The following is a 72,089-nucleotide window of genomic DNA, read 5'->3' as shown; positions in this document are numbered from 1 at the left end:
CAACCACAGAGTGAGGTTTTGTGTCATACCTCTGCGCCGGTGTCTCCGTTCTGACCGCCTTCCTTTGTGGCCTACCCCGCTTCGGTGCCTCTTGTTGGCGAGTTGCTGCGGGTTCGGCACGGCGTCCCGAATGCCTTCCCTGTAAAACACCATATGTGTACGGTAGGTGAAGTGTCTAAAAGGGGATCCTAATTTTGGAGTTGGGATTTTGGTTTTTCTTATGTGCGACGCAGGGAGTAGTCCGGGATAGTCGGCCGTTATGGCCACCATAGCGTCATCGCAGCTCAATTGATAGAATTGCCTGTCTATCAGCTCCACGAATATGTCCGGATCCTCTTCGAGTCCGGGACCGAGTGCCCGGCCAGGGTCCTCTGGATGTGGAGATGGGTTGTTGACCTCCCTTACAGCTTTTCGCAGTTCCTGCCGTAAAATGGCAAGGTGAGTACCTACGACGAAGAATGCGGGAAGAATGGGAGTAACGAGGTATAACTCACCCAGCTTGGAGGGTTGTACATGGAGAATCCACCCCGTGGCTTGATACGGATGAACTCCTCTTCCTCTCCCTTGAATAACTCGGACAGAATTTTTTCTAAAGCAGCAGCGGAGTCCGGTCCCTTACACCCGCAGCGGGTGGCATCATCTTCGCCGTTAAAACACCATAGGGGGTGCCCTCGATATTGAAGTGGCTGCACTCCCCGCATTATGCATATTGACATAACCTCGACTATTGTCAATCCTGATTGAGCCAGCGCTTTAATCCGGTTCATCAGGTAAAGGACTTCTCCGTTGTCTTCCTCCTGGGGGCTCCGTGGGCGCCATCATCAGCGTTTCTTCAGAGGAGCATTGTTGAACTCAGGAAGACCCTGCCGAATAGGGTCTGGAAGGGGGACGTCCTTGATATAAAACCACTCCGAAGGCCAGTCTTCGGATGTCTTCTTCGGAGTACCGGACAGGTATCCGGTTTCGGCGATGCACCATATTTCGGCTCCGCCCACTTGATAAAGTGACCCCTTCTGTGTGCGGGGCACAAGGCAAAATAACCTTTTCCACAGCTCGAAATGAGCCTCGTAGCCCAAAAATAGCTCGCAAAGGGCAACGTAGCCGGCGATGTGTAATATGGAAGTAGGGGTGAAATTATGCAGTTGGAGGCCGTAAAACTCCAGGAGGTCGCGGAGGAACGGATGAATTGGAAATCCGAGTCCCCTTAGTAAGTAAGGGACAAGGCACACCCGCTCCCCCTTAGAGGGGCTGGGGAAGCTCTCCGCTTGCTCCCTGCCATTATAGGTGGCAAGCTTGGCTCAGACGGGGACCATATACGCTGGAGGGAGACATCCCTGAGTCTGCAGCTCTACTAATCGACTGTGCGGGACGGAACACCTCTCCCAATCACCGGGCTTACGGCTACGGGGGCGGGAGGAGGAGCTGCGGTGGTCGGCCATGTTGGAATGGATTTTTTCCGAGCGCGCTCTGATGGATTCTCGCCGTGGGAGGATGGTGTGGATTGGATCTAAGAATCCACATCCCTTTAATAGACAATTTATTTACTTGGCTAGGGGGGCGAATGTAAAAACGCCCTGGCTCCTCACAGTCGCTCGACGCGTGGAAAATCGCCCTTATTAGGCACAGAAGCCAGGAAGTCCAACATTTATGAGAGTCGGACACTACTTAACAGATATTCAAGATTTGGAGAAGAACCCGCCTTGCAATGCCGAAGACAATACTGCGCGCCGAACTCGTCGTCATTGAAGCCTGGTTCAGGGAGTCCTAGATTAGGGGGTCTCTGGATAGCCGGACTATATCCTTTGGCCGGACTGTTGGACTATGAAGATACAATATTGAAGACTTCGTTCGGTGTCCGGATGGGACTCTACTTGCCGTGGAAGGCAAGCTAGGCAATACGGATATGTATATCTCCTCCTTTGTAACCGACCTTGTGTAACCCTAGCCCCCTCCGGTGTTTATATAAACCGGAGGGTTTTAGTTCGTAGGACAACATACAATCATACCATAGGCTAGCTTCTAGGGTTTAGCCTCTCTGATCTCGTGGTAGATCAACTCTTGTAATACTCATATCATCAAGAACAATCAAGTAGGACGTAGGGTATTACCTCCATCAAGAGGGCCCGAACCTGGGTAAACATCGTGTCCCCTGCCTCCTGTTACCATCCACCTTAGATGCACAGTTCGGGACCCCCTACCTGAGATCCGCCGGTTTTGACACCGACATTGGGATTAGAGGCTTATTTTAATTAATGCATCTATATACTTGGCAAAGGGTGGAAGGCTAGGCCTTTTGCTCGGTGTTTTGTTCCTCTCTTGCTGCCCTAGTTTTCGCCATACCAGTGTTACGTTCCTTGATTTTGTGTTCCTTACACGGTTGGGGTTATGGGACCCCCTTGATAGTTCGCTTTGAATAAAACTCCTCCAGCAAGGCCCAACCTTGGCTTTAACATTTTCCTAATAACAACTAAAATTTTCCTACGGAGTAATTAACCGAAGGATTATCTTAATTCAACCCCCGGGGCCAGTGTTCCTCTGAGTGCTGGTCCAACCTGGAGCATCCCCAAGCTTAATTCCTGCTCGTCCTCGAGTAGGTAAATGATAAAAACAGAACTTTTGATGTGGAATGCTACTTGGCATAATTTCAATGTAATTCTTCTTAATTGTGGTATGAATATTCAGATCTGAAAGATTCAAGAAAAAAGTTTAATATTGACATAGAAATAATAATACTTCAAGCATACTAACTAAGAAATTATGTCTTCTCAAAATAACATGGCCAAAGAAAGTTATCCCTACAAAATCATATAGTCTGGCTATGCTCTATCTTTACCACACAAAATATTCAAATCATGCACAACCCCGATGACAAGCCAAGCAATTGTTTCATACTTTTGACATTCTCAAACTTTTTCAATCTTCATGCAATACATGAGCGTGAGCCATGGACATAGCACTATAGGTGGAATAGAATGTTGGTTGTGGAGAAGACAAAAAGGGAGAAGATAGTATCACATCAACTAGGCGTATCAATAGGCTATGGAGATGCCCATTAATAGATATCAATGTGAGTGAGTAGGGATAGCCATGCAACGGATGCACTAGAGCTATAAGTATATGAAAGCACAAAGAGAAACTAAGTGGGTGTGCATCCAACTAGCTTGCTCACGAAGACCTAGGGCAATTTGAGGAAGCCCATCATTGGAATATACAAGCCAAGTTCAATAATGAAAAATTTCCACTAGTATATGAAAGTGACAACATAGGAGACTCTCTATCATGAAGATCATGGTGCTACTTTGAAGAACAAGTGTGGTAAAAGGATAGTAGCATTGTCCCTTCTCTCTTTTTCTCTCATTTTTTTATGTGGGCCTTTTCTCTCTTTTTTATGGCCTGTTTTTTTTGTCTGGAGTCTCATCCCGACTTGTGGGGGAATCATAGTCTCCATCATCCTTTCCTCACTAGGACAATGCTCTAATAATGATGATCATCACACTTTTATTTTCTTACAACTCGATAATTAGAACAAAATATGACTCTATGTGAATGCCTCCGGCAGTGTACCGGGATATGCAATGAATCAAGAGTGACATGTATGAAAGAATTATGAACGGTGGCTTTGCCACAAATACGATGTCAACTACATGATCATGCAAAGCAATATGACAATGATGAAGTGTGTCATAATAACGGTACGGTGGAAAGTTGCATGGCAATATATCTCGGAATGGCTATGGAAATGCCATAATAGGTAGGTATGGTGGCTGTTTTGAGGAAGGTATATGGTGGGTGTATGATACCGGCGAAAGGTGCGCGGTATTAGAGAAGCTAGCAATGGTGGAAGGGTGAGAGTGCGTATGATCCATGGACACAACATTAGTCATAAAGAACTCATATACTTATTGCCAAAATATACAAGTTATCAAAGCAAAGTATTACGCGCATGCTCCTAGGGGGGTATATTGGTAGGAAAAGACCATCGTTCATCCCCGACCGCCACTCATAAGGAAGACAATCAATAAATAAATCATGCTCCGACTTCATCACATAACGGTTCACCATATGTGCATGCTACGGAATCACAAACTTTAACACAAGTATTTCTAAAATTCACAACTACTCAACTAGCACAACTTTAATATCACCATCTCCATATCTCAAAACAATTATCAAGCATCAAACTTCTCATAGTATTCGACACACTCATAAGAGAATTTTATTATTAATCTTGTATACCTAGAATATTAGGATTATTTAAGCAAATTACCATGCTATTTAAGACTCTCAAAATAATCTAAGTGAAGCATGAGAGATCAATAGTTTCTATAAAACAAATCCACCACCGTGCTCTAAAAGATATAAGTGAAGTACTAGAGCAAAACAATATAACTCAAAAGATATAAGTGAAGCACATAGAGTATTCTAACAATTTTCGAATCATGTGTCTCTCTCTCAAAAGGTGCGTACAGCAAGGATGATTGTGGTAAACTAACAAATAAAGACTCAAATAATACAAGACGCTCCAAGCAAAACACATATCATGTGGTGAATAAAATATAGCTCCAAGTAAAGTTACTGATAGAAGTAGACGAAAGAGGGGATGTCTTCCGGGGTATCCCCAAGCTTTGGCTTTTAGGTGTCCTTAGATTATCTTGGGGGTGCCATGGGCATCCCCAAGCTTAGGCTCTTGCCACTCCTTGTTCCATAATCCATCAAATCTTTACACAAAACATGAAAACTTCACAACACAAAACTTAAAGTAGAAAATCTCGTGAGCTCCGTTAGCGAAATAAAACAAAAGACCACTTCAGGGTACTGTAATGAACTCATTATTTATTTACATTGGTGTTAAACCTACTGTATTACAACTTCTCTATGGTTTATAAACTATTTTACTAGCCATAGATTCATCAAAATAAGCAAACAACACACGAAAAACAGAATCTGTCAAAAACAGAACAGTCTGTAGTAATCTGTAGCTAGCGCAAGATCTGGAACCCCAAAAATTCTAAAATAAATTTCTGAACGTGAGAAATTTATCTATTAATCATCTGAAGAAATAATTAGCTAAATATTACTTTCCAAATAAAAATGGCAGCAGTTGTCGTGAGCGCTAAAGTTTCTGTTTTTTACAGCAAGATTAACAAGACTTTCCCCAAGTCTTCCCAACGGTTCTACTTGACACAAACACTAATTAAACACAAAAAACACAACCAAAACAGAGGCTAGATAAATTATTTATTACTAAACAGGAGCAAAAAGCAAGGAATAAAAATAAAATTGGGTTGCCTCCCAACAAGCGCTATCGTTTAACGCCCCTAGCTAGGCATAAAAAGCAAGGGTAGATCTAGGTATTGCCATCTTTGGTAGGCAATCCATAAGTGTCTCTCATAATAGATTCATAAGGTAATTTAATTTTATTTCTAGGGAAGTGTTCCATTCCTTTCCTTAATGGAAATTGGAATCTAATATTTCCCCTCCTTCATATCAATAATTGCACCAATCGTTCTAAGGAAAGGTCTACCAAGAATAATAGGACATGAAGGATTGCAATCTATGTCAAGAACAATAAAATCTACGGGCACATAATTCCTATTTCCAACAATAAGAACATCATTAATTCTTCCCATACGTTTATTAATAGTGGAATCCTCAAGGTGCAAGTTTAAAGAGCAATCATCAAAATCACGGAAACCTAACAAATCACACAAAGTTTTTGGAATCGTGGAAACACTAGCACCCAAATCACACAAAGCATAGCATTCATGATCTTTAATTTTAATTTTAATAGTTGGTTCCTACTCATCATAAAGTTTTCTAGGGATAGAAACTTCCAACTCAAGTTTTTCGTCATAAGATTGCATCAAAGCATCAACAATATGTTTGGTAAACACTTTATTTTGACTATAAGCGTGAGGAGAATTTAGCACACATTGCAACAAGGAAATACAATCTATCAAAGAGCAATTATCATAATTAAATTCCTTTAAATACAAAATAGTAGGTTCATTAACATCTAGAGTTTTGATCTCTTCAATTCCACTTTTATCAAATTTGGCATCAAGATCTAAAGACTCCGAATTTTTGGAACGCCTTCTAGGTAAAGGTGGATCATATTTTGTCCCATCATTATCAAGATTCATATTGCAAAACAAATATTTAATAGGGGACACATCAAGAACTTTTAGATCTTCATCTTTATTATCATGGAAACTAGAAGAACACACTCTTATAAAGGAATCTTTCTTAGCGCGCATCCTAGCTGTTCTTTCTTTGAACTCATCAATGGAAATTCTCATGGCTTTGAGAGACTCACTGACATCATGCTTAGGTGGAATAGATCTAAGTATCAAAGAATCAACATCAATACAAATTCTATCAACGTTCCTAGAAAACTCATCAATCTTAAGCAATTTTGCTTCAATCAAAGCATTGAAATTCTTTTACGAACTAATAAATCATTTAATATTAGATTCAAAATCAGAGGGCATCTTATTATAATTTTGATAAGAATTGTTGTAGGAATTACCATAATTATTAGAGGGATTGCTAGGATAAGGCCTAGGATTAAAGTTTCCCCTATACGATTGTTACCAAAATTATTCCTACCAACAAAATTCACATCCATAGATTCATTATTATTCTCAATCAAATTAGACAAAGGCATATCATTAGGATCAGAAGAAACACTTTTATTAGCAAATAATTTAGTAAGTTCATCCATCTTTCCACTCAAAACATTAATTTCTTCTATCGCATGCACTTTCTTATTAGTAGATCTTTTAGTGTGCCATTGAGAATAATTAACCATAATATTATCCAGGAGTTGAGTAGATTCTCCTAAAGTGATTTCCATAAAAGTGCATCCCATGGCAAAATCTAAAAGATTTCTATAAGAAAAATTCAATCTGGCATAAAAAATTTGTATAATCATCCACAAATTCAAACCATGTGTTGGGCAATTACGTATCATTAATTTCATCCTCTCCCAAGCTTGTGCAACATGTTCGTGATCAAGTTGCTTAAAATTCATAATATCGTTTCTAAGAGATATGATCTTAGTGGGAGGAAAATACTTAGAGATAAAATCATCTTTGCACTTATTCCACGAATCAATACTATTTTTAGGCAAAGACGAAAACCAAGCTTTAGCATGATCTCTAAGCGAAAAAGGAAATAGCTTCAATTTAACAATATCATTATCAACATCTTTCTTCTTTTGAATGTCACACAAATCAACAAAGCTATTTAGATGGGTAGCGGCATCTTCACTAGGAAGGCCGAAAAACGGATCTTTCATGACAAGATTCAGCAAGGCAGCATTAATTACACAAGATTCAGCATCTATAAGAGGAGCAATCGGAGTGCTAATAAAATCATTGTTGTTGGTATTGGTGAAGTCACACAATTTAGTGTTATCTTGACCCATCATGAGAAGCAAGCAATCCAACACACAAGCAAACAAGAAGCGGGCAAATAGAGAAAGAGAGGGAGGATAGAGAGAGAGGGAGAATAAAACGGCAAGGGTGAAGTGGGGGAGAGAAAAACGAGAGGCAAATGGCAAATAATGTAATGCGGGAGATAAGGGTTTGTGATGGGTACTTGGTATGTTGACTTTCACGTAGATCTCCCCGACAATGGCGCCAGAAATCCTTCTTGCTACCTCTTGAGCACTTGCGTTGGTTTTCCCTTGAAGAGGAAAGGGCGATGCAGCAGAGTAGCGTAAGTATTTCCCTCGGTTTTTGAGAGCCAAGGTATCAATCCAGTAGGAGGCTACGTGCAAGTCCCTCGCACCTGCACAAAACAAATAAATCCTCGCAACGAACGCGATAAGGGGTTGACAATCCCTACACGGTCACTTACGAGAGTGAGATCTAATAGATATGATAAGATAATATTTTTGGTATTTTTATGATAAAGATGCAAAGTAAAATAAAAGGCAATGAAAATAACAAAGTATTGGAAGATTAATATGATGAAGATAGACCCAGGGGCCACAGGTTTCACTAGTGTCTTTTCTCGAGAGCATAAGTATTTTACGGTGGGCGAACGAATTACTGTTGAGCAATTGACAGAATTGAGCAAAGTTATGAGAATATCTAGGTATGATCATGTATATAGGCATCATATCCGAGACAAGTAGACCGACCCCTGCCTGCATCTACTACTATTACTCCACACATCGACCGCTATCCAGCATGCATCTAGAGTATTAAGTTCATAAGAACAGAGTAACGCCTTAAGCAAGATGACATGATGTTGAGGGATAAACTCATGCAATATAATGAAAACCCCATCTTGTTATCCTCGATGGCAACAATAGAATACGTGCCTTGCTGCCCCTACTGTCACTGGGAAAAGGACACCGCAAGATTGAACCCAAAGCTAAGCACTTCTCTCATTCCAAGAAAGATCAATCTAGTAGGCCAAACCAAACTGATAATTCGAAGAGACTTGCAAAGATAACCAATCATACATAAAAGAATTCAGAGGAGATTCAAATATTGTTCATAGGTAAACTTGATCATAAACCCACAATTCATTGATCTCAACAAACACACCGCAAAAAGAAGATTACATCGAATAGATCTCCACAAGAGAGGGGAAGAACTTTGTATTGAGAACCAAAAAGAGAGAAGAAGCCATCTAGTTAATAACTATGGGCCCATAGGTCTGAGGTAAACTACTCACACTTCATCGGATAGGCTATGGTGTTGATGTAGAAGCCCTCCGTGATCGATGTCCCCTCTGGCGGAGCTCCGGAACAGGACCCAAGATGGGATCTCGTGGATACAGAAAGTTACGGCGATGGAATTAGGGTTTTTGCTCCGTATCTGATCGTTTGGGGGTACATAGGTATATATAGGAGGATGAAGTATGTCGGTGGAGCAACAGGGGGCCCACGAGGGTGGAGGGCGCGCCTGGGGGGGTAGGTGCGCCCCCTACCTTGTGGCCTCGCTGTTGGTTTCTTGACGTATGGTCTAAGTCTCCTGTGTCTTGTTCGGTGAGAAAATCATGTTCCCGAAGGTTTCATTCCGTTTGGACTCCGTTTGCCATTCCTTTTCTTCGAAACCCTAAAATAGGGAAAAAACAGCAATTCTGGGCTGGGCCTCCGGTTAATAGGTTAGTCCCAAAAATAATATAAAAGTGGATAATAAAGCCCAATAATGTCCAAAACAGTAGATAATATAGCATGGAACAATCAAATATTATAGATACATTGGAGACGTATCACCTGGGCGATGTCCCCTGCACCCTGGGCAACCAGGGTCTCAGCCAACCCAACGTCTGGCCCATCTCGTGTGCCCTGAGAACGAGATACGTGCGACTCCTATCGGGATTTGTTGGCACATCGAGCGGTCGAAATGTCTTGTGACCTGGATTCCGAGACTGATCGGGTCGTTCTGGGAGAAGGAATATCCTTCGTTGATCGTGAGAGCTTGTGATGGGCTTTCGAGAGTCATGCAGGGTATAAACTTTCCAGAGCCCCGCAGGGTATAAACTTTTGAGAGTCGTGCCCACGGTTATATGGTAGATTGGAATTTGTTAATATCCAGTTGTAGAGAACTTGACACTTGACTTAATTAAAATACATCAACCGCGTGTTAGCCGTTATGGTCTCTTTTCAGCGAAGTCCGGGAAGTGAACACAGTTGGGTTATGTATGAACGTAAGTAGGTCAGGATCACTTCTTGATCACGTCTAGTTGCCCGTTGAATAGTTTCTCATCTTACTCTTGTACTCGTATGTTAGCCACCATATTTGCTTTGTGCCTGCAGCAACTCCACCTCATAACCACATCCTACCTATAAGCTTAAATAGTATTGATCTCGCGGGTTTTGAGATTGTTGAGTCTTTGTGACTCACAGATACTACCAAAACAGTTGTAGGTGCCGATGATACTAGTGCAGGTGATGCCACCGAACTCAAGTGGGAGTTCGACGAGGACCTCACTCGTTACTATGTTTCGTTTCCTGATGATTAGTAGTGGCGCCCAGTTGGGATGATCGGGATTTAGCATTTGCTGTTGTCTTCTTTTCATTTGGTTTCGTCTATAGTTGGACTATGTGTCTACTCTGACTAATGTATGAATTATTTGATCATTGTGTGACGTGGTGATTGTAAGCCAACTATTTATTCTATCCTTGTTCTTGTACATGGGATTGTGTGAAGATGACCCTTCTTGCGACCAAAAAATGCGGTTATGCCTCTAAGTCATGCCCCGACACGTGGGAGATATAGCCGCATCTTGGGCGTTACATGTGGTTATCAGAGCCATCCCGGTCTTAGGAGCCCTCTGCTTGATCAAATCGCTGACGTTGTTGAGCCTAGAACAAAAATGTTTTGAGTCTTAGGATTATATATACCGAAGAGTAGGATTCTTTTTACTCCTCAGCTCCCTTCGTCGCTCTGGTGAGGTCTCCTAACGTAGATGTTTTGACTTTCCTGTCCTCATTTTCACTAAAAAATTAGGATCACACGGGTATCTTGGGATCGTTCTGATATTCTTGTGAGGAGAACATTATTCTTGGTGCCTCCTGACATTTAGGGGTTGTGGCAGTGTCCCAGGGAGTTGAGCTCTGAGGCGTTGTCGTCACAATTTTATCATTGCAGTTCTGGAATACCCGAGTTCGCCGACATCGAAAATCTCATTTATGTAGTTTGTGGTGAGATAACCTCGACGCCAGCCAGTACTTGGGAGGGAGTTCGGGAGTATTACCACTGCTTGTATAACGGATGCTTTTTGAAGGTCGAGGTACACGATTTCCAGAGTTTTCTTGGTTATGTGTTGACGGATGGATACAGTTGGAGCGTAGGGCTTGTTAGTTGTGTGATATATATTGTGCCTCCCTATATCCCTAACACCAGATTGCATAACCAGAAACTTTCGGGAGTTAATAGCTGGGACTTCAAGTAGCTGTAGTTATTCCTCCAGCAGATAATTGGTATGTGATTGGGTAATCCTTACCACTTATTTGTTCCAATCGTACCTTGTTGTTTCATTCATTAACCTTTGTCTAAGTGGCTTATCGCCTTATTGGTCGTCTAATGTTAACTTTGGAATTCATTCGTTCAATCTCTGTTCAAATGTTTATTGTGAAGACTATATGTTGCAATTTCTATCCGTTGATTTAGCTTGTCTATCTACCTATCATGGTTCTAATGGATGTCACCCTCTTCAGGATGGATCCTCCAACGTGTCTGAATCTGGACTGCAATGATGGGAATCAGGCAAACCCTACACCTCCTTCGCCTCTGGAGGCATGGCAAGCTGTCATGGCAGCCGCCAACACCAATACCCAGATTCTTTGGGAACTCTTCACTACAAAAAAAAGACACATCCGTGACATTTTGGGCCGAACAAAAAAAAATTATGTCGTACATATGACACTTCTATGACGATAATTGTGAAAAAACCCGGTATCATCATAGATGTGGTGGGCTCCTACTTCTATGACAAAAAATCATGACAGAAAATGGGCTTTTCGTCCTGGGCAGGCCGGAGACGCAGCTGCATGACATTCTTTGGGCCGTCCATGACGGAAAAAACCATGGTAGAAGCGAGGGGGAGAAAATTTCGGGCAGCTCCCGGTTACGGTGGGAGGTCGGGGGCCGAGCGATGCGCGTTTCTCTCGTACACGTACGCATGTGTGTGCGAGGCGTTGGCTCTAACTGAACCCGAGCGAGGTGTTGGGCTCTAACTGAACCCGAGCAATTGAACTGCAGGCTACGCATTACTGAACCCGAGCGATCGATCGATGGCTGTTAGCTGAACCCGATTGAGCGATTCCTTTGCTACTGCTGCCAACTGAAGCCGATCGATGCTTCCTCTGGATGAACGGTGAGCATTGCAGGGGGGATGGATGAATAGTTCCTGGTGGGGGTGGATGAACAGGACCCCGTGGTGTTGCCTCTGGATGAATAGGACCCCGATCGATCGAGCCGGTTGGGGCTGGATGAACAGGACCCCGTGGAGGGCTGGATGAACAGTAGACGGTGGAGGGCAGGATGAACAGTAGCCCGTGGAGGGGTGGTTGAACAGGAGCCCGTGGAGAGGGCTTGTTGAACAGTAGCCGGTGGAGTAGCGCGCGGTGGAGGCTGGATGAACAGGAGCCCGTGGATGAACAGTCGCAGGTGGAGGCTGGAGGAGGTCGACGGTGGATGAACAGTAGCTCGTGGAGGCTGGAGGGGGTCGATGGTGGAGATGAACAGTATCCCGTGGAGTCCCGTTTTGCGGTACGCCACACCCCTCCCGATGAACAGGACCCCCGTTTCGACCGTAGCGCTCCAACACAAGTATGTTTCGTCCGTTTTGCGGTACGCCACACCCCTCTCGATCAACAGGACCCCCGTTTCGACCGTAGGAGGTCCGTTTCCTCCGTTTTGCGGTACGCCAGACCCCTCCCGATGAACAGGATCCCGTTTCGAACGTGGCCGGTCGAACAGAAGGCCGTTTCCTCTGTTCTGCGGTACGCCAGGCCTCGTTTCCATCGCCTGTTCCGTCCAAGCCCTCCCAATGAACACGATGCATTCTGTTGCCTCCCCATGAACACGACGCATTCCATTTCCTCCCTATGAACACGATGCATTCCATTGCCTCCCCATGAGCACGTTGACGACGTTGTTTCTCCGTTCCGACCCAGCCATATACACGAGCCCTGGCCGTACGTATGCACGAGTAGGCGTTTGAGACCCCGCCCGTATGTACACATACGTGGCTATATATTCTTTCTTGCACCCTGGCCGCTATACGTACGTCTACAGGCTACGTGCGCGCCTATACTACGACACGTGCGCATCTCTACATCGACCAGTATATATGTACGTACACGTTCGCGACCAGAATGACAACGCTACGTACGCTTCGACCAGGTGGGTCCTGACTGTTAGGCACTTCCTTGCGTGCGAAGGTGTAGCTGGTGGGTCCCATCAGTCAAAGGGGAAATGTTTTTTTCGCGAAATACGGTGGCCCGTCTGGTGGGTCCTCGCTGTAAGGTGGAGGAATAATTATTTTGCATGTAATAAGGAGCACTTCCTTGCTGCAGCCATGGACCCAACTGTCAGCATCTCCACGCACAGTACTCTTCCGATGGAAGTCGGTCGTTGACCACATTGACCACGCCGCGCCGAGAGCACCACGGTGGTGGACGATGGCGAGGCCTAGGAAGGGGAGGACGCGGAGCTGGGGAAGATGTGGCAGTGGATGCCCATGCGTAGAGGAGTATGAGGGTTCACTGGTTTGCTGCGGTGTGAGGCTGTCGTCGCCGCAGAATAACATGGGGTGTGGGTGAGTAGAGGGATGGTGTGACGCCCCCAATTCAATCGTACACTAATCATACACGCAAACGTGTACGATCAAGAACAGGGACTCACGGGAAGATATCACAACACAACTCTACAAATAAAATAAGTCATACAAGCATCATATTACAAGCCAGGGGCCTCGAGGGCTCGAATACAAGAGCTCGATCATAGACGAGTCAGCGGAAGCAACAATATCTGAGTACAGACATAAGTTAAACAAGTTTGCCTTAAGAAGGCTAGCACAAACTGGGATACAGATCGAAAGAGGTGCAGGCCTCCTGCCTGGGATCCTCCTAACTACTCCTGGTCGTCGTCAGCGGGCATCACGTAGTAGTAGGCACCTCCGGTGTAGTAGGGGTCGTCGTCGACGGTGGCGTCTGGCTCCTGGGCTCCAACATCTGGTTGTGACAACCAGGAAGAAGGAAAGGGGGAAAGGAGGGGGAAAGCAACCGTGAGTACTCATCCAAAGTACTCGCAAGCAAGGAGCTACACTACATATGTATGCATTGGTATCAACTGGAATAAGGGTATCATATGTGGACTGAACTGCAGAAAGCCGGAATAAGGGGGGGATAGCTAGTCCTTTCGAAGACTACGCTTCTGGCAGCCTCCGTCTTGCAGCATGTAGAAGAGAGTAGACTGAAGACCTCCAAGTAGCATCGTATAGCATAATCCTAACCGATGATCCTCCCCTCGTCGCCCTGTGAGAGAGCGACCACCGGTTGTATCTGGCACTTGGAAGGGTGTGTTTTATTAAGTATCCGGTTCTAGTTGTCATAAGGTCAAGGTACAACTCCAAATCGTCCTGTTACCGAAGATCACGGCTATTCGAATAGATTAACTTCCCTGCAGGGGTGCACCACATACCCCAACACGCTCGATCCCATTTGGCCGGACACACTTTCCTAGGTCATGCCCGGCCTCGGAAGATCAACACGTCGCAGCCCCACCTAGACCAACAGAGAGGTCAGCACGCCGATCTAAACCTAAGCGCCCAGGGGTTTGGGCCCATCGCCCTTAGCACACCTGCACGTTGCGAACGCGGCCGAAAGCAGACCTAGCCTAGTGGCCTTCCAGTCCAATCCGGCGCGCGCCACTCAGTCGCTGACGTCACGAAGGCTTCGGCTGATACCACGACGCCGGGATACCCATAACTACTCCCGCGTAGATGGTTAGTGCGTATAGACCAAATGGCCAGACTCAGATCAAATACCCAGATCTCGTTAAGCGTGTTAAGTATCCGCGAACGCCGACCAGGGCCAGGCCCACCTCTCTCCTAGGTGGTCGGAACCTGCCCTGCCACTCCGCCTCAAAACTCCACTCGCGGGTGCTCCTCAAGCCGACCCGTCTTTAGTCACCACATGTATCATGTATAAAGTATATAATATATACCCGTGATCAACTCCCGAGTGATCACGGCCCGATAGTATAGCAAGGCAGACAGACAAGAATGTAGGGCCACAGATGGAAATACTAGCATCCTATACTAAGCATTAGGATTGCAGGTAAAGGTAACAACAATAGTAGCAAGGATAGGCTATGCATCAGTATAGGATTAACGGGAAGCAGTAACATGCTACACTACTCTAATGCAAGCAGTATAGAGAAGAGTAGGCGATATCTGGTGATCAAAAGGGGGGGCTTGCCTGGTTGCTCCGGCAAGAGAGAGGGATCGTCAACTCCGTAGTCGTACTGGGTAGCAGCGGCGTCGGTCTCGGTGTCTAGCGAGAGAAGAGGGGGAAGAAACAATAAATATTTAAGCAAACAGATGCATAGCGATGCATGACATGACAAGTAGCGGTGTTAGGGGTGCCCTATCGCGGTATGAGGTGATACCGGTGAAGGGGGGAAACATCCGGGAAAGTATCCCGGTGTTTCGCGTTTTCCGGCACAGATGAAACAGAGGGGGAAAGTTGCGTGTTCGCTATGCTAGGGATGCGTGGCGGATAAACGGGCTGCGTATCAAATTCGTCTCGTCGTTCTGAGCAACTTTCATGTACAAAGTTTTTCCATCCGAGCTACGGTTTATTTTATATTAATTTTAAAAGATTTAAATCATTTTTAGGATTTATTTATTTAATTTAATCAACATTATCCAGAATAGTGTCTGCTGACGTCATCATGACGTCAGCATGACGTCAGCAGTCAACTGACGTGTGGGTCCCAGTCGTCATACTCTGTTTTAATTAACTAACAGTTAATTAGGTTAATTAGTGATTAGGTTAATCTAATTATAATTAATTAACTTAATTAATTCCTTAATTAATTAATTAATTAATTAATTAATTTTTATTATTATATATTTTTTTAATTCTTTTTTTTCATTTTGGGCGTGGGGCCCCCTAGTCAGTGGCTCATCCGAGCCACCAGGGGCTAACGGGCGCGGGCCAAACGGGGCTGCAACCGAGCGGAGCCCCGGGGCGTTTGGGCGCGAGCGCCGGCGGCCAGGGGCCGCGACGGCGACCGGAGCGGGGCTGGGACGGCGAGCGGCTGTGGCGCGAGGCGAGGCGGGGCGATGGCGCGGTCGGTGGTGCCCGTGCACGTGGCCGAGGCGACCAGGGGGGAAAGGGCGCGGCGGCCGCGGCAGGGGAGCCGCCCGGGGAAGCGGGGAGGGGTCGGGGGCGGGACGGCCCGGCGCGGGCGATGGTGGCGCCGGAGCGCGTCGAGCGGCGACTGCCGAGGCGACCTGGGGGAGAGGAGGGCGAAGGGGGGGGCCGGGCGAGGGAGAAGGGGATCGGGCTCCTCCCGATCCAGATCCAGCGCGAGGGGGGGTGGGCGAGAGCGAGTGGGGAGTGGGGGGTGAGTGGGGCGACGGGGTGGGGTTAGGGTTTCGGGGGTGTGGGGTTATGGGGGGGGGGTGGCCGGCTGGGCCTTTGCCCAGTTGGGCCGGTGGTGGCCTGGCCGGCTGGGCCGTCTGGCCCAGTGGGGGGGGGTCCTTTTATATTATTTTTTTGGTTTGTTTTCTGTTTTTTGTATTATCTTTTCTTTATTTATTTTCTTTTCTGTTTTGATTCATTTTAAGTATTTAGGTCTTTTATAAAGGCATGGATCCCACACCATAAATTCCTAGGCATTTATTTGCTCACCCCGAACATTTTGTCTTAAATTTTGAAAAGTTTTTATTCTTTGGTTGATTTTGAATTTGAATTTGAATCAGTTTCGAACTAACACGAGATTAGGAACAGTAACAGAGGTAATGTGGCATCATTAGCAGAGGTTCACTGTAGCTTAATTATCCGGGCATTACAAAACTCCTCCACTACAAGAAATCTCGTCCCGAGATTTAGGAGGTAGATGGAAACAACGCGGGGTATTCATCACGCAGGCGATCCTCGCGTTCCCAAGTGGCTTCGTCTTCAGAGTGATTCGACCACTGGACTTTGAGGAATTTGATCGCCTTCTGACGTGTGCGGCGTTCAGCTTGGTCAAGAATGCGGACCGGATGCTCTTTATAAGAGAGGTCCTATTGCAATTCGAGCACCTCATGATCCACCGCTCGGATTGGATCCTTGAAGCAACGGCGGAGTTGTGACACATGGAACACATCGTGAACCTGAGAAAGGTTCGGCGGAAGCTCCAGTTGATATGCCACTTTACCACGCCTTTCGAGAATAGTGAAAGGACCAATATAGCGGGGAGCTAGCTTTCCCTTGATCCCGAAGCGGTGAGCACCCTTCATTGGTGTAACTCGAAGATAAGCCTTTTCGCCAGGTTGATAGACCATGTCTTGGTGATGACGGTCATACTGACTTTTCTGACGTGACTGAGCAGTTTTGAGATTCTCGCGAATAATGCGAATTTGTTCTTCGGCCTGTTGGATAATATCCGGACCGAAGAGTGGACGTTCCCCAGTTTCAGACCAGTTCAGAGGGGTTCGACACTTTCGTCCATATAGCACTTCGAAGGGGGACATCTTCAGACTAGCTTGATAGCTATTATTATAAGAGAACTCGGCATATGGAAGAGATTCCTCCCATTTCTTGCCGAATGATATTACACAAGCTCGAAGCATGTCTTCGAGAACTTGGTTGACACGTTCAACCTGTCCTTGCGACTGAGGATGAAACGCAGTACTGAACGACAGATGAGTTCCCATAGCTTCTTGGAAACTCGCCCAAAACCTTGAAGTGAATAAGCTGCCACGGTCTGAACTGATAACCAGTGGGATACCGTGAAGTGAAACAATTCTGGCCATGTAGAGAGTAGCAAGCTGACTAGCAGTGATTGTCTCTTTGACCGCCAGGAAATGGGCAACTTTGGAAAGCCGGTCAATGACGACAAGAATAGCATCATTACCTTTCTGCGATTTGGGAAATCCAGTGACGAAGTCCATCTCAACATGGTCCCATTTCCATTCAGGAATAGAGATAGGTTGCAGAGTTCCAGCAGGCCTTTGATGCTCTGCTTTGATTCGGCGACAAACATCACACTCAGCAACATAACGAGCAATGTCCTGCTTCATATTAGACCACCGGAATCTTTGACGAATATCCTGATACATCTTTGTACTACCAGGATGGATGGACAGAGGCGTATCATGAGCTTCTTGCATAACCCTTTTAGTCTTATCCAGGTTTTTCTTCGAACATGGTACCACCAAGCGGCCTTTGAAATACAAGGCGCCATCGTCGGCGATCGTGAAGAATGAGGGCTTTCCCCTTTTGAGGTCGCGCTTAATCTTGAGGACTTCATCGTCACACTTCTGTATCCATTTGATGGTGTCCACAAGATCTGGTTTCGCAACCAGGGTATTGAGAGAACCCTTGGAAACAACATGGAGGTTCTGTTTGGGGAAACCTTCGGGAGGGGGAGCGAGTGATCCCGGAGGAACAATATGGAGGTTCAGCCTTCTAAATTCTTCGGTAAGGAGGGCTGAACATTGTGGACCTGGAGGTGGTTGCAGTAAGACTTGCGGCTCAAGGCATCAGCCATTACATTAGCCTTGCCGGGGGTATAGGATATACCCACGTCAAAGTCTGCAACAGTCTCCATCCATCTTTGCTGGCGTAGGTTCAAATCTGGCTGAGTAAACAGATACTTCAGACTTTGATGGTCGGTGAAGATCTCGCAACGATTACCGAGAAGGTAATGTCGCCACTGCTTCAGTGCATGAATGACAGCAGCAAGCTCGAGGTCGTGAACTGGGTAGTTTTCTTCGTGAGGGCGCAATTGACAAGAGGCATAAGCAATCACTCTGCGCTCTTGCATTAGGACACAGCCTAATCCTTGACGGGAAGCGTCGCAGTAAATGACGAAGTCCTTCTTAGTATCAGGTGGAGCAAGTACGGGGGCAGAAGTCAACTTGTCTTTGAGCGCCTGGAAACTTTCCTGACACTTGTCTGTCCAGTCGAACTTGACACCCTTATGCAACAGATTAGTCAGGGGCCTGGCAATCTTGGAGAAGTTCTCGACGAATCAGCGGCAATAGCTGGCGAGACCGAGAAAACTCTGGACCTGCTTGACGTTCTTCGGAGGAGTCCAATCGGGAATAGCCTAAACTCGTTCAGGGTTGACGGCAATACCATCCTTGGAGATGACATGCCCAAGATAGGTTACTTCGGGGAGCCAGAATTCACACTTGGAATACTTAGCATACAGTTGATGTTCTCGAAGCTTCTCTAGCACAAGACGCAGATGTCCAGCATGTTCTTCCTCGTTCTTGGAAAATACAAGCATATCGTCCAGATAAACCACGACGAACTTGTCGAGGTAATCCATGAATATATAATTCATCAGACGAGAGAAGGTGGCGGGAGCATTCGTTAAGCCGAATGACATGACGGTGTACTCATATGATCCATACCGAGTCACGAAGGCGGTTTTTGGGATGTCCTCTTCACGAACACGGATCTGGTGGTAACCCAACCTCAAGTCGAGTTTGGACAACACTGATGAGCCAGCCAGTTGATCATAAAGATCATTGATCCGAGGAAGAGGATATCTATTCTGAATGGTAGCTTGGTTTATAGGACGGTAGTCTTGGGCTAATCGGTTTGTCCCATCCTTCTTCTTAACAAAGAGAGAAGGTGCTCCCCAAGGAGAGCAACTTGGGCGAATGAAACCTTTGACAAGAGATTTGTCGATTTCCTCCTTAAGCTCAATGAGTTCATGCGGCGGCATCTTGTAGGGTCGTTTAGCTATAGGGGTAGTGCCGGGTTTCAAGTCGATGATGAACTCGACAGCTCTAGCAGGAGGAATCCCTGGAAGTTCTTCTGGGAAGACGTCTTGGAATTCACGAACGACGGGAATGTTTTCAATGCCCTCGAGTGGTGCAGCGTTCAACGCATTCAAGGCATAAAGTCGTGCCTCGGCGTTCTGAACTAGATGAGCTTGGTAAGCTATTATTTCGTCAGAAGGGTGTAGCAGATGGACGACCTTAGTGGCGCAAACTATAGAAGCAGTATGCGCCTTCAACCAATCCATTCCCAGAATGAGGTCGATGCTACAGGACTTTAGTACGATGGGGGAGGCAAGGAACTCCAGTCCTTCAATTTCAACGGGAACGTTGTGACTAACCATAGAGGTTTGACACTGGCCCGCAGGGGTGTGTACCACAATCGCAGTGTTCATCTCTTCGTATTTGATGCCATGCATGAATGCAAACTCAGCTGATATGAAAGAATGTGATGCTCCTGTATCAAATAAAACAGATGCTGGTACTGAATTTACGAGGAGTGTACCCATCACGGTAGCAGGCTGGTCTAGAACTTCATTGAGATCAACATGGTTGGCATGAACACGACCATAAGACTTGGCACTGTTGTTGCGAGGCTGGTTGCTTCCACGGCCAGTTGCTGGAAGGGCCAGTTGATTCTGTTTCTGGTTGCATTCCCTAGCACGGTGCCCTGGTTGTCCACACCTGAAGCGCAAACCATTCTCGGGAGTAGGAACAGGAGCTTGGGGTGGTGGAGCTGGAAGCCTTGGCTGCCTAGTTGGAGCCGTAGGCAGACGAGGTGCAGCATAGGACTGCCTTGGGGCAGGTGCATTCGGCTGGTACATGCTGTTGGGAATCCATATCTTGCGCTTCTGCGAGGACGGGCCTGAAGATGAGCCCGTGTCACGGCTGCGCTTGTGAGAGCTCTGGTATTCCTGCAGACCAGTTTCGACATTGATGGCTTTGTTCACCAGAGTGGCGAAATCAGCAAAGTCATGCACTAGAAGTGCGAGTTTGATGTCAGCTTGAAGGCCATCCCGGAACTTCTCCTGTCTGCGTGCATCCGTTGCAATGTCTTCTTCAGCATAGCGGGACAAGTCAAGAAACTCCCGCTGGTAAGCTTCCAGAGTTTTGTTGCCTTGGGTGAGGTTGCGGAACTCACGCTTCTTCCGGTCCATGACTCCCTGAGGAATGAAGCGAGCACGGAAGGCAGCTTGGAAGTCTGGCCAGGTGATGATTGTTCCAGCTGGCAGTGTACGCCTGTGGCTGTCCCACCATTGAGCTGCGGGTCCCTTAAGGAAGAAGGAAGCAAAGGTGACATAGCTGGCAGGGGCTACATCAGCAGACTCCATCTCATAGGTGATGTCTCGGAGCCAGTCATCAGCATCCAGAGGCTGAGTTGAGCTGCGGTACACAGTTGGGTTCAGGCGCATGAAATCCTGCAGAGTTACTGGGGTTGGCTGCTAGTTCATATTGGGGCGAGGAAACTGAGCCATAATATTCTCCATGAACTGACGATTCAGCTCAAACTGTTGCATCATCGCAGCCATGTACTCAGGTGGTGGTGGGGGGTTGCCACCACGACCACGACCACCTGGTCTAACCATCCTGCTAATATTTAACAGGGGTAGTTCAGCATTGAGGAATTGTAAAAACAAAAATCATTCATGATGAAACATGCACAACGAACGTAGCATGATAGATACTACATAGTAGTCGGCATATCTTACAAAAGAGATCAGCATAGAGTTCGTTACACGGAGTTCGGTACATAGGCTAAGACATCATAGGCGGCACACAGGCTCGCGGCGAATGCATCTAACACTAACAAGCAAGTCTACATCAGTCCCACGTGGTACTGCGGAGGTAGCTGTAGCCTGAAAGCTAGTAGTGTGGCATCAGGTACACCACGTCGGCAACCTGGGGTCCGCGGGTACTCTGGTGCAGAACCTGACGCTCAAGTGGCAGAAGAGGACCAAGTGTGGGAGAGTAGCCTCCCACCTCTGGCCAACCGACACCCTGGGGCATCACGGTCCTGGCTGGGTAGATAGCAGAACGCGACAGCTCCCCAGATCCGACGAAGGGGTGCAACATCGTCAGAGCACGGTAGAGGTGCTGACGAGTGGTGTACAACTCGTGGCGAAGAGCTCGGTTAGCTCGATCCATGCCATCAGCATGCAGAACCAGGTTCTGATGGTAGAAGGGCTCTCGGGTGACAGTGGAGTAGGCAGTAGTGTAGTAACCCTCCGCACCAACATCGGATGCGATAGCAATGTGCCTGAAGGGGGAGGTATCCAACTCCTGGTACTCTCCACGGAGACGTGTCAGAGCAGCGTAAGCAGCATCGTGGACCGCCATATCGATAGTCACTCCAACACCATGAGCAGTGTGCAGCACGGTAGTGGAGTCATACTCCCGAGAGTAGAGGTGGACGATGGCACGGTACCGCTCCTGGTTGAAGTCCTGATACTCCTCATAGACGGTGTACTCAGGGTGCCAGCGATAACCCAGATAGGTCATCATCTCAACCAACACAGCAGGTGATCCTGAGGCACCAATGGCCGTCGTGTGGCGCACGACCTGCCTCGTGGGTTCCATCTGAAAACACAGATGTTTTCACAGGAGTCAAATGACAATGTGGATAATGTTCAAATACAATTCTAAAGAATAACTAGGGCTTATCCAACTTTGGGGTGAATGTCGTAACGGGATCCTAGTGTCAGAGTTAGTAAATTCGTTTAACCCGTGTAGAAGAGAGTTTAGAGTCCCAGAGTAAAGGTCGAGGAGTAAAAGATTCTAATACCACCCAAATGGCGACGTGGGCCCGTAAGGCACACATCCATGTTAGTAAAAGTTTTAGTAATGTCTAGACTCAACTTCGGCCAAGGAGTGTGGAAGGGGGATTCCTACAGACAGTCGGCTCTGATACCAACTTGTGATGCCCCCAATTCAATCGTACACTAATCATACACGCAAACGTGTACGATCAAGATCAGGGACTCACGGGAAGATATCACAACACAACTCTACAAATAAAATAAGTCATCCAAGCATCATATTACAAGCCAGGGGCCTCGAGGGCTCGAATACAAGAGCTCGATCATAGACGAGTCAGCGGAAGCAACAATATCTGAGTACAGACATAAGTTAAACAAGTTTGCCTTAAGAAGGCTAGCACAAACTGGGATACAGATCGAAAGAGGCGCAGGCCTCCTGCCTGGGATCCTCCTAACTACTCCTGGTCGTCGTCAGTGGGCATCACGTAGTAGTAGGCACCTCCGGTGTAGTAGGGGTCGTCGTCGACGGTGGCGTCTGGCTCCTGGGCTCCAACATCTGGTTGCGACAACCAGGAAGAAGGAAAGCGGGAAAGGAGGGGGAAAGCAACCGTGAGTACTCATCCAAAGTACTCGCAAGCAAGGAGCTACACTACATATGTATGCATTGGTATCAACTGGAATAAGGATATTATATGTGGACTGAACTGCAGAAAGCCGGGTAAGGGGGGATAGCTAGTCCTTTCGAAGACTACGCTTCTGGCAGCCTCGTCTTGCAGCATGTAGAAGAGAGTAGACTGAAGACCTCCAAGTAGCATCGTATAGCATAATCCTAACCGATGATCCTCCCCTCGTCGCCCTGTGAGAGAGCGATCACCGGTTGTATCTGGCACTTGGAAGGGTGTGTTTTATTAAGTATCCGGTTCTAGTTGTCATAAGGTCAAGGTACAACTCCAATCGTCCTGTTACCGAAGATCACGGCTATTCGAATAGATTAACTTCCCTGCAGGGGTGCACCACATACCCCAACACGCTCGATCCCATTTGGCCGGACACACTTTCCTGGGTCATGCCCGGCCTCGGAAGATCAACACGTCGCAGCCCCACCTAGACAACAGAGAGGTCAGCACGCCGGTCTAAACCTAAGCGCCCAGGGGTCTGGGCCCATCGCCCTTAGCACACCTGCACGTTGCGAACGCGGCCGAAAGCAGACCTAGCCTAGTGGCCTTCCAGTCCAATCCGGCGCGCGCCACTCAGTCGCTGACGTCACGAAGGCTTCGGCTGATACCACGACGCCGGGATACCCATAACTACTCCCGCGTAGATGGTTAGTGCGTATAGACCAAATGGCCAGACTCAGATCAAATACTCCAGATCTCGTTAAGCGTGTTAAGTATCCGCGAACGCCGACCAGGGCCAGGCACACCTCTCTCCTAGGTGGTCGGAACCTGCCCTGCCGCTCCTACCCATGTATCATGTATAAAGTATATAGTATATACCCGTGATCAACTCCCGAGTGATCACGGCCCGATAGTATAGCATGGCAGACGGACAAGGATGTAGGGCCACTGATGAAAAACTAGCATCCTATACTAAGCATTAGGATTGCAGGTAAGGTAACAACAGTAGTAGCAAGGACAGGCTATGCATCAGTATAGGATTAACGGGAAGCAGTAACATGCTACACTACTCTAATGCAAGCAGTATAGAGAAGAGTAGGCGATATCTGGTGATCAAAGGGGGGGCTTGCCTGGTTGCTCTGGCAAGAGCGAGTGGTCGTCAACTCTGTAGTCGTACTGGGTAGCAGCGGCGTCGGTCCCGGTGTCTAGCGAGAGAAGAGGGGGGAGAAACAATAAATATTTAAGCAAACAAATTCATAGCGATGCATGACATGACAAGTATAGGTGCTAGGGGTGCCCTATCGCGGTATGAGGTGATACCGGTGAAGGGGGGAAACATCCGGGAAAGTATCCCCGGTGTTTCGCGTTTTCGGACAGATGAAACAGAGGGGGAAAGTTGCGTGTTCGCTATGCTAGGGATGCGTGGCGGATAAACGGGCTGCGTATTCAAATTCGTCTCGTCGTTCTGAGCAACTTTCATGTACAAAGTTTTTCCATCCGAGCTACGGTTTATTTTATATTAATTTTAAAAGATTTAAATCATTTTTAGGATTTATTTATTTAATTTAATCAACATTATCCAGAATAGTGTCTGCTGACGTCATCATGACGTCAGCATGACGTCAGTAGTTGACTTGGTCAACCTGACAGGTGGGTCCCGTTCGTCATACTCTGTTTTAATTAACTAACAGTTAATTAGGTTAATTAGTGATTAGGTTAATCTAATTATAATTAATTAACTTAATTAATTCCTTAATTAATTAATTAATTAATTAATTTTATTATTATTATATTTTTTAATTCTTTTTTTTTAATAAAAACGTTATGGGGCGGGGCCCCCTAGTCAGTGGCCCGGGGGGGGGGGGGGGGGGGGGGGCTAGCGGGCACAGGGCGTTGCGGCGCCCGACTGGGCGTTCGCCCAAATCGACGGGCGAGGAGGACCGGGGCATGGCCGGGCGGAGGGCGACGCCGTCCGGGGCAAGACGAGGCCGGCGCGGGCGGAGGCACGCCGGTCAGGGCGAGTGCGCGCGAGACAGAGAGAGAGGGAGGGCCGGGGTCGAGGGCGCGGTCGGTGGTGCCGGTGCACGTGGCCGAGGCGACCAGGGGGGAAGGGCGCGGCGGCCGCGGCAGGGGAGCCGCACGGGGAAGCGGGGAGGGGCCCGGGGCGGGACGGCCCGGCGCGGGCGACGGTGGCGCCGGAGCGCGTCGAGCGGCGACGGCCGAGGCGACCTAGGGGGAGAGGAGGGCGAAGGGGGGAGCTCACAGGGGAAGTAGGGCAACGGGGCAGTGGGCTCGGGGGCGGTCGGGGAAGACCGGCGAGGAGGAGGACGAGGAGGCGTTCGGCAGCGGCGGGACGGCGCGCGTCCACGGCGTCCGGCGAGGAGGGGGTGAGGACGAGCGACGGGGCGGCGGTGGTCGGGATCCAGGGGGTCAAGCACCGGGGGGGGGAGGGGCGGCGGTCGACGGGGTGTTGGGGGCCGGGCGAGGGAGAAGGGGGATCGGGCTCCTCCCGATCCAGATCGAGCACGAGGGGGGGTGGGGGAGTGCGAGTGGGGAGTGGGGGGTGAGTGGGGCGACGGGGTGGGGTTAGGGTTTCGGGGGTGTGGGGTTATGGGGGGGGGTGGCCGGCTGGGCCTTTGCCCTGTTGGGCCGGTGGTGGCCTGGCCGGCTGGGCCGTCTGGCCCAGTGGGGGGGGGTCCTTTTATATATATATTTTTTGGTTTGTTTTCTGTTTTTTGTATTATCTTTTCTTTATTTATTTTCTTTTCTGTTTTGATTCATTTTAAGTATTTAGGTCTTTTATAAAGGCATGGATCCCACACCATAAATTCCTAGGCATTTATTTGCTCACCCCGAACATTTTGTCTTAAATTTTGACAAGTTTTTATTCATTGGTTGATTTTGAATTTGAATTTGAATCAGTTTCGAACTAACACGAGATTAGGAACAGTAACCGAGGTGACATGGCATCATTAGCAGAGGTTCACTGTAGCTTAATTATCCGGGCGTTACAGATGGCCTAGCCAGCGGTGGGAGTAGTAGGGGGCGGTGAGGCCTCCGCCGCATCGCAGCCGGCCACGGGGGGCAGGAGCACGAGGCACGACCGGCGCTGGTTTGGTCGGCAGGAGCAAGAATACCAGAGGTTGAAGAAGCACTATGGCCGTTGGATGGACATCGTACGGTCACTAGAGCTAGAATCGTGCATATTGACTAAGTTGACAAAGCCCTCCGTCCCCGTCAACTTAGTAGGCCCACAAGTCAGCCTCCCACCAAGGTGGGTCCCAGCTAGCAGGGGGTATTTATTTTTTGAGCATAATAAGGAGGCACTTCCTTGCATGCGAAGATATAGCTGGTGGGTCCGAGCTGTCAGCGACGGTAATGTTTCTTTCGCGAAATACAGAGGCCCTTTAGGTGGGTCCCTGATGTCAGGTGGAGGAATCATTATTTTGCGCGTAATAAGGAGGCATTTCCTTGCGTGCGGCCGTGGACCCAGCTGTCGGCCTCTCCACGTACAGTCCACTTCAGATGCATGTCGGTCGTTGACCATGTTGACCAGGCCGCGCGCCGAGAGCACCAAGGCGGTGGACGACGGCGAGGCCTAGGAAGGGAATGACACAGAGGCAGGGAAGACTCGGCAGTTGTTTCCCACGCGGAGGGGAGTACGACTGTACGAGGGTTTACTGGTTCGTCTGCCGTCGCCGGAGAATAACAACAGGTGTGGGTGAGTAGAGGGATGGCTAGGCCAGCGATGGGAGTACGGTGGGGCGGTGAGGCCTGCGCGGCAGTAGAGCCGGCCGCGGGGAGGAGGGAGCAGGCAGTCCCGCCGGCACCTGTTTGAGCGGCTGGCGCAGGAAGAGCAGAGATTGAAGAAGCACGACGACCGTTGGATTGCCATCCAACAGTCACTACTTATGCGTCAACCTTTTTTTAGGAAAGCCTCAAATCTGTGGAAGACAACATACAACCCATCCGCCATTATTTCTAATAATTTACAGCCCATTTGCTAATTATTAAGGTTTTTTTGGAGCCCATATTCTTTTTGTTAGCATTACAGCCCATATTGTGGCCACGGTTAAAAAATTATACGAAATTTTGCATATTTCGGTGCGGTCCGAACTGTTTTTAATCCTGAAATTTCGACTCACATTCAAACTGATTTTAAAAATAAATGTATATCAATATAAAATCCAAAAAATTCTCCACGCATAAAAATTAATGTAATTTCAAATCTCGAATTGAAGAAAAGATATTTGAAACTAATTGCCGGTTTGATGTGTTTTAAAAATGTACAACCCATTTCTCATTACTGATGGGCCATTTTCTCGGCCAGCCGAATGAAAGCTCTCCTCGTCTTGAAAGATTTGCAGCCCAACAGGACTGACAAAAGCAACTTACTTGGCAAATCACAAAAAACTGGGCTGTGGCCGTGGACCCAGCTGTCAGCCTCTCCACGTACAGTACTCTTCCGATGGAATGTCGTTGACCACGTTGACCACGCCGCGCCGAGAGCACCAAGGCGGTGGACGACGGCGAGGCCTAGGAAGGGGACGACGCGGAGCCGGGAAGACGCGACAGTGGATGCCCACGTGGAGAGGAGTACGAGGGTTCACTGGTTCGGCTGCGGTGTGAGGCTGCCGTCGCCGCAGGGCCTGGCTAGCGGTGGGAGTAGTAGGGGGCGATGAGGCCTCATCGGCAACACAGCCGGCCACTGGAGGCAGGAGGAGGCGGTCTTCCCGGCGCTGGTTTGGGTGGCTGGTGCAAGAAGAGCAGCGATTGAAGAAGCAGCAGGACCGTTCGATTCAAATCCAACGGTTACTGCTGCTAGAATCGTTTGTTGACTAAGTTGACAAGCCCTGCGTACGCATCAACTTAGTAGGCCCACAGGTCAGCCTCCCAACCGGTGTGCCCCAGATGTCAGTGGGAGGAATCATTTGTTTGATGTAATAAGGAGGCATTTGAATGCGTGCGGCCAGGCTAATGAAGGGAGTAGGGTGGGCCGGGGAAGCCTGCGCGGCATCACAGCGGGCCACAAGAGGAGGGAGCAGGCAGTCCCGCCGGCGCTAGTTTAGGCGGCTGGAGCAGGAAGATCAGAGATTGAAGAAGCAGGTCGGCCGTTGCATGGACATCCAACACTAACTGCTGTTAGAATCGTGTGTTCACTGACAAAGCCTTGCGTAAACAAGTCAGCCTCAAAATCTGTGGCATGTACAGCCCATTTGCTATTATTTTTATAATTTTTACTCATTTTCTAATTCATATGGAATTTATTGCAGCCCGTTTTCCATTTTTAGAATTGCTGGCCATTTTCTGGTCAGTACCAGGGTCAAAAAATTAACTAAATATGTGGGAAATTTTGAAAATTCCCAAATTTTTGCTGGGGAACGAAATATTCTTAATCCAAAAATTAATATCCATACTAAAACAAATTTAAAAATAAATTAGTACTATGTCATGTTAAATCCAATGAAATACGTATAAGATATCAATGAAGAACAAAAACAAAAAAAGGAACTTATATCCCATTTGCTATAATTTTTTTGGAATTTTCAACCCCTTTTGATATTACTTTTAACAGACATTGTCCATACTCTTAAGCCAGGCTGGAATGCATCCCTCCTCGTCTTGAAAGATTTGCAGCCCAGTAATTCGGAGAAAACAAATAGGCCTAGCTTGGGTATTCTTCAAAAAGAAATACTGGGCTACCTATTTTCCCAAAGAACTGGTGCATGAGAATTTAGCTTTATTTATTTGTTTATTTACTTTTTTATGTTTAGGGGACCATGAGCATGTACCTGGGCCAGATTCATGTGAGAGCCTCCCTTCCAGTTAATTATGGGCTTCTCTATTGGGCCTTCATCAGTGGGTTGCATGTTATCAACAAGTGGAAAATGTGTTCCGAGTTTCAAAAAAAAGTGTTCTGTATGATAAATAGTATGCGCTACGTACGGTACGGGGCACTAATGGATCGAACTGTGCAACAACTTCCAAAACATTGTGTTTGTCGTTCTAACAACACATTTATTCAACCAACAGACGAAATATACTACTGATTGTACATTGAAAACAGCAGCAGCAGCAACCAGGGCTGGGGTGCAACAGAAGCAGTAAGAAGGCCAGAAGAGTGAAGACGCAAACCTCTCTTCCAAACCAAACATCAGCCATCATTACAAAAGGGCTACCAAAAAAGAACAAGTGTATGCATCAAACTAAATAAAGATCCTATTACACCAAGTGTGCGCATCTAACAAACTGGCTCATTTAGACGTTACTAATTTTTTTCGAAATGGAGGCAAAAGAATTGCCTCATCAATTAATTAAGAAGAAGAGAATTGCCTGGTTAATCTATGGAAAACCGGGCTAAAACCGAAGACGTTACTATTTATTAAGCTACAGTGGAGTCGCAGATGGAGAGGAGTGGGAAACTTCACTGGTTCGGGTGCGTGGCAGCACAGCCACGGTGGTTAGAAGGGAAAACATAAATTGGACACGGTATTAGTTTTATAAGAGACCTGCGTTTTATACCCCACAGTAGGCATACTAACAAGTTCACACACAAATACAATAGAAAAGGTAAACATTCATATCAAACTCAGGTTCACAGGACACGTTCATATCCATAGAGAACATTCACAATGAACAACTCAAAAGATTCATATATACACAAGCTCAGCATATCTATGCATCCAAATGATTGATAGATCACACGACAATATTCATACATAATTTACAAAAAGATTCAGATATACGCATGTTCAGTATGTTTATGCATCCAAATGATTGAGATCACAACCAATATGATCCATGGACGAACTTTAATTACCTAGGGTACAGACTGGTAAATGGTGTTCAATCGGAGGTACTTCTTGCTAAAATTAGTTCTTGTACGAGTAAACTTTCGAGTACGTAAGAGGCAGCATAGACAATCTATACTTTGCTTGTAGGTTTATCCTCAAATAGTGGCCTCGTGCCCAGGGAGGTTTGAGCAACTTGGCCACTACTTTCATCCAACCAGTTTACTGGGTTATCTTGGTCCTGTATCTCGCCAAAATTCTACATTGAAGACGAGAAAGGAGGCGGTTGAGAAAATGAACCGCCCAAATTTTTTGTGCAGTTCAACTTGAATGGAGCATCCTTGGCGTGCAGACTGATTAAGTGCCAGATGAATATACGCATCAACCAACTTGTCTGGAATCTTTAGACTCCATGCCATATAGTTCGCTACCATATGTGCCGATAACCAAAAGGCACAAGTTGGGACCAAAGACTGGACTGCGTTTTTCTGGGCTATGCACCAAGCAATATTTTTGGCGTTCACTCTCCTAACACTTGGAGTTTGACAATTGGTTGACGCCGGTTGATACTCAAATGAATATAGGGACTTCTTGTCAACATCGATGCTTGTCTGAGTGAACTTTGGAGTACATAGCAGCAGCATAAGTACCTCTCCATCTGATCATTTTGTGTAGTTCTACTAAAATCACCTGATGTAATGATTTGCCTGCGAGTTCAGGATCCAAATTACTCCTTTATGAAATCGGCAAACAGTAGCACAATACCAAATTACCAATACATATGAGAGGCACAATAATCAGGATAAAGACCAGTACCAACCTGTGTGAGGTAGCATATCAATTACTATTTCCCTTGACTGGAAGCCGAGATAAGCCAAGCGACTGACAGCAAAGGAAGAAAGCATGCGGAGTTTAGCAACTGACAGGAAAGGACGGAAGCTATCGAGGCAATGAAGCACCCAAAGTTTTTGTGCAGTTCCACCAAAATTGAGCATCCCTGTTGGCACATATATTGAGAGAGTGAGATTACTGTAATAGTGGGACTAGTTTATGAAACATACACTAACAAATAGAAGCACCCTCATTATCTTAATGGGTAAAGTTAGCAACATAGTAGTCTTGCTTAAAGAGAGGTATTAGTTTATTTAATCAGTGCCAATTAGCTCAACTCAACACTCAAAGCATTGGCATTTATCATAGGTTGCAAAACTTTAACGTGCAAAGATAAAGGAGTTTCTCATGACAGCAGCACGATACAAATAGAGATGACAGCAAACTAATATGGATGAAGGCCTTAGGCCCATACCAACCTGAGAAAAAAAGCTTATTCTTGTAGTCCCATAAGAGATGATAAAGCACTCACTGGAATCACACAATAGTATATATTTTTGTGCACTTCAAATGTATGGTTGAAATCACTCTTGTTTACCAGTGCTGAGATTATATCGAAAGATTATCAAGAACTTCCAGCAGAGTTAAAGCACTGGCTGGGATACAGTTCATTGTATTGTCGTGTGTAGTTCCATTTAATGTATGATTGGCACAACATGATCCCTGTTTGCACAAGTAGGAACAAGGTGAAACCTTCATTAGCTTAGTGAGAAAGGATAGGAAGACATTAGCATATGACTCAACCAGTAGCATCAAATTCATGATGGACAATACACAAAACATTGCCTCATTGAACCAATGGCAATAAATTGACTTGCAAAACAATAGCACTATTATGTCATGACACTAATAATATTCCCTCCCTGCTCCACCACATGATTCACCTCCATAGACAAACATACACACGTACATGATTCAGCATAGGGTCCTACTAAAGATTTGTTTAACTCCAACAGGAAAATTAGGTAGTAATAAATTAGTGGTACTTAAGTACTCCTAATTAATTAAGTGAGACAGCAGAAGTGGAAGGGCTCCCTGGAGGATCGTCTCACATGTAAGGTAGTCGTTGCCGGAGCCCTTGAATGGCCTCGACTGAGGCCTCTGGCTTCAGCAAGATCGCCTTGGCACTGTTTATTCTTCTTGTTCTTCCTCTTCATGCTCTGTTTCTCTTTCTTCACACCAGTTGGTGAAACCAAGTACATGATTGGCCTTCTAATTCAGAATTGGTTTTGTCAGTGAGGGAGTACAAGTGTACTAGTAAAAAACAACATTATTTTCTCATGGCAGTCGGAAAATAGAGATGAACACATGCATTAAATATCATTCTTACCTAAAGGAAGGTTATGGCGCCAATATGGATGATGAGGATTGGAACACACATCTCCCTTTGTGCAGTTCCACAAAAATGAACCAACTGTTCCATTCTGACATTCCAGTTAAACAGCACAAAAGTCACTTCTTTTAAGAAGAGTTTTGTGCAGTGCACCAAAAGGTCACAACAGCAACCAGGTGAATTGGATATGCCTCTTTGCACAAAACATTTGGCTAAACTTGTCATGGCTTATAACAGTGGGTGCACCAGCAGTCCAGCGCCATGTACGTAAACAGGGGCATAAAGTGGTGATTCATAGTTTTTTGCCCAAAGAAACAAACATCCAAGAAACATATCTGGGTTGGTCCCATTTTTGTTCACTCTAGCCACCTACTCCTCTGTGTGGATAGCAAATCTAGTCCTGGTCATACCACTGTGTACAGCGTTACCCATATTTTTCCCTTTTCGACCAAGAGACCCATTGGATGACCAAGTCCGATGTACACACAGGCGGAGCTATGTGTATGGCTGAGGGGGCTGTGGCCCTCCCAAACCTGGAAGCTTTTGTGAAGAATTTTTTTAAGATGGCATAGATTTAGAAAAATAGGGACTTTTACCCCTTCATAATGCCATATTTTGCCATTGCCCCTCCCAATGATCCTGTGCTAGCTCCGCCACTGGATGTACATACTAAATTCCCCCACCCCCACTTTATTTCTTGTTTGAACCAAGTACTCCCTCCGTCCGGAATTACTTGTCATCAAAATGGATGTGTCTAGAACTAAAATACATCTAGATACATCCATTTCAATGACAAGTATTTTCGGACGGAGGGAGTACAAGATTCGACTCCATGAAGTAGCTTTACCTCTAACAATAGAAGAAAAAAAATATGTGACGTTGTACCCTCCAATCGAGAGGGGCTGAGAGGTAGAAAATGATGCACATGCAGCAACATAGCGAGCTGGGGAAGTAGAGCTAAGGCGGTTTCGAACGAAGATATACCTGAAGGTCGTCGGGATGTGGATAGGTGGGTGGCGGGAGGCCGGATCCTCCCACAGGCAATGACGAAGGGATCGAAGGTCCTCCCGTGCCGGCGCTCGGCCAGAGATAACGGTGCGGCCGGCAGTGGGTCTCCTCCCTCACTATCGATGACGGCGTAAACGCTGCCCCTCCTCCCCATCACCGGCGGAGGGGGATACGTCCGGATCTGTAACCAGCGGTGAGGATAGAAAGCCAGTGTTTTTTGAAGGGAGAAAGACGATGTTACTACCCCTATCTTGTTTAAATCTGGAGAGGATGAGAGTGTGTGAATAGAGAAACCCTAGCAAGCAAGCGCGGAGGCTCCGGCCTATATATAAGTAGTGAGCAACCCTAGCAAGGAAGCAACCCCTATATTTGTCAACTCGTACAAGACCGAGAAATTCCATTACTACAACGCCCTCTCCCTTGCGGACTGAGCTCCGGTGCCTTAACTGCACCTGCCTTTGGCTGCATGACAGGGGGGCCAACCACCTATTGGGCCCACCTATCATGGACGCAAAGGCAGGAGCAGTAAGTTGAAGCTTTCGCTATCCCTCCCGCACGAGGTGGACGGACATGCAGCAGTGCATTTGATACTGTAGAAGTAGGAGTAATCATTATTGTTCGTCTTCTCGAAGAGGCGAAGAGCCAAGCGCAACCCGAACGTGGCATTTGCGAACGCTCGCGTGGTGCGGTTCCTTGGAGTACTAGCCAAGCTCTTGCATGAGACAAAATTGCTATTGTTTAACAATTAAACTCCATTATCCATTGGTTGATACTCATTCTTCATAGGTCCACGCGCTTAGCACCGTTTCCTCCTGGGGTCACCAATGATTATTTGCCAATTAATAGCATTGGATGCAATGAACTAGCCATTGCAAGTCATTAAAAGCATGCACACCTCTCATCTCTTATTGGTTGATATGTCAAGAAACAAGAAACAAGGTAGAAGTTAATGCACTGCGCCTAAGTGTTTTGGGACTATTTGGTTTTCGTAAGGCTGGTCATAGTGGGGAGTAACTTAGACTAGTGTCATGCATATGACACTAGCCTAAATTACTACCTTCATAATGCAAAGTAACATAATATTAGTATTTTAGATGGCTTCATTTATTAGCTTGTAGACTCATCTTATCTTTAAAAGTGCTATGTTATAGTAACATATTATGTTACCACCTCTCATTAATTACTTGCCACATAAGAAAAAAATTCTTGGAGTGCGCTATGTTACTAGCTAAGTTACTCCCACTATGGCTAGCCTAAGATGACTTAAACACCTAGATGGAGGGAGTAGTATAGCCCTGTAAACCGGAAAGCAGTATTTGCCTTTCTAGAGATTTCCACAAGTGACTAGACTACACCGTGTGCAGTACTCCCTCCCTTCCGGTTTATATGGCTCAAATCTCAAATCTCATGAACCAAGGCATTTTATGATTGGAGGAATGTATCTCGTACTTTACAAAACTACCCTAATTAAACTCATGCATTAATTACGTAGTTCTCTTGTTTTTCTCTCCGCCTTGGTCATGGTGCACAATATTGAGCACTCCTATATGACTAGCCGCTCTATCTACATGCGGGACATTTCAAAGCATCCGGGCCCGCGTGCCATCCACCAAATCACAGCAAGGTGCTACAGTCGAGACTCACCTGTAACCCTGGTGTGGCTGTCATGACCCGTCATATCACAAAACCCACACCTTTACCAGCAGTGGTAAGGTGGCCTCCAAGTTGGACTGGACGAAGCAACCATCATTTCACCGGAACGCTCGTTCAAGCCCTTTCTTCCCTTTCTTGAAGAAAACCTCACTCCAAGCTACTCACTTCTGCCATTTTTCTTTTGTACCGACGAAGGATAGGTGGGCGAATCAGTTATGCTGCTATACTTTCATTCCAAGAATCTTCTTTTTGCGAAGCACCAACCAATTCTCACATCCTATTCTTTTCCCATTTTCATTGCGATTGTGGTTTCCTTTCGATTGCTTTTTGTCTGTCAGTTCATTGATGGATCCTGTTGCACTAGGCAAAGAGTTGTCGGCGAACAACACACTGGAGATAGCGATCTCCAGGAAGCGAGCACCGACCAACGAGTTGACCATGTTGGCGGGCCAACCCATGATGACAAAGAACTCCAAGAAACAAGCATTGGACAAAGAGTTGAGGACGTTGGCAGACGAACTCCTCAAAGGAAGTTGGAAGAACGGCAAGGGCCCCACCGTGCCTACCCCAGGAACTCTGATTGCCACCTATGTGAGGCTCAAGACCGAGTTTCAGGAGATAGTCGCCGTTGAGAAGCAGTATTCCCCTGGCAAGGTGATGGCCCCCATCGAGGATGAGGAGATGGCCCCTGGAGGGATGAGATCCCCCGGTGAGCTGCACAAGGTAAAAAATAATGGCTTATTACCATAGTTGTGGTTTTTGATTATTTGCAATGTGCTTGCTAATATGTTAGGGTTGTGCAGGTGCCGGTGGATGTCCTTGATGATTCCGATGTCGTGGCTCGTCCTGTTGGCATCGCCCCAGAGATCGATTCCAATGCCGCTGTCCATCCTGTGGACATCGGCCCAGAGATCGATTCCGATGTCGCGGTCAGTCCTGTGGACATCGCCCCAGAAATCGATTCCCATGCCGCTGTCCGTTCTATGGTCATTGCCCGAGAGATCGATGACAAGGAATAGTTGGTCGGGCTAATCCTTCAAGGTAGTTTGCATTGCCCTGTGTTTAAGTACCAGAACGATGTGTGTTATCAAACCATCTTAGGGCTAGTGCATTGTCTTGTGTGGGCGGATCTTGCTACTTTTGTTTGATAGTGAATCATGCGATGAATCATGCGAACCATCTCCGAGTTATGGAAACAGATGTATCCTCACCAGCTTTTGATGTAATATATGGCATGATTAGATGTAAGTTTGAACTGTTTATCATATCAGCAGGGCTTGTTTGATGATTCTTGGTGTTAGTAGGCTAGCTACTGTGCGAGCTATAGAACTTCCAAAACACTCACCGAAGAGAAACGTTGGGGCTGATGAGCTCGTGGTATGCTTATACTTATCCCTCGTCGATCGACCAATAGCCCTAGCTCCTAAAATTGTAGGCTTAGCGATCAATGACCTTGGCGGGCTAGTTTGGCCTAGTGGGTTTCAGTGATATGACGTGCAACACAAAATCATATCAGTGCAGAGATGTACTCCCTCTGTTCCAAAATAGATGACCTAGGCGGGCTAGTTTTCCCTAGTGGGTTTCAATGATATGACGTGGTACAGTGCCATCCAGTCTTCGCATGTGGTAGCAGTATTGCGGGTACAGTAAGTTTTCTTGAAGAAGCGGAATTCAACGAAGTCATGATGGTTCCTTCATCCGAACAACTTACAGTGGGAAAGGTTGGGCCTGCGATACGACCGGGGTAGACCAGGATAATTTGGTGCATGGCAGGTGGACCAGGATAGTCGACGTCCCACATGTTGGCGAATGAAAGTATTCTTTCCGATATAGTGGACGACCAACGAGTATTCATTGTTTATTTTTTATGAAAGCTATTGTCTCCACTGTTACGACGGAGGTGTGTGAAACACGGCAGCCCAGTGAACTTGGCATGTGCACCACTCCCTCCTTCCTCATGTAATGCCCAGGTTACAGCTTTTTCTCACTTTCTCTCTATCTATTTCCTCTCAAATGTTTTTTACCTTTCTTTTTTTAAGACACAATTGTTTTTCTGCCTTTTTTTAGAATTATTTTTTTATACCTAGGAGCACGTGTAGAGACGGGCTCTTGCAGAGCCCACTCCTTGACTTTGTCAATGCCTCTCTCTCCTCCACATAAGGAGTACTACTTGCTATGCATGCATGCGCCGAGTAGCTGGCGTCTTGAGGGGCCAGGGCGGTGAGAGCAGGCTCCGGAAGCGGTCCGGACTCTAGCATAATTTTGGTTTTTACAGTATTTCTTTCCCCATTGACAGGTAGGCCCGTGTAGATAGATAAAGAAAACGAGCTGATGAGGCGCATGTAGACTGTTTGACTGGTCAACCACACAAACACGGAGATATACACTGAGCCAGTGACCGTATAATCACCATATCTTGTATACAATGATCAAAGTGAGCTATCAAGACAAGTTCGATGATCGCCAATGCATTTTACTCGGTAATAAATGACCAGGATTGAAGGGGAATCCAAATTTGCTTCGTCTTCTGTCCTTGAGCTCTTGACAAACCAATGCACTATACGATTTTCCGGCCACTCCACCCCAGAGCTCTCACCAAGCGTCATTCATGCCACCACGCCGCACACTAACCGGTAAGGCAGCGATGGCATCCTGCCACGCTGAGTTCCTCGCCGCCCACGACCGCACACAAAATGGTAGGGAAGCGATGGCATCCCACCGTGCCGAGTTCATCGCCGCTCGTGACCTCACAACTATGTGGGAGGAATTTGAACATGCCAAGGCCGAATGGGCGGTAGATCAAGAGGCGGCCAAAGCCACACAGAGGGAGCGGAAAAGTTAGAAAGCACTCAAGAAAAGAGAGGCCCGCCGCCGCAAGAAAGACAAGGACGCACGAGCTGCTGCGGATAGGTCGGCGGAGATCCAAGCACGGTGGGGTGTCGCCGACAAAGCCAGGAAGGTGAACGACGGCGTCTGGCCAGCATGTGAGAAGTAGTAGTACTAGTAGTTAGTGTGTGTGTGTATGTGTGTGTGTGTATGTGTGGGTGTGTGAGTACGAGCATGTACCAGTACTACTAGTTACTACTGTAGTTTTTAGAGAAAATTACCAGTACATTGTCCTAGACTAAGTGGAAAAATTCCTATCCTAAGCATCAAATGGTATCTCTTTCTCTATAGGAATTGAGATGCATGTCATCTCACTTTCTATGATTTTCATATTCCTATCCTATGAACGAAAGCAGGCCTCTGTTGGAGCAACTACTGAAGCTAGCAGTACTGCTGGTACAGTAGTTTTCTTCAAGAAGCGGAATTCAACGAAGTCATGATGGTTCCTTCGTCCAAGCAACTTCAACGTGGGAAGTGGGCCTGTGATTTGACGGCTCATTAGTCATTGTTACTACGGTGCGACAACCTGGGTGACTCCCTTGGAGTTCTACGTGCATGGCAAGTGGACAAGGATGGTTGACGTCCCACATGTTGGCGAACGGAAGTATTCTTTCCGATATCGAGGAGCAAGGAAACCGCGTGGTATAGTATCACTGCTGATTGGTTCGCAAAAAATAGTATCACTGCCGATTTATAATTATTTTTTATTTCTGATGAATGCTAGTGTTTCAACTCTTACGACGAAGGGTGCCAAACACGGCACGTGTTGGATGTCCCACACGTCAGCGAAAGGAGTGGGACATGAACAGCGTGGTAGAGCCCAGCGTAAAAAAATAGCATGGTAGAGCGTCCCCACTTCTTCCACTTCTAGGTCGGAGACCACACGTAGTAGTACTTAGTGGTATGAATGATACAAAGTGCGACCTGGAGAGAAAGACACGTCTAGTTGGAAGGTCTCGGGGCATACACGTAAACAAATATAAAAGTTAATATGTGCCTCCAACTAATATAGTAGTAGTAGAGTACTTAGGCACGTACTCCATAACATCACCGTGCATTGCACGTACAACATTTAGTGGTAGTATGTAGTAAGAGACAAATGCCACCCAAGAGTTCCCTTCTCGATCTACTTTTGGGTGTTTGGTAGAGTGTATGGAGGGTGCATGAGTCCACACTACTCCCTCCTTCCATCTATATAGGGCCTAATGTGTTTTTTAAGACCGGCTTTGACTATTTGACAAGATTAATAGTACATGACATGCACAATGTGAAAATTATATCATTGAAAGCTCCTTTCACACATGAATTTAACGGTCTACTTTGTGTAAGTTGCATGTCATATATTATTACTCTAATATTTGGTCAAAGTTAGCCATGAAAAATGCATTAGGCCCTATATAGATGGAAGGAGGGAGTAGTTTAGCACAAATACACTAGAAGCATGCATGAAGAGGGGTGTTGAGTTGAGCATGCATGAAGAGGGAACAACTATGCTGAGACGAGAACACAACCAAACACACCCTATATGCCACGCATGTTCATACCATTTGTGCCTTTCTACTTCACTTACTGTGCTACATTACTCAGGTTCGTACGTCCACTCCTGGGTACATGTTCGTCTCGTAGTTCCAGTCCCACGTGTTCTTCATATAGATGGAACTATCCTTGCGTAACACATGCACCTTGATGCTAGATGTCTCGCGTGTTGGCAAAAGGATGAACAAAGCTCACGTAAAAAAATAGAGTGGAAGAACATAGATTCCGGACGACCGAGAAGGAGCAAGGAACCTCGTGGTGGAGCGTCTGCACTCATAATATTTAATATTATTCAGCGATATAAAATTGACCAATCATCTCCACAGTGGACTAGAAGAGTACGAAACACGGCAGCCCAGTGTAGTATGATACTAGTACATGGCTAACCCACACTATCACCATATTTCTTGGCTTCTGTGCGACACCTATCTCTAGTAATCCAGCAGCCTGTATCGCTTCTCCCTCCTCGTCTCTATCAAAGTGCGGCGGGCTGGCGTTTCTGCCGTCTATTGAGGTCGGTTAACTATCACATGCTAGCGACATGCCAAGAGCATTCCAAAAAAAATTCCTTTCACGTTCCGTTTTCAAAAAGATACAAATCCTTTCATGTACGAATTTGCCTGTATGCTTTGAGCAACTTGCATGTCCTATACTGCTCCTGTTTGATACTCTAACTTAGCTAGAAGTTAGACTAACACATGACTAACCCTGAACTAACTGTAGCCAAAGAGGTGTTTGGGTGACAGGGTTAGATTGACAATAAATGCACTTCATGGAGAGAGAAAAGTGATTTTTCAGTGGTCCCAATGAGAACTATCTCAAGTTAGCACCTCTTGGGTGGGATATTTTTTTTGATGGGTTTGGTGCAACTTGCTCCAATTTAAACCCTCATGCTTGGATAGTTTAGGGCTATTTGAGCCCCAACTAGCTCAAACTAACTCTAACCCGTGGATCCAAACAGGGCCTATGGCAAGTCTCGACGCGGAGCAGTCGCGTGCACCGGTAAGCGGCGCTCTCTCGGTCGTCGCGCCACTTCAAAGCCGGCACCAGTGAGAGGTCGCCTCCGCTCTGGCCGGGCATTAATGCGGCACTGACACTCCAGGGGGACGCTGACCGTTTCACACAGGAAGCGCGCGCTGGTAAGGGAGTATAGGTTTTGAACCGTTTCAGGTCTAGTACTGGTAGTTTGCAAAACTACTCAATTATTGCACTCAGTTTCCTAAGAAATTGTGGTAAAAAACGTTACTCCACAGCCCGCTTCCCTTCTCCTTCCTCTTCCACCACCCGCGCACGTCCACGGGAAGCGACCGCTAGCACAAAAAGATGCATGCATGACCACTAAAATTTCCATATTAAAGCGTCGCTCCGGCAGGAGTATGGCGTATGTTGTTACCTTCGGCCAGCCCATGGCTACCGGGCTACGGCGACCAGAGAAGAGGCGGCGGGAGGGGAATGAATGCAGCTACTGTTTGGGTTCGCCTTCCGGCTTAAATAAATGCGCAGCATCACGTGTACCTGTGGGTGTACAAATTGTAACATACGTGGATGCTTAAGTGGGCGTCACGTAACTGGTGTGTGTGAGAGAGAGATTCTGAGAGACAGAGTGCGTGTGTGCGGCCCTACTCTTCGGACATGTACTCAACCTTTTGCATCGGGACATAAGTATAATGGTATTTACTTTAGTTAGTGATTTATGTGGCCATGTTAACGTGGTTGTGTCAAAAAATGTCACTTCCTGCTCGTGATTTGCGTTATATAATTACAAGCAAAATTCTCGTGCATTGCACGGAACATCAATATGCATTTTTTTACAAAACACATGTTGTGATTGACCCATGCAGGAGTAATCCCATGTGTAAAAACTAGTGATATCTCAAAAATTTTATCAGAAAACTGGTATCTCAAGAATGTCATCGAAAAAACGAAAGATGAGAGATAAGGCGAGGAGGAGTGGAGCGTGGTGGTGACTGGTGGTCGGAATGGGTGGAGGCATGGGGATGGACAGCACCGGAAGGCGGCAGCGGCCACCATGCAAGCTAGATTGTTCCAGAGACTTATTCCTTTTTTAATTGCTGAGCAATGAGGTTGCGAGAGATAATGATGTGGAGAGAGGTGCCGGTATCTTTTGTAAAATTATCATAGTTTGCATTCTATCCTCAGATATAGATCATACGGTCTATATTACAAGATGGCAGGCACACCATCACCACCAAATCGTTTTCTATAAGGGTACAGATGATAAGTTTGCTGACTACTAAAGTAAAGTGGAATTTGTCCATGTTATGCAAGTAAATAAAGGTGATTGTTTATGATACAGGTAAGGTTGGATGAAGGGTGGTAGGAACAAATGCTCCGCCTAGAGCATGTGTGTGTGAGATGGAGTCTTAGTGTGTGTGTGAGAGAGAGAGAGGAGAGAGAGAGATAGAGTCTTAGTTTGTGTGTGTGTGAGAGAGAGGGAGAGAGATGGAGTCTTAGTGTGTGTGTGGGGGGGCGCTTGCGTGTTTGTGTTTGTGTGTGTGAGAGAGAGAGAGAGAGATGGAGTCTTAGTGTGTGTGTGTTGGGGGGTGCGTGCGTGTGTGTGTGTGTGTCGCGGGGTCCTCTGTGGCGGATATAATTTAAGTGTGCATGGCTTTCATCATAGAGAGGTGATGTGTATGGCAGAGGCCACCAACGATGGGGTGCGAGAGAGAAAATGCTCGTAGAGAGGGGAGAGAAGGTGTGTGCGCGTGAGAGGAGTCGACTTTGAGAGAACGTGTTTGTTCGAGAGACACCGAGGAAGATTACTTTATATCGATGGTGCATGTAGGCGGGAATTAAACTAAGGGATGGTCTTATTGGTTTCGGGGATATAGGGGAAGAGTGAGACGTGGGGGGGGGGGTAGCTAGAAGGAGATTGTTAAGTGTGAGTGTGTGTTTTACCCATCCAGGCGGAAGTTATGTGCACAAAAGAGGAGAACGATTCGATGTGGCGTTAGGATTGAGGGTAATTAACTACGTATGGAGACATAGAGACCTTGAACGTGCATGTGTGAGAGGTATACATGTATACGTGGGATGTGTGTGTGCGCGCGCGCATGATCGAGATAAAAGAAAGAAGACATAAGTCATAAGATCAACGACATGGGAGAGACGGATCGGTATGACAATATGCATGCATGTGAGAATGCATGGAAGAAGTCCCGACAATTGAGCATGTGTTTTTGTCTTTAAGAGATAGTGGCATGGGCTGGAGCATGCATCTATGGCGAGCAGAGGGAGTGAGGCACAACGATTTTGCAAAAGAGACCAACCTATAAATGCATATGAATGGAGAGACGTATATAGTGTGGGTGATAGGACGCAAGACTCCATGCGAGAAAGAAATGTTGACGGAGAAACTACAGATAGATACAGAGATGGAGATGCTAGCTAGAGGGACATCCGCTAGTTTGGGTGTTGGATATGACCGTCGGGTGGTTCAAAGGGTGGAGTTATATATGTGTGTGAGAGGGCACTTGACTGCATGTAGAGAGAAACATATGTAGTGTGCGTGATAGGAATCAAGAGTGAGGGCGAGAAATAAGGTTGATGGAGAAACAGATAAATAGAAATATAAAGATGCTAGCTAGTGTGTGTTAGAGATAGGAGTCGAGTGGATTAGAAGGTTGGGTTATGTGTGTGGGTGTGAGAGAAATAGAGAGAGGGTGCGTGTGAGTCACATAAAAACAGATATCAGAGAGAAATGAGATCCAGAGAGATGGAGTTTTGTGTCTGCGAGAGAGAAAGATATTTCACAACGAGAGTGATAGCTAGAGAGATATACAAGGGAACACAAGATATCTCTAGGGAGAGAGGGTGTGTGTGAGCGACATACAAGAGAACAATGGAGAAGTATGAGACCCTGGGAGACAGAGTTTGTGTTTGTGTGTGAGAAAGAGATATTGATGAGGAAGAGTCGTAGGTTCTCATATCTAAGGAGCGAAAGACATCTCTGTATGAGGGGTGTGCGAGTGGCACACATGGGAATAGTAGAGAGAAATGAGACCCCTGGAGACAAAGTTTTGTGTTTGTATGAGAGAAAGAGATTCCACATGGAGAATCATAGTTAGACACACAGTGTAGGGAGCGAGATATAGTTAGAGAGATAGAGTGATGAAGGTCGAGGGAGAGAGTACCGTCAGTGTGTTACGAAGATAAAAGATCATTGGGAACATACGTGTAGCACGAGAGATACCTGAGAGACGATGAACGCGTATAGGTCCAGAGAGATTGTCCTATATAAGCTTGAGTGATAGCTATATGAGACAAATATCTGGATTAAAGGGGATTCAAATATTTAAACTGGAGATCACGACATCGATAATATCATAACGCAAATTGGTGTATCAAACATGCATATTCATTTGAATTTGGGCACACGTGTAATGTTATATAGTTTATCAATATTTGTGATCCATAGATTCTTCAATTACAAACAATGCATGGTTTATATGCAATTAATGTCTAAACGGGATTACACTATATGTTGCGTGTGTGAAACACATTATACATGTTTGAGAAGTAAAAAAACCCGCATGAAACACACATTAATTGGAGACAGTTAGCGAGGAATGCATACATTGGATTTCAACATAAAGTGGTTTCAAATATTTGAAAATACAAATTGATGGATACAACCTTATGAATCTGAGATCATGCCATTTGTAAACCATATTTATGTATAAATGGTGTTGTGCTTTTGAAAGTATATATAAAAAAATTATGTATATAGAATGTAATTCCAATTGAAAATGGATCCCGCCCGAAAAAAATAGAATACAAACGGGATTCGAATTGAGTTGGCACGGTAAACGTGCACTCTGCAAAATTTGAATGAAGCGGGGAAAGTCGCAGTAACCGCCCGGAACCAAAATCTGCGAGATGGAAATCACTGCTGCCTATCCCTGCCACGCAAAGCCTATATGCTGGATTTCTATAGGTTTCGATAGGGGTAGGTTTGTAATTTCACCCAAACGTGACGTAACCGCATCTCACCCGGATTCATACACGGTGGGCGCCAAAACACAGTGTGTCCTCAGCCGAAATCGACTCCCTCCCCGATTCATATTCATACACGGTGGGCGCCAAAAACAAACTCTTGTCGGCAAATATTCGGTGTATGCGAGATTACCGTCCTATCCCCGACCGACTAGTGTTGTTGTGATGTAGTAGAAATTTGAAATAGGGGCTAAGTTTGTAAATTTCTTCACATTTGAGACATGCGCGCCGTGAATACATGGTTCCCCCCTTCCTCTCTACCTCCCTTTTCCCCAGTCGTACTCCGTGGGCGCCAAATCACCCTCTCCACCCCACCCTCCTCCGTCCGCCGCCGTCCGCCACCCCATCCACCGCCGTCCTCCTCCACCATGCCGGAGCTGATACCCCGACACCGCCGTCCATTACAAGAGATCGACCTCTCTCATCCATGGCTTCAGACCGGGATCCTTGGATCCCCTCCTCTCGCTTCATCCCCGCCGTCGTCCACCTTGCCGGTGCTCCTATGACCGTCTCGTCCACCGCGCCCCGCCGCCACCGTCTACCCTCCTAGATCTGCTTCCACGCCGCCGACAGCCATCGCTACCATAGCACCGTCAAATTCTCAGCAGATGCCTACACGGCGCCGCACCAGAGGCGGTACTCTTTCGTATCTGCTCAACTTATTTATCGCAGCAAGAAAATAGATCGCCACTACTTTACTCTGATTTCTTGTCTTGGTTGTGAAGTTTCCTTTGTCCGGTTTGCACCTTCAGATCCTCCATGGCACACTCAACACATACTCGCAATGCTTATGGTTTTCCCCTTTTATATTCCACACTAGTTAAATCACAGTAGACTAAATTTCAAAATTGGGTCAGTCGATTTTTCAGAGCTCGCCGGAGTTCGCCGGTGCGATCGAAGAGGCTCGGGTGGTTGTGGGGCCTTGTTGAACAAAGAAAACTTGACGCGGGTGGGGTTTGGGGTGGGGGTGGCGGAGGAACACAGGCGGTGGGGGCCGGTGGTCTGGCTGGCGGCCCGTGCGGTGTTCTGTATGGGAAGAATCAGAGACGAGGAAGAAGAAGGGTTTATGAGATGTAGGATCTTCATCCAACCGCCTGAAATGGTCGAGAGACAGCTAGGAGTTGCATTCTTAATGCGCTCTGGTTCATCACGTGTCGGCATTGCGCAACCAACATTTTATTATCCAAAATCTGCTTGCTCTTCTTTACCATGTTCCTCTTCCGTTCCTAAATACAAGTCTTTTTATAGATTCCACCATGGACTGCATATGGTGCAAAATGAGTGAATCTACACTCTAAAATGTACCTGGATATATCTGTATGTGATCCATAGTGGAAATCTCTACCATGACTTATATTTTGGAATGGAGGGAGTATGATAGTAGTACAGTATGTTCCTTGTACTGAAGATGAGCAGGGACATTTGTAGTGTAGAGGTATATACGGTCGGTTGTGATGGACACTTTGAGCCTCTTTTATTCGTAGGATCTTGTAAACATAGGAATAGGATTTGTAGTGGCATGCCCACTTGAATCCTATAAGAATAGCAAGGAAATGCGGGGAGTTGTGTCGCCTTTGAGAGTTACATTGATATTAACAATACCGCACCTTCACTTGAAGAGAGCTGGTATCCGAAGCCTTTCTAGCCGTACCGGCAATACTAGCACATATATTCCAGCAAGTTCCACTTTGCTGATTTTACTCTGATGCTTAAGGTCTTCCCGTTATATCTACACTATGATCTGTGTAGCTGCTTTGTGTCGCACTAGCAACAGTCCACTCTTGAAGCTAAACACTGCAATGACTTACAAAATTGGCACCAAGGCATTGAGTGCCATTGTGGATGCAATGAAACTCATACGCTCCCCACCTGTTGATTCTTGTTCAGAATATCATCCTAATGACTATTCTAACCTCGGGGAGTCAAAGGTAGATGGCATGTCCTGTTCACCCATCAAGGTGCCTGTTCTAATTTGTCAATGTTTTATTGATTGCGGATATCTTGCATATGTTTTCTTGCATTTCTTCTACTTTGTTGCACCGCCATCTGCTTAGTTTACTCATCATATATGTCGAGATGCCATGCCCATCCATTATCAATACATATTCCATCTGTCATCATACCATGTTTTTCCACTCAAATGTTGTTCTTGTGTATCAGACATCAAAAAGGAAGAGGGTGATTGCCGAACCTGAAGGAGCACCAGCAAAGTCCTTGAAAAAAATGGTGGTGCCGGAGAAATCAGACAGCACCCCACTTATATTGGTTTTACAACCAGTGACACAAAATGTAGGACCGACTCCAGCAGACTGTACCCATACTTCACTGGCCACACCACTAGCCCCACCACATAGGACCCACACTCCAGCAAAAGGTATACCGATTTCATTTGCCATAGCACCAGCTGTACCACAGAAAAATCCCACTCCAGCAAAAAGTACAGCAAGTCCACCGCCAGAAGACCTATCCCAACTGCAGAGACGGCCAATTCCTGCAGATTGGAACCCCATTCCATTTATCCCCATTTTAAAAGACAATGCTTTCAATGTTGTTAGGGACTATGTGCATATATTCCCATCATGGGAAGATGATTGTGAAGATAAACACCATGTTCACATCTTCCTGTCCAACTTACCTGTAAGTGCTATTATTCATGGCTATTATTTTCCTGTTTTCTGCTGATTGAACACATCAATGATTTACATTACATTGTTGTAACTAGGCGAGGGTCAATCTGGATAGTCATGATGAGCAAAGCTTGCTTGTGCTTTTCAACGAAGCATTGCAGCAGTATCGGTGTTACCTGAGGAAATCACACTTTGATGGTAAGTCTATAAACAAATTTCTGGTGAAGTCTCCTGTGCTAAATTTAGAAGACATTGAATGGAAAAACCTTGTTATGCACTGGTCTCGTTCCCAAGATGAGGTACTGTCTATGAAATCACATGACAATTTGAACTTCTACTTTTCTGCATGTGCCTTACGGATCTTTTTTGCAGGAAATCTGCTCGAAGAAGAATTCCGGTTTGACAAGAACGACAGGATATCTCAAATATGTTGCCTGCTGCTTTGCTCTTGTTAGTACCTGTTGTCCTATATCACTGTACTTGAATACATACCTGGTTCATTATGTGACAGCAGTATGCATGATTGCTTGCTTATCAATTGTTCGCTCCAGATTATCTGATCTGTATGAATGGTTACATTAGTGTAGAATATATCCAATGCCAATGTTTTTTTAGCTCTGCATTGTTCTTATAAGTACATGATGTCCTTTATCAGTGTACTTATAATGACAGGTACTTGTTCATGTACCATCACTCTGCAGCTTATTTTCCTTTGCACTCCATTTTCTACACATCAGATCTATATTTACTCTTACCATAAGGTTGCTACTGAAGAAGTTTAGCTGTGCATTTCTCTTGGCTGTACCTTTTGCCTGTATCGCTGCACTTACATTTATAGCTACTTGGTTATGTAGCATCACTCTTCATCTTATCTTAAATATTCTCCATTTTTTCGTATATTATCACATCTATATTTACTCTTAACAAAATGTAGAATAAAGGCAATGCTTTTGAAGAAGATTCTGTGGTAAACTTCTTGAATTGCCCCCCCCCATCAGCATGGACAAGGCCTTTATAGAGCCCGTCTTCACCAATAATGTAAGTTTGTCCATCTCAAGCCTTCAAACTTTGTTGTATATATTTGGTTAGGCATGACTGCAATAGCTGTTTATTTTTCGTGCTTGCATCAAATTGCTTGTTTAAAGTTTATTATATGTAGTTCATAAACAAAAGTTCGTCCTTTCTCAATTTAAGTTTTCAGTTGTACAACCAAGTTCCTTCTTCATACCATGTAAATTAAACTATACAGAGCAAGTGATCTTCTTTTGCACTGCATGTATGCTTCTGTTCTTCATCTGAAATCCAGTGGTGTGGTGAACCTACCCACTACAGCACAATGTCATATTCTGCAATGTCTTAACTATGAAAAATGTCATATCATTCTACTATTATTTAAACCTTCTCTTTATTTGCCAATCTGAAATGGAATAAATTAACATCACACTAACCATTGATACTTATGAGTTCTTGATCTGTAATCCAGTAGTGTCGTGAAGCTGCCAACTCCTTCACAATGTCATTTCCTGCCATGTCTTGACCTGAACAATACCATATTGTGTTAGTGCAAATTTAAACTGTGTCACTTTATTCGTTAGTAAGAAATGTGATGAATTGTCAGCACTGATACTTTTATGTGCAAAACCTGTCATCTGTCTTCTTGCTTATCTTTCAGAGTGAGGAAGATATAAGTGTTGAACAAGCGCAGTCTCATCATCTTGCTCAGCTACTTGTGTTGCAGCTCCCCAGCAGGGCTAACCTTTCTTGAACTCTATTGAAGTGCTATCGGTTTTGTATATTATTTTGTCGGCGTGTTTATTTGCACTGGTGGCGATCTTTGATGCCCAGTGTATGTAATCTGTTGTCTGCTTGTGCTTTATTGTCATAGTGGTGAACTTTGATGCCCAGTGGATGTAATATGCCATAATTTCTTTATTGTATAGTATAGGTTTTTTCTTATTCACGATGCTGCAGTTATTTTACTGTATATATATCCTGTCTTCGCAGTAAACCGGCCAAACCGTAAAATTCTGGTACATAATCGGGCCGTCATGCAATCACGATGTAGGCTGGGCCTGAAACGTGCTGATCAGCTCACGGGCCGGCAGCAGCCCGAAATGAACCCCGGCCCATGATTGTGCGAATCAAATCACAGGCTTTTAATAGGCCAAAATTGCCTGGGTCCTTGTTTGTCCCAATCAGATATCGGTTGCGAGCAGGCCGGATGCAAACCGGGCCGTAGTTAGGCCCAACTATATGACGGGCTTTTAACAGGCCGAAATTAATATAGGGCCGAAATGTTAAACGGGCCCTTAACAGGCCAAAACTAATATTAGGCCAAATTACTAAGTGGGCCTTTAGCAAGTGGGCCCAAAAGCATAGTGTCCAGTTGACGGGCCGAATCTGATATGGGCCATAATTGAGCCCAAAGCCTCTTAAAGGGCCGTAATTTGGCCTAGAACATGGTAGGCTTTTAACGGGCCGGATCTCATATGGGCCACTATTAGGCCTGGAGCGTGGCAAGCCATTAATGGACCCGATCAAATATGGGCCGGCATTTGGCCCAAAACATGGCAGCCAGTTAATGGGCCGGCCTACTAGGGTCCTCAAAATCTTGTGGACCTATAGCTGGGCCGACCCATTAATGTCAGCAAAATCTCGTGGGCCTTTAGCTGGGCCGGCCCATTATGACCCGCAAGAATCTTGTGGGCCTTTACCTAGGCCGTCCCATTATGGCACAAAAAAAATCTTGTGGGCCTTTACCTGGGCCGGCCCATTATGGCCCGCAAAATCTTGTGGGCCTCTAGTTGGGCCGGCCCATTTAAACTTGTTCGGCCGTGCCATGTGTTGACGTATCATAGGCGCCTTCTGTCCAGTGAGTGGATGACATCTGTCCCGACGATGAGCCGACACGTGTTTCCTCTAGCCAATGATGATTTTACACGTGGAAAATCCCCATTGGTCAGGGCTATTAACAGGTTATCGGATCCAAAAGCCGACCCGATAACTTAACGGCGTTCCGTTACGGTGGATGCCACGTGTCGGTCACCCTTGACGAAAGCACTTCTGTAATGCGCGATTTATCATCATGGAAGTGGACACTTCTGTGATGATAATTTTGGTAATGTCATGGAACACTTCTACGACAGCACAGGTATGACTATCTTGATTCTGTCATAAATTTGTCATGGATGTACATGCATGACAAAAAAAGCGACCTACTGTGACAAACACGTATCATCACGGAAGTGTATTTTTTTGTAGTGCTTGCAAGACCACAACCAAAGTCAAGGCAACCAAAGGAACCAAGTTCAAGGGCAATTCAATAATCAGCCTCAGTTTGCTACCCACAACCAGTTCCTTGCAAATCAGCCAAAGTCATTCGGCGCTTGTGCCGAGGCCATGGACGCCAATAATGGGCTTGTGGACATCAGCAAGCATTTTGAATGTAGTAATGTCAGGCCTGAGGAATACATCAAGTTCGCTTCTTTTCAGCTCAAGGACCAAGCAGCTGATTGGTATCAGCAATACGAAGATTCCAGAGGAGGTTGAGTGATTACCTGGGATGACTTCTGCCGAGACTTTAAAGCTCATCACATTCCTACAAGTGTTGTCGAGACCAAGCGTGAGGAATTCCGCAATCTGAAGCAAGGGAGAATGTCCATGTGTCAATACAACATCCTGTTTCAGAAACTTGCTCTCTTCACAAGGGAGGATGTTCCTGATGAAAAGAGCATGATCTATCACTTCAGGGTTGGCCTCAGAGAGGATCTGCAGTTAGCTATCGTTCTTGTTGATCCTACTGAGTTTGATCAGTTCTATAACATGGCCCTCAATCAAGACGGTGGTCAGCTCAAGTGTAAGGCTTCAAAGAAGAGAATCAGGGATGCAGTTCAGTCTTCTTCTTCCTCACAAGTGGCAGCTAAGCAACAAAAGTTCTGGCTTCCTCCGCCTCCTCCATTTAGTCATCCCAACCAGCAGAAGAACAAAGGTGGCCATGGATCCTCCCACCCACCCAACCCAGGCTATCAGAACAAGTCTCAGACTCAAGCTCCGAGGACAGGTGCTCCTCCCCCTTATCATCGTCTGCTCTCAGAAGTTACTTGTAACAAGTGTCAGCATAAAGGTCTCTATGCAAACAAGTGCTTCAACCATAGGCGCCTTCTGCCTCCTCCCCCTGTGAGGTCTTCAAGCAGTGCAGTGGTCAAGCACAATCCCAAGTCTACAAGGGTGAACTTGATGAATTCAGCTCAAGCAGAGGATTCTTCAAAAGTGATCATGGGTAATCTTGCACTTAATGATATTGCCGCAAAAGTTTTATTTGATACTGGTGCATCGCATTGTTTCATCTCAAGACCTTTTGCATCAAAGCATGTGTTGGTTTTTCAAGATTTCCCTAGAATGTTATCAGTTGTTTCTTCAGATTTATTCATGAACACGAGCACGGTGGTTCGGGATGTTTCCATCAAGATGGGTAACTATAGATTCCTGGCTTCCCCAATTGTTCTCGGTGACTCGGATATTTATCTAATTCTCGGCATGGATTGGCTTTCTAAGAACAAGGCTACCCTTGATTGCGCTGCTAGGGAAATTAAATTTACACACTCTTCTGAGGATGTGATCATATATGCTGCTCATGATGAAACCATTCAGTTGTTCTCCCTCAATGAGAAGGGCGAGTTACATGAAATTTCTCAGATTCCAGTTGTTTGTGAGTACCAAGATGTCTTTCCAGAAGAGCTTCTGGGTATGCCTCCTCACCGGCCAGTTGAGTTTGTTATCGATGTTGAGCCCAGTACTGAACCCGTTTGCAAGCGTCCATCCAAGCTTGGGCCAAAGGAGCTTAAAGAATTGAAGAAACACCTCGATGAACAAGAGCGTCTAGGTCTGATCAGGCCGAGTTCATCTCCGTGGGGTTGTGGTGTTCTTTTTGTCCGGAAGAAGGATGGAACGGACCGACTTTGCGTCGATTACCATCCATTGAACAAGTAGACAATCAAGAACAAGTACCCACTTCCCAATATCAATGAGTTACTCTAGCAACTTAAAGGTGCAAAGGTGTTCTCCAAGCTAGACCTCTGTATGGTTATCATCAGATTCGCATTCGTGAAGAAGATATCCCTAAGATAGCATTCAAAACAAGCTTTGGTTCTTATGAATATACTGTCATGTCTTTCGGCCTTGTCAATGCCCCTCCAACATTCTCCCGCATGATGAACTTCATCTTCAACCCTTACACAAATGAATTCGTCCTGGTGTATCTCGATGATATCTTGGTGTTCTCTAGGAATAAGAAGGATCATGCCAAGCATTTGTGATTGGTGCTCGACAAGCTCAGAGAGTATCAATTCTATGCAAAGTATTCCAAATGTTAGTTTTGGCTTGATGAAGTTCTTTACCTTGGTCACATCATCTCTGCGAAGGGCATTGCTGTTAATCCGGAGAAGGTTTCTGCTATTGTGAATTGGGAGCCTCCTGAGAATGTCAAGCAGCTCCGCAGTTTCCTTGGGCTTGCAAGCTATTGCCGAAGATTCATTGAGAATTTCTCAAATATTGCAAAACCTCTTTCAAACCTCCTCCAGAAGCATGTCAAGTATGTTTGGACTCCTGAATGTAACGTTGCTTTCAACACTTTCAAAGAGAAACTAGTCACAACTCCTGTCCTAACTCCTCCTGATGAATCCAAGCACTTCAAAGTTTCATGCGATGCCTCATTGCAAGGTCTCAGTGCCGTGTTAATGCAAGCGAAGAAAGTTGTGGCCTATACTTCTCATTGGTTGAAGCCCAATGAAATGAACTACCACACTCACGATCTTGAGCTGGCGGCAGTTGTCCATGCATTAATAACATGGAGACATCTCTTGTTGGGAAGGCCAGTGGACATTTTCACTGATCATAAGAGCCTCAAATATATCTTCACTCAACCCAAGCTCAACCTCAGCCAAACTCGTTGGGTCGAAATGATTCAAGAGTACAACCCAAGTATTGATTATACTCCAGGCAAGGCCAATGTGATTGCAGATGTTTGACCAGGAAGGCTTATTGCAACACCTTAATTCTCAAGCCATTCCAACCGGACCTTTGTGAAGCTTTCTGCAAGCTCAACCTCCAAGTTGTTCCTCGAGGTTTTCTTGCCAACCTTCAAGTCACTCCAACTTTGCAAAACCAAATTCGTGAGGCATAACTCCTTGATACCATGGTGACGAGGGTGAAACATGGTATTGCCAAGGGTCTTTCCTAATACAAGTGCTATCGCATTGATGACAAAGACACTTTATTCTTTGAGGACCGGATTGTGGTTTCTAAAGGTGGTCTAAGGAAGGTCATAATGAATGAAGCACACAATTCTCTTCTTTCCATTCATACAGGCAGTTCGAAGATGTACCATGACCTCAAGCAATCGTATTGGTGGACTCGAATGAAGCGAGAGATTGCTTAATTCATGAATGAATGTGATGTCTGTTGAAAGGTGAAAGCAGAACACCAATGACCAGCTGGTCTCCCTCAACCTCTTGCTATTCCAGAATGGAAGTTTGATCATATCGAAATGGACTTTGTCACTGGCTTTCCCAAGTCCAAGCATGGGAATGATGCTATCTTCGTTGTCATTGACAAGCATACAAAAGTGGCTCATTTTCTTCCAATCAAAGAATCTATCACGTCAGCTCAGTTGGCACAGCTATACACCTCCAGAATTGTCTCGTTGCATGGTATACCACAGTTGATCTCTTCAGACCGTGGAGCATTCTCACTTCCAAGTCTGGGACTCCTTCCAGAAGGCCATGGGCACCAACATTCGCTTCAGCACGGCTTTCCGTCCTCAAACAAGTGTCCAAGTCGAGCGAGTTAATCAAATCCTCAAAGACATGCTTCGAGCTTGTGTAATATCTTTCGGTATGAAGTGGGAAGATTGTCTCCCATATGCCAGGTTCTCTTACAACGACAGCTTCCAAGCAAGTTCGGGCAAGGCTCCATTCGAAATTCTATATGGCAGAATGTGCCATACTCCTCTCAATTGGTCCGAGACTGGTGAACGCCAACTTCTTCACAATGACTTGATCACACAAGCTGAAAAATTGTGTAAAGTCATCCGTGAAAATCTCAAAGCCGCGCAATCGCGCTAGAAGAGTTACTATGATAGCAAGCATCGTGACTTGGCTTTCGAGATCGGAGACCATGTCTACCTCCCCATCTCTCCAATGAAAGAAACTCAATGATTCGGTATCAAAGGGAAGCTTGCCCCTAGATACGTGGTTCCTTTCAAGATAATTGGCAAAAGAGGCGACCTCGCCTATCAACTTGAGCTTCTGTCTAACTTCGCAAATGTGCACGATGTGCTTCACGTGTCAGAGCTTCGCAAGTGCTTCAAGACCCCCGAGCGTGTTATCAACTTCGAAGAAGACTTGTCTTATCATGAGTATCCCGTTGCTATTCTTGAAGAAACCGAGCGAAAACTCACAACAAGTCGATCAAATTCTTGAAAGTTTAGTGGTCTCACCATTCCGACCGAGAAGCCACCTGGGTGTGCGAGGATCACCTCCGTTCCGAATATCCGGAGTTCTTTCAGTCCTAGATCTCGGGTCGAGATCCTGTTGTAGTGGTGGAGAGTTGTAACGCCTCGGATGTAATATTCCATAATTGTAACTCCAACTCTTGCCATTTTCGGCTATGTGATGTTATACCCTTTGTGGTTGGGTTTTTGTCTTCGTTTTGCATTTTTTTCATGTCATGCATTTCATCTCATGTCATCATGTGCATCTCATTTGCATTCATGTTCATCTCATGCATCCGGTCATTTTCCCCGTTGTCCGTTTCGAAATCCGACACTCCCACATGCACCCATTGCACCTCTCAGATCTTGTTTCATGAGCGGGTGGAAAACATACTTGAAATGGGCGATATTTGTCAAGTGGCCATGGTACATCACCGGTAGGCCGCCTTTCAAATTTGGGTCCATTTGGAGGTCGTTTGATGCCCCAATGGTTAACCAGGTAACCGCAAAAGCCCCTCTCTCATTGAATCCTAGCACCCTCCAAATAGCCCACTAGCCCATCTAAACCCCCGCCATATTCTCTGTCGTTGGATCACGATTGTGTGGGTGAAAACCGCACCTCATCTGGACTCTCCTAGCTCCCCCTACCTATAAATATGCCCCCCTCCTCAAATTGCGGACGAAACCCTAGATCCACCCCCACCCTCCGCGCCGAACACGTCCGTCGGGCGCCGGACGCGTCCACCACCGCTCCCGGACCAACCACCCCCCGCCACGTGTCTACCCGCCGCAGAGGGCCGCAAGCCCACAGCCGGCCCTCCCGGCCTCTACCACCCACGCCATCGCTCGACCGATCGCCGCCCGCATCCACCGGCCTCGCCGCCATGTCGCCGCCGCCTACCTCGCCGCCGATTGTTGTCACCATCGCACGCCTTTCCATCACCGTGGGACCGCATCGACCGACGCTCCTCGCCGTGAGATCTGCCGGCTGCCGTTCCTCCCCGCTTCCCGGCCGGATTCGGCTTCCCCCGCCTCGCCGGCGACCTCCACACCCATCTCCGGCCGCCGCCTCCATCAACTCCGGTGACATCTCCGGCCACCTCATTTTCCACGCGTGCAAACCCTAGATCTGAAGTGGTATATTTTCTCCAAGTCCCGAGATTCCTATCTCATTTGCACCCCTTTGACATGCCATATCTCCATGCATATAGCTCCAATTTGCGCATATGATATACCGAAATGTTCGTCTCGTGATGCTCCTCATGCTAGTGTTATTTTCATGCATGTTACTCTTCATATTGATGCCTTAATCTTCATTGCAAAAGTGCTATACGGTGTTGTCTGCTGGAATTCATCATAACTTGCTGATTTGTCATTTTCATTGCATTTTGTGTGTGCATCCTATGAGCATCATGTCTAAATGTTTTAGGAGCATCTCCATGCATATTTATAGTGGTGGAAGCCTTGTATTTTTACGAGCTCTGTGGTGACTAGCACAAGAATGGAAAGTAGGCCACAAGATGTTGCTGATTTCAGACACTTAGTTTTTCGGTCAAGTCTTTTCCTGTTACATTTTGTTGCTATGTTGACTTGTTGACACAAGTAGATCCATCCATATTTTGATGACGTTCACTAAGAGTGTTTTGAAGACGTGGTTATGATCTATCTATTCTTGCCTCTATTTGTATTTATGGTGTAGCGTAACTTGTCATTACCATGCTCTACTTTTGCTAAATATTGTTGCTGGCAGATTGTTAACATGAAGTGTAATTTTTCCATGTGTTTTGTTAGTGACCCATGCACCCTATGAACTTGCTCTTGCCATGTTTAGCTTCATAAGTGTGTCGTCTTACTGTTGGTTACCTTGTGATGCCATGTAATGCTTTGTGATGACTGGCATAAGCTTGCAAAGTTGCTATCATGAATCTGTTTCTGCCATGCTATGTTTTCTTTAAGTCTAAAATTGTTCGTATCACTTGCCATGTTTGCATTGATGTTGCCATCTTTCCTGTGCATCTTTGGTTAAAGTTTAGTAATGGAGTTTTGTTCTTTGCCTTTAGTAATAGCATGCCATGATATCTTCCTGTAGCATGTTGTTTGCTAGCGCTAAACATTGCTACCTGATGCTGTTTATACCATGTTTAGTATTTTCACAAAGTCTGGGAAGCTGTTATTATTTACATCTTTGCCATGTTCTTTTAGGCTTGTTGTAGTGAGTTCTAGCAGGAGCTCAGTGTTCAAGATTTGTAGAGCTTCACCTGTAATTCCCTACCATGTGCTTTGCTGCTATGTTGCAGTGTTGTAGCATAGTTTCTTGATGCATCTTCGGTGCTATGATGTTGCTTAGCGCAGTTTTCCACCGTTGTTGTTTTGCTCGTCATTTGCAAACCGTGCATCCATTTCCGATGACCCTTATATCGATTTCGTCCGGAATCACTCCATCTTTCTAGTGGCATGCTTGGTTTGCCAAGTTGATGACATGATCATCCTTTCCCCTCCAGAGTACCCATATGCATTGCACATCATATCTTGCATTCCATGCCATGTCTTGTATCATGTTGCTTGTGCATTGCACCATGATTGATTGTTGTTCCGTTGCTTGTGTTCTTGCTTTGGGTAGAGCCGGGAGACGAGTTCGTAAATGAGGATCCTGTTGAGTATGTTTACGAGGAGCAAGCTTTCGACAACCCTGAGAACTTTGCAGGCAAGATGACCATTACCCCCGATATCACTTCTATCTTTGCTCGTTCTATCGCTATGCCGCGCTACCTACCACTTGTTTATCATGCCTCCCATATTTCCATGTCAAGCCTCTAACCCACCTTCCTAGCAAACCGTTGTTTGGCTATGTTACCGCTTTTGCTCATCCCCTCTTATAGCGTTGCTAGTTGTCGGTGGCTTGCAGGTTGTTCCATGTTGGAACATGGATATGTTGGGATATCATATTATCTCTTATTTTAATGAATGTCTCTATATACTTGGCAAACGGTGGAAGGCTTGGCCTTTTTCTCGGTGTTTTGTTCCACTCTTGCCGCCCTAGTTTCCGTCATACTTGTTGTAACACCCTGGATGTAATTTACCTTATATGTATCCCAACTCTTGCCGTTTCCGGCGCTAAGTTATTTTATTTCCTCGGGTTCGGGTTTTTGTCTCCGTGTGTTGTTGACTTTGTCATGCATCTCATATCATGTCATCATGTGCATTGCATTTGCATACGTGTTCATTTCATGCATCCGATCATTTTCCCCGTTGTCCGTTTTGCATTCCGGCGCTCCTATCTCCTGCGGTGCCCCTTTCTACCTCTTTTCGTGTGTGGGGGTTAAACATTACCGGATTGGACCGTGACTTGCCAGGCGGCCTTGGTTTACTACCGGTAGACCGCCTGTCAAGTTTCGTGCCATTTGGACTTCGTTTGATACTCCAACGGTTAACCAAGGGAGGCCTTCTCGGTCCCTTGGTGTAGCGTAACATGTCATTACCATGCTCTACTTTTGCTAAATATTGTGTCTGGCAGATTGTTAACATGAAGTGTAATTTTTCCATGTGTTTTGTTAGTGACCCATGCACCCTATGAACTTGCTCTTGCCATGTTTAGCTTCATAAGTGTGTCGTCTTACTGTTGGTTACCTTGTGATGCCATGTAATGCTTTGTGATGACTGGCATAAGCTTGCAAAGTTGCTATCATGAATCTGTTTCTGCCATGCTATGTTTTCTATTAAGTCTAAAATTGTTCGTATCACTTGCCATGTTTGCATTGATGTTGCCATCTTTCCTGTGCATCTTTGGTTAAAGTTTAGTAATCGAGTTTTGTTCTTTGCCTTTAGTAATAACATGTCATGATATCTTCCTGTAGCATGTTGTTTGCTAGCGCTAAACATTGCTACCTGATGCTGTTTATACCATGTTTAGTATTTTCACAAAGTCTGGGAAGCTGTTATTATTTGCATCTTTGCCATGTTCTTTTAGGCTTGTTGTAGTGAGTTCTAGCAGGAGCTCAGTGTTCAAGATTTGTAGAGCTTCACCTGTAATTCACTACCATGTGCTTTGCTGCTATGTTGCAGTGTTGTAGCATAGTTTCTTGATGCATCTTCGGTGCTATGATGTTGCTTAGCGCAGTTTTGCACCGTTGTTGTTTTGCTTGTCATTTGCAAACCGTGCATCCATTTCCGGTGACCCTTATATCGATTTCGTCCGAAATCACTCCATCTTTCCAGTGGCATGCTTGGTTTGCCAAGTTGATGACATGATCATCCTTTCCCCTCCAGAGTACCCATATGCATTGCACATCATATCTTGCATTCCATGCCATGTCTTGTATCATGTTGCTTGTGCATTGCACCATGATTGATTGTTGTTCCGTTGCTTGTGTTCTTGCTTTGGGTAGAGCCGGGAGACAAGTTCGTAAATGAGGATCCTGTTGAGTATGTTTACGAGGAGCAAGCTTTCGACAACCCTAAGAACTTTGCAGGCAAGATGACCATTACCCCCGATATCACTTCTATCTTTGCTCGTTCTATCGCTATGCCGCGCTACCTACCACTTGTTTATCATGCCTCCCATATTTCCATGTCAAGCCTCTAACCCACCTTCCTAGCAAACCGTTGTTTGGCTATGTTACCGCTTTTGCTCATCCCCTCTTATCGCGTTGCTAGTTGTCGGTGGCTTGCAGGTTGTTCCATGTTGGAACATGGATATGTTGGGATATCATATTATCTCTTATTTTAATGAATGTCTCTATATACTTGGCAAACGGTGGAAGGCTTGGCCTTTTTCTCGGTGTTTTGTTCCGCTCTTGCCGCCCTAGTTTCCGTCATACTTGTTGTAACACCCTGGATGTAATTTACCTTATATGTATCCCAACTCTTGTCGTTTCCGGCGCTAAGTTATTTTATTTCCTCGGGTTAGGGTTTTTGTCTCCGTGTGTTGTTGCCTTTGTCATGCATCTCATATCATGTCATCATGTGCATTACATTTGCATACGTGTTCATATCATGCATCCGATCATTTTCCCCATTGTCCGTTTTGCATTCCGGCGCTCCTATCTCTTGCGGTGCCCCTTTCTACCTCTTTTCGTGTGTGGGGGTTAAACATTACCGGATTGGACCGAGGCTTGCCAGGCGGCCTTGGTTTACTACCGGTAGACCGCCTGTCAAGTTTCGTGCCATTTGGACTTCGTTTGATACTCCAACGGTTAACCAAGGGAGCTGTGGCCGGGGCGCTCGCCGGCGACGAGGAGGCGGCGAGGAGGGTGGGGGTGGAGGCAGCTCCCTCCTTCCGGCGAACAGGTCTCCGGCGACCTCGAGCCGGTGAATAGGTACAGTAACCACGGGCTGGATCTGAGATCTATTTCCAGACGGTTGACTTTTCATCCCCGAACCCTAATCTTTTTGTTAACTTTGGCATGGTATAACTACGCATCCGTAGCTCCGAATCATGCGTGTAGCATATCAAAATGTTTATCTCAATGAGTACATCATTTCATATCATTGCATCATTTTCATTTGAGCTCATCTTGATGCCCAAAATGCTGTTCGAAGAGGGCTATGTGATAAATTTGCGAGATCTGTTGCATCAAGTAGCTATTTGTCATTTTTGCCATGATTAATGTGTGCATGATATGCTCCTGAGCTCTACATGAGTTTTGTTATATGCCATGCCATCTTTACAGAGGTGCTTACCATGTATTTTTGTGATATGTGTGGTGACTAGCACAAGCTTGCAAAGTAGCGTAATCGGTAATGCTGATTTCAGGGACTTAGAATTTCACCAAGTCCTTGTTCTGTTTTTGTCGGTATGCCATATTTTCATGTCGTTTCCTAGTGATCCGTGCCTCTTTTGAGGATCATAAGTAAGGATGTTTTGTTAACATTGTGGTGCGCTATCCATCCATGTCTTTGTTTGCATTTATGGAGCTCCCTAGCTGGAGTCAATTGAGCTCTACTTTTGCTATATCGTGAATCCTAGCAGATTGTTGACTTGTTAGCGATTATGCCGAGGATGTTGCTATTGATCTGTGCATGCTATGTTATTTATCTTGCCATGTCTAGCTTCTATGTTATGTATTCTTGATGGTTGTATGCTTAGTTTTCCATGCCATGCTCTGTAGTGAGTGCATCGAGCTCATAAACATGCCTACACGTTAACTGATTTGCATGCTCCAGTTTTTCACCAAGTCTGAAATCTGTTTATGTTTTTGCCATGTTCACATGCTTGCAATTGTATTCTCTGATCCCTTTTGGCTCAAGGGAACTAAGGGACTTTTGTAAAGTGCTTTGGGTAGCTTCATGCCATGCCTTGCTTTGCCATGTTAAGTTCCTGTAGCATGTAGTTTTGATGCTCTAAAGTGTGCTTCCTTATGCTCTAATGCCCTAAAGTCTGAAACTTGTTATCATTTGCACTTTTGCCATGCTTGTTTGAACCTGTTAATGGATAAATTATCCGTAGCTCAGTGTTCATCTTTTGTCAAGCATCATGAGTGGATCCATGCCATGTATTTTTTTGTCATGTTTGAGTGCTTTAGCATATTTATCTTGATGCATTTAGTTGGTCACTTGCTATTTATCGCAGACCGGTGCCATATTTGTTTTGCTTGCCATTTCCAAACTGTGCATCTGATTCCGGTGATCTTTATATCGATTTCAACCGAAATCACCTCACCTTTCCAGTGGCACTCTTGGATTTCCAAGTTGAGGCCAGGTTCAATCATCCATTGTCAAATCTTGCATATGCATCACATATCGCATCCCGCATAGCATACCATGTTTGCATCATGTTGTTTGAGCATTGCACGTGGTTGATTGTGTTCCTTTTGTTTGTGTGTCTTGTTTGGGTAGAGCCGAGATATGAGTTCGCAAACGAGGAGCCCGTTGAGTTTGCGTACGAGGATCAAGTCAACTCTGACAACTTTGCAGGCAAGATGATCATACCCTTAAAATCACTTCTATCTTTGCTTGCTTGCTCGCTCTTTTGCTATGCCTATGCTACGATGCCTACCACTTGCTTATCATGCCTCCCAAATTGTCATGTCAAACCTCTAACCCACCATGTGCTAGCAAACCGTTGATTGGCTATGTTACCGCTTTGCTCGGCCCCTCTTATAGCGTTGCTAGTTGCAGGTGAAGATTGGAGATCGTTCCTTATTGGAACATTGTTTATTGTTGGGATATCACCATATTATCTTGTTTATCTTAATGCACCTATATACTTGGTAAAGGGTGGAAGGCTCGGCCTTTTTCCTAGTGTTTTGTTCCACTCTTGCCGCCCTAGTTTCCGTCATATCGGTGTTATGTTCCCGAATTTTGCGTTCCCTACGCGGTTGGGTTATAATGGGAACCCCTTGACAGTTCGCCTTGAATAAAACTCCTCCAGCAATGCCCAACCTTGGTTTTCCCATTTGCCACCTAGCCTCTTTTTCCCTTGGGTTTCCAGAGCCCAAGGGTCATCTTTATTTAAACCCCCTGGGCAGTGCTCCTCTGAGTGTTGGTCCGACCGAGTAGACTACGGGGCCACCTCGGGGCAACTTGAGGGTTGGTTTTACTCGTAGGATGTCTCATCAGAGTGTGCCCTGAGAACGAGATATATGCAGCTCCTATCGGGATTTGTCGGCACATTCGGGCGGTGTTGTTGGACTTGTTTTACCATTGTCGAGGATGTCTTGTAAAACTGGGATGCCGAGTCTGATCGGAATGTCTCGGGAGAAGGAATATCCTTCGTTGACCGTGATAGCTTGTGATGGGCTAAGTTGGGACTCCCCTACAGGGATTTGAACTTTCAAAAGCCGTGCCCACGGTTATGGGCAGATGGGAATTTGTTAATGTCCGATTGTAGATAACATGAAACTTAACTTAATTAAAATGAATCAACCACGTGTGTAACCATGATGGTCTCTTCTCGGCGGAGTCCGGGAAGTGAACACGGTATTGGAGTAATGTTTGACGTAGGTTGTTCTAGGATCACTTCTTGATCATAGTTCTTCGTTCGTGCTTTGCCTTCTCTTCTCGCTCTCTTTTGCGAACAGGTTAGCCACCATATATGCTAGTCGCTTGCTGCAGCTCCACATATTACCTTGCCTTTACCTATAAGCTTAAATAGTCTTGATCGCGAGGGTGCGAGATTGCTGAGTCCCCGTGACTGACAGTTTACTTCCAAAACCAGATGCAGGGACCGATGATACCGTTCCAGACGATGCACTTGAGCTCAAGTGGGAGTTTGATGAAGACTCTCGTCATTACTATGTGTCTTTCCCAGATGATCAGTAGTGGTGCCCAGTTGGGGCGATCGGGGACCGTGTCGCATGTGGGGGTTGATCTTTATTTTGGTACCGTAGTCAGACCATGAGTGTATTGGATGATTGTAATGTTATTCATGTATTTGTGTGACGTGGCGAGTGTAAGCCAACTCTGTATCCTTTTCCCCTTTATTCTATTTACATGGGTTGTTGTGAAGATTACCTTACTTGCGACATTGCTTTCAATGCGGTTATGCCTCTAAGTCGTGATTCTACACGTAGGAGATGTAGCCGCATCGAGGGCATTACACTTGTGTTATGTTCCCTGATTTTGCATTTCTTACACGGTTGGGGTTATGGGACCCCCTTGACAGTTCGCTTTGAATAAAACTGCTCCAGCAAGGCCCAACCTTGGTTTTAACATTTGCCTAATAACAACTAAAATTTTCCTAGGGAGTAATTAACCCGAGGATTATCTTAATTCAACCCCCCCGGGCTAGTGTTCCTCTGAGTGCTGGTCCAACCTGGGCGATGTCCAGCGCCCCCTGGGCAACCAGGGTCTCAGGCAACCCGACGTCTGGCCCATCTGGTGTGCCCTGAGAACAAGATACGTGCGACTCCTATTAGGATTTGTCGGCACATCGGGCGTTCTTGGTGGTCTTGTTTTACCATTGTCGAAATGTCTTGTAACTGGGATTCCGAGACTGATCGGGTCGTTCCGGGGGAAGGATTATCATTCGTTGATCGTGAGAGCTTGTGATGGGCTAGTTGGGAAACCCCTACAGGGTTTAAACTTTTGAGAGCCATGCCTGCGGTTAGGTGGCAGATGGGATTTTTTAATATCCTGTTGTAGAGAACTTGACACTTGACTTAATTAAAATACATCAACCGTATGTGTAGCCGTGATGGTCTCTTTTCGGCAGAGTCCAGGAAGTGAACACGGTTGGGTTATGTATGAACGTAAGTAGTTCAGGATCACTTCTTGATCACTTCTAGCTTACGCCCATTGCATAGTTTCTCATCTTACTCTTGTACTCGTATGTTAGCCACCATATTTGCTTAGTGCCTGCTGCAACTCCACCTCATAACCACATCCTACCTATAAGCTTAAATAGTCTTGATCTCGCGGGTTTTGAGATTGCTGAGTCATGACTCACAGATACTACCAAAACAGTTCCAGGTGCCGATGATACCAGTGCAGGTGATGCCACCGAACTCAAGTGGGAGTTCGACGAGGACCTTGGTCGCTACTACGTTTCGTTTCCTGATGACTAGTAGTGGCGCCCAGTTGGGACAATCGGAATTTAGCATTTGGGTTTGTCTGCTTTTCATTTGGTTCATCCGTAGTCAGACTATGTGTGTACTCTGAATGATGTATGAATTATTTGATCATTGTGTGACGTGGAGATTGTAAGCCAACTATTTATTCTATCCTTGTTCTTGTACATGGGATTGTGTGAAGATGACCCTTCTTGCGACAAAACCAAAATGCAGTTATGCCTCTAAGTCGTGCCCCGACACATGGGAGATATAGCCGCATCTTGGGCGTTACAATTTGGAGGGGAGGGACACCGCAGGCCTAATCTAAAAACTCAGGGGAGTGGGGCGACGATATGGGAATCGCTTGGTAACTTGAACTTTATTATCTAAGCTAGGAGGAATGGGCGGACCGGCAAGAGTTGGCGGCGGCAGCGGCGATGCCAGCAGCGGTCACGAGCTAGGGTTCGAGGGGGGTAGGGGGCCGGGTGGGGGACTGTGGAGGGGTGTGGTGTTTGAGGATATGTCGCAGCTACTGAAATTTTTAGTAATGGTGGGTGGAGATGGTGGTGGACGAGGGAGGGCAACGGTTCAAATGCCTCGGCTACTGGCATTTTACTATAAGATCGGTGGTGGAGGAGTGTGGGAAACAGTTGAAGTACGACGGCTACTAAAAGTTGGGTATAGCAATTGATGCGGGGTTGGAGTGAATGAGGGATTCCTGGATTAGGGGGTCCTCGGGAGTCCGGACTATTGGGTATGGGCCGGACTGCTTTCCCCCGTCTCCGCGTAGGACTCCTATATGCGTGGAATGCAAGTTTGGTGTCCGGATATGTTATTTCCTCCCCCCACAAACCGACTGTGTATAATCCTAGGCCCCTCCGGTGTGTATATAAATCGGAGGGTTTAGTTTGTAGAGGCTATCATAATTCTCATAGGCTAGACATCTAGGGTTTAGCCATTACGAACTCGAGGTAGATCAACTCTTGTAACCCCTATACTCATTGAATACAATCAAGCAGGACATAGGGTTTTACCTCCTTCAAGAGGGCTCGAACCTGGGTAAACATGTGTCCCCATCGTCCCTTGTTACCATTGATCCCCAGACGCACAGTTCAGGACCCCCTACCAGAGAACTACCAGTTTTGACATCAACATTGGTGCTTTAATTGATAGTTCCACGGTGTCGCCAACAAAAGGATCGATGGCTTGATTTGTCATCGGCGATGATGCTGTTTCCGGGGAGACTTTTCTCCCTGGTCAACTCTTTGTGTTTGGCGGCTTCGCTCTGCATGCCAATTCAACTGGTCACCTCGAGCAGATCAACGGCTACGCCCCTGGTCACCAGATCAGGTTTGGAAGCTTGAACTACACCACTGATATCCGAGGAGATTTGGTCTTTGAGGGGTTCTCGGGATCAGCCGCCGCTCTTCCTCTGCACGAAGGAAGCCTGTCGGATCCACCATCAGATTATGCTCAAGGATCGACTCTCACACCTGCCCTGGCCATAGATCCGAGGCGGAGCACTCTATCCGAAGACGAGAGGATAAACCCTGCCAGACTATCTCCCATTACGGAGCTCCCAGCCAGGGACCCAGAGGCGACCACGCCATCAGCAGACCCGGAGTCAAACTTGACTCTTCATGTCATCAGGAAGCCGGACTCGCCTATGGACGTCAACGCCGAACTCCGAACTCTCGAGGTTTGCGTCCATTGGGCTTGGTCAAGAGGTTATTACCGAACCTAGCTTCACAGTTCCTCATACGCCTGTCCAGCTTTCGCTCTTAAACGAGCCACCGGACCTAATGCGATCTCTCGCCATCATGGAAGTAACACCTCCGAACTACGCCCAGCCTAAACTGGGGGTAGAGAGCAGGGAATTTTACATCCCACCCACCACCCATTTAATAGTCACTGTTGATGACCTAACCGACATGCTAGACCATGCCTCCGAAGACCTCGATGGTATGTACAATGATGCCGGAGCCGAACCAGGCCAAAACCGACCTATCACCGGGCGTTGGACAACCACTTCTACTTACGTCATGTACATGGTGGATACGCCCAAGAAGAAGGACGATGATGGCACTCAAGATCCAATTGAGGACAAGCCCGTCGAGGCACCACCAAAACGCCGATGTCAGCGGCCCCGCTCACGATCGTGTCGGGAAAAAGAAAGCAATACCAGCACCGGAAATAATAACACTCCGGACAACGCCGAAGACTCCGACCACCCCGTCGAGCCTGCGTTCGAGCAGGAGGAGACGGAAGAGGGACAAGTCAACCCCGACAAACTCATCGATAACGACGATTCGGAAGATAGTAACTATCTACCAGCCTCCAAGGGGGATGTTAGCCTCGGTAACGAAGATTTCATTGTGCCAGAGGAACCCCTCGAACAAGAATGCTTCAAGCGATAGCTCATCGCCACTGTGAGGAGCCTAAAAAAGAAACAACAATAGCTTCAAGCCGAACAGGACACACTCAACGACAGATGGACCAAGGTCATGGCTGCTGAAGAATACAGCCTCGGGTGCCCGACAAAGAGCTACCCAAAACGCAGGCTACTACCACAATTTGATGATGAAGCCCTTGCTACCTCTTGGGCATGCGTTCGTTTTTCCTTGAACAGGAAAGGGTGATGCAGCAAAGCAGCGTAAGTATTTCCCTCTGTTTTTGAGAAACAACGTATCAATCCAGTAGGAGACTACACGCAAGTCACCTAGTACCTTCACAAACAATCAAGAACCTTGCAACTAACGCGATAAAGGGTTTTTGGTATTTTTGTTGTATAGATCTGAAAAAAAAGATTGAAAAATAAATAGTAAACTAGAACTATAGAACGGACACTTATATGATGCAAAGTAGACCCGGGGGCCATAGGTTTCACTAGTGGCTTCTCTCACGATAGCATATATTATGGTGGGTGAACAAATTACTGCCGCACAATTGATAGAAAAGTGCATAGTTATGAGAATATCTAGGCATGATCATGAACATAGGCATCACATCCGTGTCAAGTAGACCGAAACGATTCTGCATCTACTACTATTACTCCACACATCGACCGCTATCCAGCATGCATCCGGAGTATTAATTTCATAAGAACAGAGTAACGCATTTAGGCAAGATGACATGATGTAGAGGGATAAACTCAATCAATATGATATAAACCCCATCTTTTTATCCTCGATGGCAACACTACAATACGTGCCTTGCTGCCCCTGCCGTCACTGGGAAAGGACACGGCAAGATTGAACCCAAAGCTAAGCACTTCTCCCATTGCAAGAAAGATCAATCTAGTAGGCCAAACTAAACCGATAATTTGAAGAGACTTGCAAAGATATCAAATCATGCATATAAGAATTCAGAGAAGAACCAAATATTGTTCATAGATAATCTTGATTATAAACCCACAATTCATCGGATCTCGGCAAATACATGACAAAAGAGTATTACATTGAATAGATCTCTAAGAACATAGATGAGAACTTTTTATTGAGAAAGAAAGAGAGAGAAGAAGCCAGCTAGCTAATAACTATGGACCTAAAGTTCTATGGTAAACTACTCACACATCATCGGAGAGGCTATGGTGTTGATATAGAAGCCCTCCGTGATCGAATCCCCCTCCGGCAGATCCCCAAAAAAGGCCCCAAGATGGGATCTCACGGGTACAGAAGGTTGCGGTGGTGGAAAAGTGGTTTCGTAGCTCTCCGCGATGTTTTTAGGGTACATGGGTATATATAGGTGAAAGAAGTATGTCGGTGGAGCTCCATGGGTGCCACGAGGGTGGGGGGTGCGCCTACCCCCCTGGGCGTGCCCCTGCCTCATGGAATCTTTGCGGACTTCCAGACTTGTACTACAAGTCTGCTGGGTTGCATTTGTTCCAAGAAAGATCCTCGCAAAGGTTTCGTTTCGTTTGGATTCCGTTTGATATTCCTTTTCTGCGAAACACTGAAAATAGGCAAAAAACAACAATTTGCACTCGGTCTTCGGTTAATAGGTTAGTCCCAAAAATTATATAGAAGTGAATATTAAAGCCCATTAAATATCCAAAATATATAATATAATAGCATGGAACAATCAAAAATTATAGATACGTTGGAGACGTATCAAGCATCCCCAAGCTTAATTCCTGCTCGTCCTCGACTAGGTAAATGATAAAAACAGAATTTTTGATGTGGCATGCTACCTAACATAATTTTCAATGTAATTTTCTTTATTGTGGCATGAATATTCAGATCCAAAAGATTCAAGTCAAAAGTTTAATACTGACATAAAAGCAATAATACTTCAAGCATACTAACCAAACAATTATGTCTTCTCAAAATAACATAGCCAAAGAAAGCTCATCCCTACAAAATCATATAGTTTGGCCATGCTTATTTTTCGTCAAACAAAATGCTCCCATCATGCACAACCCCGATGACAAACCAAGCAATTGTTTCATACTTTAGTATTCTCAAACTTCTTCAACTTTCATGCAATACATGAGCGCACTATGGGTGGAATGGTATATGAAGATGGAGGTTGTGCAGAGAAGACAAAAAAGGAGAAAGTCTCACATTGAAGCAGCCAATTAATGGGCCATGGAGATGCCCATCAATTGATGTCAATGCGAGGAGTAGGGATTGCCATGCAACGGATGCACTAGAGATATAAATGTATGAAAGCTCAACAAAAGAAACTAAGTGGGTGTGCATCTAACTTGCTTGCTCATGAAGACCAAGGGTATTTTGAGGAAGCCAGGTTCTATACAAGCCATGTTCTATAATGAAAATTCCCACTAGTATATGAAAGTGACAAAATAAGAGACTCTCTATCATGAAGATCATGGTGCTACTTTGAAGCTCAAGTGTGGAAAAGGATAGTAACATTGCCCCTTCTCTCTTTTTCTCTCATTTTTTTGGGCCTTCTCTTTTTTTATTTGACCTTTGTCTTTTTTGTCACGGGACAATGCTCTAATAATGATGATCATCACACTTCCATTTATTTACAACTCGATACTAGAACAAAATATGACTCTATATGAATGCCTCCGGCGGAGTACCGGGATGTGCAATGATTCAAGAGTGACATGTATAAAAATTATGAGCGGTGGCTTTGCCACAAATACAATGTCAACTACATGATCATGCAAGGCAATATGACAATGATGGAGCGTGTCATAAAAAATGGAATGGTGGAAAGTTGCATGGCAATATATCTCGGAATGGCTATGGAAATGCCATAATAGGTACGTATGGTGGATGATTTGAGGAAGATATAAGGAGGTTTATGTGTGAAAGAGCATATCATATCACGGGGTTTGGATGCACCGGTGAAGTTTGCACCAACTGTCGAGGTGAGAAAGGGCCATGCACGGTACCGAAGAGGCTAGCGATGATGGAAGGGTGAGAGTGCGTATAATCCATGGACTCAACATTAGTCATAAAGAACTCACATACTTATTGCAAAAATCTACAAGTCATCAAACCCAAAGCACTACGCGCATGCTCCTAGGGGGATAGATTGGTAGGAAAAGACCATCGCTCGTCCCCAACAGCCACTCATAAGGAAAGCAATCAAAGAACACCTCATGCTTCAAATTTGTCACACAACGGTTACCATACGTGCATGCTACGGGACTTGCAAACCTTAACACAAGTATTTCTCAATTTAACAATTACTTAACTAGCATGACTCTAATATCACCATCTTCATATCTCAAAACAACCATCAAGTATCAAACTTCTCATAATATTCAATGCACTCTATATGGAAGTTTTTATTATACCCATCTTGGATGCCTATCATATTAGGACTAATTTTATAGCCAAAGCAAATTACCATGTGGTTCTAAAAGACTCTCAAAATAATATAAGTGAAGCATGAGAGATCAATAATTTCTATAAACTAAAACCACCACCATGCTCTAAAAAGAAATAAGTGAAGCACTAGAGCAAAATTATCTAGCTCAAAAGATATAAGTGAAGCACATAGAGTATTCTAATAAATTTCGATCCATGGGAGTCTCTCCCAAAAGGTGCGTACAACAAGGATGATTGTGGTAAACTAAAAATCAAAGTCTCAAATCACACAAGACGCTCCAAGCAAAACACATATCATGTGGTGAATAAAAATATAGCCTCAAGTAAAGTTACCGATAGACGAAGACAAAAGAGGGGATGCCTTCCGGGGCATCCCCAATCTTAGGCTTTTAGTTGTCCTTGAATTTTACCTTGGGGCACCTTGGGAATCCCCAAGCTTAGGCTCGTGCCACTCCTTGTCCTAAAATCCATCAAATCATTACCCAAAAACTTGAAAACTTCACAACACAAAACTCAACAGAAAATCTCATGAGCTCCGTTAGTATAAGAAAACAAACCACCACTTTAATGTACTGTAATGAACTCATTCTTTATTTATATTGGTGTTAAACCTACTGTATTCCTACTTATATATGGTTCATACCCCCCTCCCCCCGATACTAGCCATAGATTCATCAAAATAAGCAAACAATACACGAAAAACAGAATCTGTCAAAAACAGAACAGTCTATAGCAATCTGGAGGCTTATGTAACTCCAAAAATTCTGAAAAATTAGGACGGCCTAAATAATTTGATTATTGATCTACTACAGTTGGAGTTGGTATTTTATCGCTCTCTGGAAAAAATGAAAATTATTCTTGTCAGTGCATACTTTCTGTTTTTTCAGCAATATCAAACAACAATCAGCCAACAAGATCCTAAAGGCTTTACTTGGCACAAACACTAAATAAAAAATAAAAAACACAATCATAACAAAGGATAGATGAATTATTTATTACTAAACACGACAAAAAGCAAGGAACAAAAATAAAACTGGGTTGCCTCCCAACAAGTGCTATCGTATAACCCCCTTAGCTAGGCATAAGAACAAGAATAGATCTAAGTATTGTCATCTTTGGTATGCAATCCATAAGTGGCTCTCATAATAGATTCATTAGGTAATTTAATTTTCTTTCTAGGAAAGTGTTCCACACCTTTCCTTAATGGAAACTGGAATCTAATATTTCCCTCTTTCATGTCAATAATTGCACCAATCGTTCTAAGGAATGGTCTACCAAGAATAATAGGACATGTAGGATTGCACTCTATATTAAGAACAATGAAGTCTACGGGCACATAATTCCTATTTGTAACAATAAGAACATCATTAATTCTTCCCATAGGTTTCTTAATGGTGGAATCCGCAAGGTGCAAATTTAAAGAACAATCATCAATTTCACGGAAACCTAACACATCACACAAAGTTTTTGGAATCGTGGAAACACTAGCACCCAAATCACATAAAGCATAGCATTCATGATCTTTGATCTTAATTTTACTGGTAGGTTCCCACTCATCATAAAATTTTCTAGGGATCAGCCAGTTTCTTCTTCAGTTTTACGTTATCTTCTGTGAGCTTGATGATAACACTCTGAGCCCTGCCATGCCATCCTTTATCCAGCGAGTCAACAAAGGCACAAGCCTCATATCCCTGCAAATGATAAATAGTATTTTGGATGAGCAGTGGCATTAGCTGAAGTAAAATGATGAACTTAATTAGCACTAACCTCTAAGGGGCAACTGAGAACCGCCTGCCAATGTTGAATCCATCCATGTATACACGTCGAGCGGGAGTGTACCCGTGCACACAACTCAGCTTTTGGTACTTCTCGGTGGTGCAAAACTCGGAGTCAAACTCATGTTGCGGGAGTCTGGAGTCAAGCTCCGGATCGGGCGGTAGATTGCTTTCCTGGGGGGGGGGGTCATTCAGGACGGATTCAGCAAGGAGCTATACTTTGTACATGCTAAAAAAGATTGGGATAGATTGGAACCTGACAGGACGATTTGGATTCGTAGTACACCTGCCTTCTGATGACCTTAGGCAAGTGTTTGGCGGCGACCGCCGTCGTGGCGGCGATATGAGCAGGAGCAGCCGCACCGAAACCATCAGTACCACTCGTCCGCATTCCCCCAATGTCAAACCCACGCGAGGGAATTTGGAGGCTATGTAGGGATTTGGGAGAAATGGGGAAACTATGGAGATAAGCTAACGGTCGGGAACTACTTACGGCACTATATGTTGTATACGGTAGACTGTTTATACATGTCGTCTGTGTTAGGTATTACAACGTCACACACGATTTCCGCACCAAACCGTGTGAGAAGACAACATAGGTTAGACACGGTTGTCGTTACATAACTGTATGTGATGTACTACCATGTCCATATAATTGAGTTACGGTGAGATACCGTGTAAACAGTCGCTCTGCGGATATCCGTTAAAAAATAGCCACTCTATACATAGAGATGGAGGCGGCGGCCTAGGCAGCGGTTACCGGAGAAGAGGCCAATCCTCAGTCGATGGGCGGTGGCGGCGTCATAGGAGGTCAATCCCCGGTCTGTGTCGGGAGATAGGAGGAGCTCAACCATCGAGGTCGGCGGCGGTGTGATTCGAGCCCATCCATCGCGGTCGATGGCGGGATAGTGGAGGTCGAACTTTAGGCGGCAGCCGC

This window comes from Triticum urartu, chromosome 4, assembly GCF_003073215.2.
Source record: "Triticum urartu cultivar G1812 chromosome 4, Tu2.1, whole genome shotgun sequence".
Lineage (NCBI taxonomy): Eukaryota > Viridiplantae > Streptophyta > Magnoliopsida > Poales > Poaceae > Triticum > Triticum urartu.
This window is presented reverse-complemented; position numbering follows the sequence as displayed.